The sequence below is a fragment of the Arachis hypogaea genome, chromosome 6, assembly GCF_003086295.3.
Source record: "Arachis hypogaea cultivar Tifrunner chromosome 6, arahy.Tifrunner.gnm2.J5K5, whole genome shotgun sequence".
Lineage (NCBI taxonomy): Eukaryota > Viridiplantae > Streptophyta > Magnoliopsida > Fabales > Fabaceae > Arachis > Arachis hypogaea.
Genome location: NC_092041.1, coordinates 10842942 through 10915030, shown reverse-complemented (window position 1 = coordinate 10915030; position 72089 = coordinate 10842942). Strand labels below are relative to the sequence as shown.

Here is a 72089-nt window from a genome sequence, read left to right as displayed (position 1 = left end):
CATACAATAAGTATCAAAAGCTTGGGAAGTAAATTCACCAGCATTATCAAGACGAATTGCTTTGATTGGATTTTCTGAAAATTGTGCTTTTAATCGAATAATTTGAGCCAATAATCTCGCAAACGCCAGGTTGCGAGAAGATAATAAGCACACATGTGACCATCTCGAAGATGCGTCTATTAGGACCATAAAATATCTAAAAGATCCACATGGTGGATGAATAGGTCCACATATATCACCTTGAATCCTTTCTAGGAATTCAGGGGACTCAAATCCAATCTTTACTGGTGATGGCCTTAAAATTAACTTTCCTTGAGAACATGCAGCACAACAAAATTCACTAGTTTTAAGAATCTTCTGGTTCTTTAGTGAATGTCCATGAGAGTTTTCAATAATTCTCCTCATCATGGTTGTTCCCGGATGACCCAATCAGTCGTGCCAAGTTATGAACTCATTTGAGCTAGTAAACTTCTGGTTTACAATGGCATGTGATTCAATTGCATTAATCTTGGTATAATACAACCCAGATGAAAGTGAGGGTAATTTTTCTAATATAACTTTCTTATTTGAATCATGAGTTGTGATACATAAGTACTCATGATTTTCCTCATTCATAGTCTCAATATGATATCCATTTCGGCGAATATCTTTAAAGCTCAACAAGTTTCTTTGAGACTTGGTAGACAATAGTGCATTATTTTTTGTTGCTGCAGGAAACAAAATTATATCTCTTCCGGAGCCTTCTATCATATTGCCTGAGCCAATTATAGTATTAACACATTCTTCTTTTGGCACAAGATGGGTAAAATATCACTTTTGAGAATAGTGTGTGAACTTGCACTATCCGCAAGGCATACATCTTCATTAGATATCCTTGCCATTCTCTTCAAAGACAAATAATAATAAAATGAGTAGTATGCACAGTTAAATTAAATACTTGATCGGAATTATTTTTCTAAGAAACATTGTACATAAAAATAATATCATATACTAAAAGTTTATTTTAAAACATGACATATTTAATGATTTCAAAATTCATAAACATTAATATTTCATTATTTATGTAGATCACATTTGAAACTTAAATACATAGAAAATAAAACTTAACAATAAGTTCTTTACATTATTTATTTACATAGATACTTCACAATCCCACATATTAAAATATTCCATCATTGATCAAATGACCAATATTTCCTTCAGGATCCTCAAAGAAATCAGATACATCATAATGAGTGGTGGATTTCTCAGCATCATTTGAAAAAAAATTTGTTTCCTTTTCCTTGTCGTCCTTTTTCAAAGATGCCTGGTAAAGATCGACTAGGTGCCTTGGGGTACGACAGGTACGTGACCAATGGCCCTTTCCACCACAACGAAAACATTTATCCTCTGTTGATTTATTCTGCCCGATATTTCTTTCTTTATCCCACTTCTGGTGAGATTCTCTCTTTTGAATATAATTCTTTTTCCTTCCATAATTTTTCTTGTTATTAAAACCTTGCCATTTACCTCTTCTGGGGTAATTTGCCGCATTTACTTTAGGAAATGGGGCGGCGCCAGCTGGACGCGCTTCATGATTTTTCAATAACAACTCATTGTTGCGTTCAGCAACAAGAAGGCAAGAAATTAACTCAGAATATTTTTTAAACCCTTTCTCTCGATACTGCTGCTGCAGGAGCACATTCGAGGCATGGAAGGTTGAAAAAGTTTTCTCCAACATATCATGATCAGTTATTTTTTCCCCACACAATTTCATTCGTGAGGTGATTCAAAACATTACAGAATTATATTCATTTATAGATTGAAAATCTTGTAAACGCAAATGCGTCCATTCATACCGGGCTTGAGGAAGTATCGCCGTTTTCTGATGATTGTACCTTTCTTCAAGGTCTTTCCAAAGATCTGCAGGATCTTTTAATGTGAGATATTCATTTTTCAACCCTTCGTCAAGATGACGACAAAAAAAATTCATGGCTTTGGCTTTATCCTTCTGGGATGCATTATTTTCAACCATAATGGTATCTCCAAGATCCATTGAATCAAGATGGATTTCAGCATCTAATATCCATGATAAATAATTGTTTCCAGATATATCAAGAGCATTGAATTCAAGATGAGAAAGTTTCGACATAATAAAAATTTGTTACCTGAGTCTTCCTAAAAATTTGATCAGAGTCTCGTGCTAATAACGTGTTGTAAAATAAATAAAAGATATATAAAATAAAGATGTATTAATATAAGACTCTAGCATTAAAATAATTAGCTCAATAATGATTTGTATATATATAATAATATTATATGTTGTAATGTGTATATATATATATATATATATATATATATATATATATATATATATATATATATAAAGATAGAAAATAGTATAAAAAGTAAAGAGAGAAAGAATTGCATAAATATATATATAAAGATAGAAAGAAGTATTAAAATAAAAAAGAGAGAAAATTGCATTTGTTTATAGTAAGAGAAAGAAAAAATATTTTATTGCTATTGTTATTCATGTGTGTCCTCAGAGGCTTAAACCTCTCTCTATTTATACACATATGAAACATTGTTTCCACACTTTCATTTATTAAAGAATAACAAATTTCCTTTATTGAGAAACTGAGCCGCCCATATATTAATGGGCATCCAATTCAGCTTCTTATCACAATATAAAGAACGGGTTAAGTTAGTTCAAGGTTCATAATCATTCTATTCAAGGATATAAACTATGATTAAATCATTGGTTATTAGCCTTCTAATTATGCTTTTATATTATGATATCAATCATACTATATCACAAAGATTCATTATATATAGCAAGTTAGCAACACTATTTGTAGCAGTGAATTATTTATCAGGTTTAATTATTCAGTAGATTTTTATAATTTTACTAAATTTTTAATTAAGTTTTTATATTTTTTAATTAAATTTTTATACTATTTAATTTTTTTTAATTAAATCTCTATTGACATTCGGTAATGCTAGAGAGACAAAAAAATAAGCAGAAATTTGTCTTATTTAGTATTTATTAATTGTTATAACATTTAATGAATGCTAAATAAAGCAAATTCTAAATGTTTGAACTTATGATGTTGTTTCAGTTGGTTGTCGTAACGAGAATGACTCCAATCTATAAATGTCTAAGAACTAGAATATATTAAATATTATTTAAGTAATTTAGTTCTAATATTGGTATTTGATTAAATTAGTTTTAGATTAATTTAAATTTAAATTATTGTCTCAATTTATATATTACGACTATTCTTCTTTAATATGTTATTTTTAAATATGAATTTTTTTTATTTTTTTATTTTTTAAGTTATTTTTATTTTTATTTGCTCTCAGTATAACTAAGAAAAAAATAGTTGAGTTAAAAAAATTGCAAATAATAAATATTATTTTGATATGACAATTATTTTAATCAACTATGTAAAATTATTGTAAACAAATAATAAAATAATTAATAATTAGATATGAATAAATCAATAATAATATTTATTAAAAGTTTTTTATGTCCAATAATATTCTTAGTTGTGTTTAAATTTTGATAATAAGTTTAATTTACTTATTTCTTATAATGAATACATTGGAGATTATATTGTTCTTTATAGAATATAAAATTTTTACTCTATATTATTTGAAAATTATTTATTTATTTAGTATTATATATTTTTTCTCTTCTTTAACTATTTAGATAATATATATACTGAGTAAGTATCTCCATTGAATTAATCATAAAGGTTAATAAAATATAATGGCATAATTTTCACCTAATTGTAGTAAGTATCTCCATTAGAAATATTGCCTAATTATTGCCGTGTACAATTAGTGTGTGTATATATATATACTGAGTAATAGTGATGTTTTACAATTATTTATCATTTAGAGAATTCATAATTCAGACATACCTCCTCTTTCATTTTATATTTTTATACCTAATGACTACTAGCTAAGATTCTATCAATAGTATTACCTATAGTAGATTATGTGATGAAAATTTTTGGAAAACAAAGGCAAGAATTATAAAATTATGGAAAGTCCCATCTAAGTTTGACAAAAGCAAGACAACTTACATAGAAATGGTTCTAATGAATGATAAGGTTAGTTGATTATTTTTCATTATTCTTTCAAGTGATACTAGATCCAGTTTATAATATTTTTAATAGCTTTATAAGTGTTAATAGCTTTTATATTTAATTTGTTTTACAATATGATAAAATTCATTGTTCAATCAAGAGTTATTTGGTAAAGATGTTTCAGAATGAACTGATCTAGGAGAGGGTCTATGTCTTCTCAAATTTGTGCGTGATTGAGGAATCAAGTAAAATTTTTCTTCCAACTACACACATGTGTAGAATAACTTTTAAGAAGGAGTCATATATAGTAAATACGGTCGATGATTGTAAAATTTATGACAATCATTTCAATTTTCTTGTTCATGCTGATATATTGAAATAAGTAAATGAACAATCTAATTTATTTGGTACGTAGTTAATTTGTAGGGTTAAGTACGATTTTGGTCCCTAACGTAGAGGCTGAAAATTTATTTCATCTCCGATCTTTTTTTCGCTACAAAATGGTCCCAAAGGTTTCAGTTTGTTTTAAAATCGTCTTTTTTACCAATTTTTTTATTTTTATTACCAAATTATCCCTCATTAAAAAATTATAAAATAAAATAAAAAGAAAAAAAAGGCCGAAAGGCCACGAGAGGGAGAAAGAGAATCGGGGGGGAGGGGAAGAAAGAGAATCTGGGGGGAGGGGAAGGAAGAAGGGGGAAGGGACCCCCGCACCGCTGCACTGCCGCATCGCCACACCGCTGTACCGCCGCACCGTTGCCTATGATCGGAACGGGAAACAGACACCAAGAGAGGAGAAAGCTAAGGGAGAAGAGTGAGATTGGAAGGGAGAGGAGATAGTGTTCAGCGCCGCCGCCGCCACTCGCGCGCCGTTCGCGTGTTGCTCGCCATTTCTGCTATTCCTCCCTCTCTGCCACTGCTCTGCTGCTACCGTCGGCTTCTGCTTCTGCTTCAGATTTTGCATCTGCATCTGGATCTACTTCTTCTTCTGCATCTGCATCTGCATTTGGATCTGCTTCTTCTTCTGCTTCTATGTTTGTGTCTGCTTTTGCTTCTGCTTTGCTTCAACTTCTGATTCTGCTTTTGATTTGTTATTTTTTATTTTATTGTTGTTGTGTATTAATTTTGTTGTTGAATTTGATGTTGTTAGTTTTTGCATTTGAATAATCTTGAATCTGATTATTGGTATTTGGTGGGAGTAAGGGAGGTGGTGGTTCTGCTTCTGGTTGATTTTGGGGAAGAAGGGGAAAGGGTATTTTCGTCCCAAAGACGATTTTTAAACAAACTGAAACCTTGGGGACCATTTTATAACGAAAAAAAGGTCGAGGACGAAATAAATTTTTGACCTTTACGTTAGGGACCAAAATCGTACTTAACCCTATTTGTATTAACCTACACAAAATTGTTTTTTTATTTTAATTTTTGTCAAGAAATTATATTATAACATCATTTTATCGATAACATAAATTTTAACATTTAATTTATGCAAATGTTTAAAATTTTATTGTGACTTTTTTAAAGGTATATCCTTTTATTAATATATTGTTAATTTTATCATTTATTAGTATAAAATAAATGGATAAAATCTCTTTAATTTATAAGTAATTTATTATATTATTCATTTATTTGCCCTTAATTTGATACTTTTAATTCAATTTTTTTTCAATTAGATGTTACTGGACTTTTGACCAGAAAAGGAGAGCTTATATCATGGTAAAAAACAGATAGAAGTGGTCATTACATTGTGGTTGATCTTCATGATTTGTAGTATGTGAAATTTTAATATTTCGCAATGAAATTTTGTTTTGTAACAATTATCTATTCATATACAAAATCTTTTATCTTTTTCGTGATATATTATTACTTATTTCTCTTAATACCTACTTTTGTTTAGAAATGAGGAAAAATAAGGTGCACACTGTGGGATCAATTGGGGTCTAACTGCTACCCGTTACAACCAAACCCACAAACAACCCTAAATCCAAATAAGTGAACAAACCTAGTGACTACTCAATGACATAAAGAGCAAACCCATTACGTCGTCATGTGCTCCCCATCGCCGCCCACCCGTTGCGCCGTCACATGCTCGCCATTAGAGTAGATAAGTAAAAATGATTAATAACTACATTAGAGTTGATACACTTAACACCAGATTAAGAAAAAATGAACAACGCATGATATGCTATTTTTTATTAATAAAAGGATTATAATTCAAATTAATTTTAACAAAACAATTTAAAATTATAATTTCAATTTTATCCCGTGCATGACACGGGTTATTACACTTATTAGTCTTCTAATTATGCTTTTTGATTATGATATCAATCATACCATATCACAAAGATTCATTATATATAGCAAGTTAGCAACACTATTTGTAGTAGTGAATTATTTATTAGGTTAATTATTCTGTAGATCTTTATAGTTTTACCAAATTTTTAATTAGGTTTCTATACTTTTTTCTTTTTAATTAAATTCTTATACCATTTAATTTTTTAATTAAGTCTCTATTGACGTTTGGTAATACTAGGGAGACAAAAAATCAGTAAAAATTTGCCTTATTTAGTATTTATTAATTGTTATAACATTTAATGAATGCTAAATAAAGCAAATTCTGGTTGTTTTTTGCTAATTTTTTTTGTTACCAAATATTTTTTATTGATGTTAAACGTTTAAAAAGCGTTAGTGAAGTGTGAATTTATTTATTTACCTATACTCTACCTTTATAGTTTCCACTCTTACTGCCCTTCACCACTCCCCTACATCATCTACCATTTCGTCACCCTCCTCCTCCGTCACCACCATCTCTTTACCAACAAACTCCCTTTCTACATAGCAGAAGGGATAAAGATCGTGCTTTCAAGGAGAATTTCACTACCGATGGTGCAGTGAAGCTGAAGGAGAGTGTGAAAGAGAAGCTTAAGGAGTTCATGAGGGAGTACACCAATGATACTCTAGTAGTACGACCTAATGCAACATATGCAACACAGTTCCATCCAATAATAACAAAGTCAAAAACCACCAGCAGCATAAGAAATTAATATGCATTAGAACCTGCAACAAGCATTTAATCAGACTTCAAATAGCCTTCAATTTTATTACCAGAAGTGGCCTCTAATTAAAATTTATTTTCTACTGCTAAATTCATAGAATTCTAAATCTTATATACACTTTTTATAGGGAATTTCAACAGAAACCCTTTTTCAATTCATCAAACTAAACTCATATCACATTAAAAAATTCAGAAATTGACACTAGCAATGAATGGGAAGAGTGCAACTCGTCGGCAACAAAACCACAACAAATATAAATCACAACAACAATTTCATATCTGCAATTGGAGCTTCTGATTCAGGAACCAACATACTTGAATTTTGAACATGAACTATGAACGCCGTTGATTGTATGTGGTGGGGAACATAACCACCCAATGAAGATGACGTCCACAGTGGCAAAACCACCCAACACACGATGGCGCGTGACGCATGGCCAGAAACGGCGCCTCAAGCGTCCCGAGCTTATGAGCTAGAAAACGCGCTTTGACGTTGTCGTTTCAGTGGCCAAAGGGTTGGAGTGCTTGCACCATTGTTGTGACCATTCAGTGATTTTATGGCAACATTAAACCGAATAATATTTTGTTGGATTCTGAGTTTAGGACTAAAAGTAGGGATTTTGTGCTTGCCAGGGTGAAGGAGTAGGTTAGGGTTGTGGTAGTGGAGGAGATAGTTCACAATGGTAGTGGTTGTGGTGGTGGCGGGTGGTGGTGATGAAGAGTGTGATTGTGGTTCGATGGTGGAAAGTGTGGCAAGTGGGAATCAGAAGAGGAAGAGTTTTGTAGCAGTGAAGGTTTTGGATTCATATGCATCTTCGGCGACGGCGGAGACTTCGCCAGAGGTGGGTTGGAGAAAGGTAGCGTGTTGTTGGATGGGGTGAGTACGGAGAGTGGGAATCAGAAGAAGAAGAATGGCAGTAATGGCAGTAGTTCCTGCAGGGGTTGGTGGTGGAAATAAGAACATGGTTAAGAATTATGTTATGGAATGAATTGGTACTGAAGAAGCATTAAAGATGGAAAATAATTGGATGATTTTGGAATTTAAAAAATATTTAGATGTCCCAATTAAGTCTAATATATTTAACAGAATAATCCGTTATTTTAGACATTTTTATAAAGACTGATATCTAATTGAAAAAAATTAAATGGTATAGGGACTTAATAAATAGAAAATAAAGTATAAGAACTTAATTAAAAATTAAGTAAAATTATAAGGACCTACATAATAATTAAACTTATTTATTATTTATTAATTTTTTTACTAAGTATTCTAATGAGCGGATAATTTATACGCTTTTTGCCATTGTTTTTAGTATGTTTTAGTTAGTTTTTAGTATATTTTTATTAGTTTTTAGTTAAAATTCACTTTTCTGGACTTTACTATGAGTTTGTGTGTTTTTTTGTGATTTCAGGTATTTTCTGGCTGAAATTGAGGGACCTGAGCAAAAATCTGATTCAGAGGTTGAAAAGGACCGCAGATGCTGTTGGATTCTGACCTCCCTGCACTCGAAGTGGATTTTCTGGAGCTACAGAAGCTTAATTGGCGCGCTCTCAACTGCATTGGAAAGTAGACATCCTGGACTTTCCAGCAATATATAATAGTCCATACTTTTCCCGAGATTTGATGGCCCAAATCGGCGTTCCAAATCAGCTCAAAACTGCCCGGTGTTAAACGCCGGAACTGGCACAAGAATGGGAGTTAAACGCCCAAACTGGCACAAAAGCTGGCGTTTAACTCCAAGAGAAGTCTCTACACGAAAATGCTTCAATGCTCAGCTCAAGCACACACCAAGTGGGCCCGAAAGTGGATTTTTATGTCATTTACTCATCCTTGTAAATCCTAGGCTACTAGTTCTCTACAAATAGGACCTTTTACTATTGTATTCTTATCTTGGTAGCTATCTTTAGTCTTATGCTATCTTAGATCATGGGGGCTGGCCTCACGGCCATGCCTAGACCTTGTTCTTATGTATTTTCAACGGTGGAGTTTCTACACACCATAGATTAAGGTGTGGAGCTCTGCTGTACCTCGAGTATTAATGCAATTACTATTGTTCTTCTATTCAATTCAGCTTATTCTTGTTCTAAGATATTCATTTGCACCCAAGAACATGATGAATGTGATGATTATGTGACACTCATTATCATTCTCACTTATGAACGAGTGCCTGACAACCATTTTTGTTCTACAAGCAAACAAGGCTTGAATGTTTATCTCTTGGATCCCTTGATCGGAATCTTTGTGGTATAAGCTAGAATTGATGGCGGCATTCAAGAGAATCCGGAAGGTCTAAACCTTGTCTGTGGTATTTTGAGTAGGATTCAATGATTGAATGACTGTGACGAGCTTCAAACTCCTGAAGGCTGGGCGTTAGTGACAAACGCAAAAGAATCACTGGATTCTATTCCAACCTGATTGAGAACCGACAGATGATTAGCCGTGCCGTGACAGGGTGCGTAGAACATTTTCACTGAGAGGATGGGAGGTAGCCACTGACAACGGTGAAACCCTACATACAGCTTGCCATGGAAAGGAGTAAGAAGGATTGGATGAAGACAGTAGGAAAGCAGAGAGACGGAAGGGACAAAGCATCTCCATTCGCTTATCTGAAATTCTCACCAGTGAATTACATAAGTATCTCTATCTTTATGCTTTATTCATATATCATCCATAACCATTTGAATCTGCCTGACTAAGATTTACAAGGTGACCATAGCTTGCTTCATGCCAACAATCTCCGTGGGATCAACCCTTACTCGCGTAAGGTTTATTACTTGGACGACCCAGTGCACTTGCTGGTTAGTTGTACGAAGTTGTGATAAAGAGTTGAGATTACAATTGTGCGTACCATGTTGATGGCGCCATTGATGATCACAATTTCGTGCACCATATTCCAATGTACAAGCACTAATTTGTTCTCCAAAACTAGTTCAACGCCATTGGATCTCTGCAAGTTGCAAGCACTATTAGAAAACTAGTTATTACAGACGGATATTTCTGACAGATTTATCCCACAAAAATACAGACAGATTTTGCGAGGAATTTTTTGTCGGAAACATAGAAAAATGAATTAACATAAATTACATATGGAAAAGAGAATCTGTCGATAATTCTGTCAAAAAAATTAATTTTTTTCGTGGAATATAATTACCGACAGAAAATCCATCTGTAATTAAATAAACAGAATATTGTGATTTTTTAAAAATATTACAGACAAAAAATCTTTCTATAATTTAAAATATTCCATCGAAAATATTAAAATAAGGAATTGGTTAACCTTACTCTCAATCCCTTATTTCACTTTTTTGACGTTTTCCTTGGATTACTCCCATGCCTTCTCACTCTCCTTTGAAGATGTGACGTCCTCCGCTGTCGCCGCCGCCGCTCGCGTCACACGAACTCCCTCCACCGTCGCTCTCATCGCATTTGCTCCATTCGTCGCCATCGTCGCACGAGCTCTCTCTACCATGCTCTTGTCTTACGAGCTCCCTCCGCCGCCGCTCTCGTCGCTGCTTCTTCTCTCCTCGCCGGAGGTTTGTCATCGTCTCTTCTCGTCACCGTTAGTTCAGGTAGGCCTGCGCCTCCTTCTCATCCCTAGCCCTAACCCTTCCATTGTGATTCTGTTCTGATTTCATTATCCCTAGCCCTAACCCTAACCCTGTCTCTTCCCTATTTTACTTGAAGTTGAAAATCAAAGAATACGATCGAGGAGAGCTCTTATGTTTGCAAATCAGTTATTGCTGCTACGAAGAACTGAGTTTCTAAATTCTAAGGTATGAATTTTGTATGTTCCTATAATTTGTGAAATCTGAAACATAACAATTTGTATGATTGTGGTATAGAATGTATTTTGTTTATGAACTATATATTTGAATTGCTGAGATTTTTTATCTAGAATTTGCATGCATGTTCTTGTTCCTTCCTGTTCATGTTATGACTTATGACTCTTGATTTTGGCTCCTCCTTCTTGTCCTTGTCTGAATCTGCTGAATTGCTTTTTATCATGTTTTTTAAATTTAGAGTTCTCTACTGAATAGTTATATTAGTTCTCTGCTGAATTGCGTTTTATCAAAATTTAGAGTACAAAATAATAGTGAGAGAAAGACAAAAATTAGTTCTCTATGGACTCTTGAATGATATATGTTGCATTATTTATTTTAGCTTCTGAGAATTTTTACCTATGCTCTGGCTGTAATTTTGATAAATTTTCTGATTTCATTGCAGTGAAACATGATTGTGTGTTTGGTGCTGACTTGGATTTAATTGAAATAACCTATGTATCATGGGTATAAGAAGCTTCCTCTCCCCACTTACTGTGCTTTCTTCCTCCCACTCTCATATCAACTCTGAGATTTCGAATATTTTGACAAAGATTTGTTGGCAAACTTACATATGACCTGTCATGCCAGGTTCTCCAGGAGCTTAACCATCCCATTGTATATTCTCTATCTCCTGGAACTAGTGTGACACCAACATTGGCCAAGGATGTCAATGAGCTAGTAAACATGTATCGTATAATAAGAGATGACTGGGATAACTGGGCTAATGTCAAATCTCATTTTGATGTATCAAGGTGATTAAGTTTATAGCATTTATTTCTGTTCAATATATATTTGTTTTGGTATTCAGAATGTTTTGCAATTATGCAGCTTCTCTTACTGGGTTCTGTTAGCCATCACCGTATTATGTAACTCGAATTCACTTAATTTTGAATCAGAGATTCAGCTGCAGCTAGTATGATAGGAGTAAAAGGTTTAAATGGGAATTCATGGCCTGATTTGTACATACTACTAATTCTACTAAGAACATAATGGTTTATGTTTCCTTGCTAATAAGCACACTATGAAATAATCATACAAGTTTGAAATTAAGTTTTCATAGTTTGATAACTCTTTTGCCCTAAATTGATTAGCAAAAATCGCAATAAAAATGTTGCATGATTCATACATTCATTTCATGAGTAAAGTGGAATGCTGAACATGATTCAGGCGCTGCTACCACTGTTTGATCCTCCCAGGCATGATAGCGCTGAAACCATCACAAGAGCCCTGAACCTTGGTGTTAATGTGAAAATGATTACTGGTAAGATTTGTGGTGTTATTTTTCTTTTTTGCTCATACCATTAACTCAAATCATGTTGCTTAGAAATTTCTTTTGGGTTTCTTTTTCTCCAGGTGATCAACTTGCTATTTCAAAGAAAACTGGAAGAAGGCTTGGCAGCATGGGAACAAACATGGAAGATATTTAATCCCTTCACTCTTCTTTTTCTTTTCTGATATTTTTGTGTTCTAACATTGCAAAATTGATTAACATAATATTTCATCTTAGCTTTATAAAACTAAACATAATATTTCACTCTCCTCCTAAGCTTCATCTACTTCTCTTCTCTTCTCTTCTCTTATCTTCTCTTCTCATCTCTTCATTTGAATAAAAACCAAAACTACTACTTGTCTCTTTGCCTCACTGCCAAAACCACCACTGCCTTAAGCTTAGTGTGAAACCAAATCACTTTCATTCATTCATATACATCGAAAGAGAGAGAGAGAGAGAGAGAGAGAGAGAGAGAGAGAGAGAGAAGAATACTATATATCCATCAAACTTTTCTCTTTCCTTTTCCCCTTTCTTTTCACCAGGATTTCAGATACCATTTTCCTCAGTATCAACTATCAAGTATCAACTCTATTAACAAAGTTATGTAATTAAAGATGTTTTTCCCTTCTTCTTCTTTAGCTTTATTTTTCTTCTTTTTCTTGAGAGTTATGTAATTAAAGATGTTTTTCCTTCTAATTTGTTCAGACCCATATGTTGAGGTAATAGCTTTATCTCCGAAATCTCTCTTAGCAACAAACAGATTCACGTGTGAGATATGCAACAAAGGGTTCCAGAGAGACCAAAACCTACAACTCCACAAAAGAGGCCACAACCTACCATGGAAGCTGAAGCAGAGAACAAGCAAAGAGATAAGGAAGAAAGTGTACATGTGTCCTAAACCCAGTTGCGTCCACCACGACCTGTGATGGGCCTTGGTGGGGATCAAGAAACACTTTTGTAGGAAGCACGGTGAGAAGAAGTGGAAGTGTGAGAAATGTTCAAAGAAGTATGCAGTTCAATCTGATTGGAAAGCGCATTCCAAGACATGTGGCACTAGAGAGTACAGATGTGACTGTGGAACTCTCTTCTTAAGGTAACTAACTGCTATTCTTGTATCATTCAAACTATATAAAAATGATTAAAATTACTAAATCATGCAGTTTCTGTAAGATAAGATATGTGGTGTTAAGTGGTAAAGATTTGAAGTATATTTTAAGAGCAGTGGAAACTCAGATGCAGTTGTTTTTGACTATTTTGTTTTCATAATTAATTTTTCAATAATATTATTAGTGAGTTTGAAATTTGTGTATATGTTTTGATTTTGGTGGGCTACTAGGTAAATATTAAAGTTAACTAAATTTTTATGGCAAAAATGCAGAAGAGGATGACATAAATGCTTAAGAAAATTAAGTAATAAAAAAAGAAATGATAAACGGTTGATCAATTATTAGACAACCCTTTATCTACATGGTTGATCTTAATTGATCCATAAACCTCAACATTCTTAACTAAACTTGTTCAATTAAAATAGACTGCATTCACCACAAAGAAAGACTATGGCAAAGAAGAGAGAGAGGCACAATGAGCTGCTACACAGAAAACTCTTCATGGTCTTCAGCCACCAGAAACAACCAATCTTTTCAATGACAAGAATAGCTACAGGAAACTTTCAGAGATTGTTGATCAAGCAAAAAGACGTGCTGAGGTTGTAAGGTAAGTTTTCACTTTAGTTTACTACACTTGTATTATATAACGTTGATTAATGTTTGAATAAAGGATAAATTACACTTAACTCTTTTGAGATTACACATGACCCTATAAAAATATACTAAATTAGAGATTTTTGTTTGAATTGATTAACAGGCTGAGGGAGCTTCACACTCTAAATTATAGTAACGGGATCTCTTTTTCTGTATGTTTCCTTCAATTTTCCAGTTTAGGAAAGACCCATCCTTCAAACCACAAGGTGGCCAGTTAAGGGAAAATGATATGGACTATGATACTGATGAGAATTCAATGGCAACACTTAGACGTCATCTTCGGGGAGCTACCGAGGAGTACTACAGATATAAAAGGTAAGCAATTATCAGTTTAGTTCTATTTCAGTATGAATGAATTCAAGCATTCCAATTCATTCTAATTCCAATTTGGGTTTTAATTCTATTTCAGTCAGAAGATGCCAAGATCAACTTTTAATGTGGAGCTTGATGCTGCCAATGCAAGTTGGTTATTCATTAATATTTTAGATTGTTCTATCTTGTGTAATTTGTAACATCAGTTAATGAAGGAGATCCATGTAACATTGAGATGGTCATCTTATTTTTTTGGTATCTTTTTATTAAGATGGCGAGATATTGGCCAATGATGTTGAAAAATAACATCCAATTTAATAGGTATCATGTAATGAATATTATGTTTATCTATGTGATTTTTGGCTTTTTTTTTCAATTTACATTGTGTTTAATGGAGTAAATTTAGAAAAAAATATCAGAAGTATTCATTTTGCAATGGAAAAATCTAAAAAAAAATTCTATTTTACCTTACTGACGAATTTACAGACGAATTTTCTGTCTGTATTCAGAGTTTGGAATGGTTTTCCAAAGCTTCAATTACCGACGGAAAATCTGTCTCTAATTACCGACGAAAAATTCATCAAAAAATTTGTCTCTAGTTACCGACGAAAAATCCGTTGAAAAGTTTGACGTTCCAGGAGAATAGAAGGAAAAACTTATCGAGGAAAAATCTGTCGGTAACTGATAAAAATCTGTCGGTAAATTACCGAAAGAAAAAATTTGTCGGTAAATTACCGACAGAAAAAATCTGTCGATAAATAATTTCCGACAAAACGTTTATAGAAGGACGAAATTTGTCGGTAATTTCGTCAGTAACCAAAAATTGGTCTATAATAAACACTAAATCTATCTGTATTAAGTAATTTTCTAATTGTGAAGCAGCTTCGTATGTATAGTAAAGATTAAATTAATTTTTTTATCATAACAAATAAAGGCACCACTTGGTGGAGGCCAAGAATTATTATACTTTACGTTGGTTATATTAAACAAAAATGTAACCATGAAGTTTCTTAAATTCTAGAGATTCCGAACGAAGTAGTAGTAGTGGCTTTCTTATTTTGCAAATAGGTATTCTAGAAAAATGTTACATATCTAACATGATAATAATGCATGTTAATTATTTCATTAACATATTCAAAATTTAAATTTATATAATTTATTTACGATTTCAATTTTATAAATTACACATTTAAAATTATAAGATTACACAATTAACAGTAATCTTATTATACATTGTAAAAAATATATATATACATTTTATATTAATTATATGTTTTAAGTATTCACTACAAAAAGTTTTAAAATAGCGATCGATTTTAGCGATCAACAAAATCGATTACTATTAGTGACCAATTTTGCGACCAATTAAACTTTTCTAGGATTTAAAAAAATCGGTTGTTAAATCGGTCGCTAAATTTCAATTAGCGACCGATTTAGTGAGAACAAATTATTTGATGAATAAATAGTATTTTGATTAAAGATAATTTTATTGGATTTAAAACTAATTTTTCAATTATTATATTACCCCTATTTTTTATTAAAAATTACCCACCTACCTCTACACTTTTTTCCTAAATCAAAACCCTAACCCTAACACACCCACCAGCACTAACAATCGCCATCACCCCTATTACCCACGCACGAAGAAGGAAAAAAGAAAAAGAAAAGAGAAGAGATGGAGAAATGGAGAGGGGGAAGAAGAAAGGGAGAAGGGAAGGAGAGGGAGACGGCGTGGTGGGCGTCACTGCCACCGTTGTCGCCGCTGTGCCGTTAAGTGGTGAGAGTATCACGGAGAGGGAAGCATCGCCGTTAAGCCAGAGCCACCGCTGGGGAATTTTCGCCGTCGCCGTCGTCGTCTAGCCAGGAGGAGAGGGGAAACGCCACCGTCGCGGGAGGATTCAGAGGGGAGAGAGAGAGCTTACGCGAGTTGGAGGGGTTGTCTTTGCGCACCGTCGTCGTTTTGTCATGCTCGTCGCTGTAATAAGTAATGTTTGTGAATTATTTGTATAAAGGCTCTTATTTTGTGTGTTGTAATATGTAATGTTTGTGAATTATTTGTATAAAGGAATTTTATTGTGTGTGTGTGTGTACGGGTTTTTTTATTTTATTGAATAAAATAAATGTAGTAATAACCAAAATAAATAATTTAAAAAATATTTACCATTTTAAATTCTCCAGTCTTATCTCGTTTATAGTATAAACGAGATTATCTCATTCACACTATAAACGAGATACGTGAAACGTCATCTTGTAACAACCCAGTTTTTGAATACGTGAGATCTTTTCTGAAGACACGGAGTTCTTCGGAAGATCAGTGAAGGGAACACCTCTACTGTGTCATCAAGCATCTCAATCCTCATTGTCATTATGTCATCTTTAAGTTCGAACCTCTTTTGGGGCAAGCTTGATAATGCAATCACAAAGAACCTAGTTTTTGAACTGTATCGGTTAGGAGTTTTGATTCTGGTTTCCGTAAATAGTCTCAGTTTCTAGTATGATCATGACGTACCAGAAATTGGGTCGTTACAATTTGGTATTAGAGTAGTTCGTTCCTAGTAGAGCCTGGGGAGTGGACTGACTATGCTTTACTGCATACTCTGCTTAAGGATGGCAACGGGTCCCATGGGGGCGGGGACATGCCCCCCGCCCCCCGCCCCCAATATCTGTCCCCGTCCCCGCCCCGTCCCCATGGCGGATAAGGGGAACCCCATATCCGCCGAGGACCTGGGTCTCTGCGGATTTTTATAAAAAATAATAAAAATTGAAAAGAATGAAAAAAATTAGAGAAAATCAAAGATAATCCTCAATTGCCATTACAAACATAATATCCATAATCTTTAAAGACCTAAATAGCAATAACAACAAATATAAACATCCAAACATATCCATAAACAACCAAATATTACATAAACAACCAACCATGTTCATAAACAACCAAATAAACTTCATGACATCATAAAAACATAATTCCACCATCTCAATCTTCCTTTCACCCCGTGGTGGTAGTGATGGTAGATTCTGACTTACTTGAATCCTACATCGACAAGAAAACAATTTAAAGTTAAAATCATATAATAACTCAATAAGTCAATAATATAAAAACATAGTGTGCTATATGTAATTTAATAATTTACTTACGTCAACATCTCTTTCAATGTTATGAATAGTGTAGTACTCAAATCCTATGTTAGTTGTAGTGCCAAGTTCATTCCATAGCCAATCTTGATTACACATTATAGCCTCTAATGTGTCTGGACGCAACCTACTACGATGTGGCGTAACAAATCGACCACCCGTATAACAAATAGCTTGCAAAGTAGGAAACTTCGCTCTATTTGACTTCCACGAATTTAAGATATCAAAATCATGTTCAGTTTGTGGTACCGGTCTCTCTTCAAGATAATAATCCAACTCACTCTTTGTATCAATAAATACGGATTCCTCACTTACATGTGCAGCAAAATCATCTTGCCAATCTTCATGATTGAACTTTCTCCCCTTTGAACTTGAAGGGATTGATGGTGGTGCCAGCATATTTAATTGAGCAGCTTAGTCTCTCTCTCTTCCCTTTGTTGCATATTCTAAAACTAAATCTTGCACTACCCTTTTCACTTGACCAATTACAACACATGCCTCCGTCTCACCATATATTTTCTGAAAAAAGAAATTCAATAAATACATCTTGTACCTAGGATCCAAAAGAGTCCCAATAGCCATAACTGTATTAATCATACCCCAATACTTTTCAAACTTAGTTATCATACTAGTAGCCATCATTTCAATTATCTCATTTCCACAATTTTTCCATTCCATCAAAGCCAATTTAATCACACAAACCTTAGAAAAATAAATATTTGATGTAGGATAACTTGTTCTAGAAAATAATTCAGTCACATCAAAGAATACCCTCAATCTTTGAAAAATCTCATCCGCCATATCCCAATCCTTCTTACTAGGCAAAGATTTATATTGACTCTCACGCAATGACAATATTTCAAACACATCTCTATACATAATTGCAACTTCAAGCATAAAAAATGTTGAATTTCACCTAGTTTTACAATCAAGACAAAGATTTTTTGTGTATGGTATTTTAAGTTGCGCACATGTTTCCTTAAATTTTTCTTCTCTTTTAGGTGTTGCAGTCCAATAATGAACACTATCTCTCACCCTTTCAATAGCATGTGAAATAAGTTGCAACCTATCCTTGACAATCAAATTTAATATATGCGCACAACATCACATGTGAAATAATTACCACCCAAGATAAAGTTTCTATGTGATATTTTAGTCAAAATATTCTCAATCATAACATCATTAGTACTACAATTATCAACAGTCAAAGTGGATATATTCCTATCAAGATTCCAATCCATCAAACAATCCACAAGAACCTCTGAAAGTACCTCAGCCGTGTGGGGGAGCCAGCACATATATAAACCTGTAATGATAATTTAGTACAATTATAAACAAGACAGCTTTGCAATTATATACAAGACAGCGTTGAAATTGTATAAACAAGACAGCTTTGCAAACATATAAACATTTAGAAGAACCTATAATGATAATATTATTACCTTACAAGACGGCTTTGTAATTTCCAAGAATCATCAATGTAATGAGCCGTGATAGCCATATAACCTTTGTTTTGGTTGCTTGCTGTCCACATATCAGTCGTAATTGCAACTCGACTTTTATTACGCTCAAGGACATTCATTGTCTTCGATCTCTCATCATTGTAGAGCTTCAAGATGTCACTCTTTAAAGTGTTGCGAGTAATCACCTTGAAGAGAGGTTGCAAAGCATTACAGAATCATCGAAACTCAATGCGGTCCACAATAGATAGCGGATACTCATGAAGACAAACCATAACTGATAACTCTTTCCTTGCATTTTCTTGGTCGAAGGTATATGCACCAACCACAACTGTTTCCCCACCAGTTGTTGGAATTATCTTCATCATACATTGTCTTATATCTCTAGTGGTGCGGAACTTGCAACTTTTGAAATGATCACGTAAGTGCGAACTGCCTTGGTTTGGGTCACCAAGTAGTTTCAATTTGCAATAATTACATTCAGCCTTTAATTTTCCTTTGATTTTCCACAATTTTGAAGTGATTCCACACTTCGGAGGTTAACTTCCTCTTTTGAACACCACTTGTAGAGTTTGTCGTTCCTTCATTAGTAGTTGTGGTATCCGTTGGGGGTTCTTGAGATTGAGATTAAGGAGCCTCTTGTGTAGTTTGAATATTAGTGCCTATAGGGTCTTCCGATGGAGTACTCTTCTCAAGAGTATTACTCAATGCATCCGAAGAAGACATTCTATAAATCATAAAATATAAATCATGAATCAAAATCACTTTAATCCAAAATCAAATAAAATAAAATCTGAGTTACAATTCTCAATTATGTTACCTATATTATAAATGCTTCAGAAGACATAAATGCTAAAATTTAAAATTGATACATGAACTTAACAATTGCTATACATGTAACTAAAGAGATGGATGAATATTCTTTAAGCATGCTTCAAAGAAAATCAATGGAATTAGAAAATCAATAAATATATATGTTATTATTAAGTAATAATCAGGGACCAATTTTGTGGCTCATTGAAAAATTGAAGCTGTCAGATAATGTACAACAAATTTTTATTTTTATCTTAATAAAATCTTGCCAATGATCGTTTCAATGGTAAACAACATTTTTGGAATTCATAAATTTTCTAAATATTTTGTAAACAGGGAATATTGCATGTCGATATCAAACCAGGATGAATGTCGCAAACTTTTTAGATTCAAGAATCACATTGATCCGGTAATGATCACCAGAAAATTTTAAAAAAAATCAAAATACCAAAATAGAAATCAGAATAAAAAATTTACAACTTAGAACCTAATTACCCAAATTTAAAAATCCAGAATCAAATAATCCTAAATAGAAATCAGAATCAGAAAATTCAGAACTAAGAACCTAATTATTCTAAATCAAAAATTCAGAACCAAATAAACCCTAAATAGAAATCATAATCAGAAAATTCAGAACTCTAAACCTAATTACCCTAAATCAGAAATCTAGAATCAAATCAATCACGGTGAGGAGTGAAGAGGAGAAGCAGCAATAAAGCATGTGTGAGTAGTGTTCTATGACTTACCCAGTTACCCGACGGCGAAGAGGTGACTACAAGCAAAGGCGTGACGAACAGAGAAGAGGTGACGACTGGCGAAGATGCGAAGACGGTGAAGATAACGGACTCCCTGCTGCGGTGTGCGTGATGTATCATGACCTGACCGACGTCCACTCCACAGTGCGTGAGAGGTGGCGGTGACGGACTGAGGGGTGGGAGGTAGTGCCGTAGCGGTGAAAGACTAAGAGGGCGAGAGGTGGCAGTCAGTGGCGGTCGGTGGTGGTGATGGTGCGATCGTGCGTGGTTCAGAGAGGGCGAGAGGCTGAGGTTTGAAGGTGGTGAAGAGTTCAGAGACTAGGTTGAAGATTGTGAATTGCAAGTGTGACGGCTAGGGTTTTCACTTTCCTTCATATGATATATATATATATAAAGGGTATTCTAGTCTTTTTACATAAACAGGGTTTAAACGGGTCTCCACGGGGCGAGGACATCTATCCCCGCCCCTGCCCCATTTAATATACAAGGCCCCGTTCTCCGTCCCTGGGGGTACAAAATTGTCCCCATATCTGCCCCGTGACGGGTAAATCCCCGCGGGTACCCGCCCCGCTGGGGATTTTTGCCATCCCTAACTTTGCTTGTGTGTCTCATGCTGTTAGGGTATCTTTAAGATACATTAGGCATGAATGTCTATGAGTGCTCATTTTGGGAATGTTCGTGCTTAACTTGAGATATTAAGATTGATCACCTTAACGTTGATTGTTTGGTACAGATAAGACCTCAATGACTGTAAATAGGCATAGTTTAATCGAGCTCCGAATGACGAATCGGTGTAAGACACAGCTATCTTCACAGCTGTTATGATCTCCATGGCTATGACTATGTGAGATTTGGGTTCTATAAGGAACGGACCGATCTCTTCATCAGGATGGCTTGAAGGAAATAGATCGCTTGAAGATGGATTCTTGCATGTGGCTGAAATTTTGAGAGCAAAATTTTTCTTTTAGGAGGGTAGAATGTAATAACCCAGTTTTCGAGTACATGAGATCTTTTCTAAAGACACGGAGTTCTCTGGAAGATCAGTGAAGGGAACACCTCCACTGTGTCATCAAGCATCTCAATCCTCATTGTCATTATGTCATCTTTAAGCTAGAACCTCTTTTGCAGCAAGCTTGATAATGCAATCACGAAGAACCTAGTTTTTGAACCATATTGGTTAGGAGTTTTGATTCTGGTTTCTGTAAATAGTCTCAGTTTCTAATATGATCATGACGTACCAGAAATTGGGTCATTACACATCTCGTTTACATTGTAAACGAGATAGCAGAAGACAAATTTTTAGGTTCTATAAAAGGATGTGTAATCCTTGGTGTTCTCCACACACATTTCATATTCTTTTTCTGTCTCGTTTTTCTGCCCAAAACAAGGAATCAATGGCCGGTAACCGTCCTTACATAGTTGTGCTTGTTTATCCCAACTGTCGTATGAAAAATGGCAACAACGGGGTGACCTTTGAGTGTGAGGATCCGGTATTATTTTGCACTCAGCGTGTGAATACGTTGTCGGATTTGAAGAGTTTGATATTGAGCAAGTTCGGTGGTACAGAGGTGAGGGAGATCGGAAGGATGGGGTATAGGTTGTTGGCACCCATGGGCTACGGAGTCTTCCGGTTTCGACTATTCCGACTTCAAGGGGACGAACATGTGCGATTGATGTTCGACATCCATAGGAGGATCATGATGGAGCAAGTAATGGAGCTTTCCACCGCGATGGGACATAGTGGTTGCGGTGGTTCCATACACTCGCCCTATGTACAGGACGACCGACCTCTCGCACCACCGCCCATTCATGTCGCCATTTAAGTGGATGAGGCAGAGGATGGCGAGAAAGGGTAAGAAATGGTCAAAAGAGGGGAGAAAGAGGTTGACAAGGTCAAATGGGGACCCGAAATGAAGTTGTAAACGACTTATACTTATAGGCGCGGACAGGTTTTATCTTGTTTACAGTGTAAACGAGATGACATTTCGATAACCACATGTCATGCTAATGTGTCTTATCTCATTTACACTGTAAATGAGATATGTGAAATATCATCTCGTTTACACGGTAAACGAGATGAGATTGATGAATTTAAAACGATAAAATTTTTAAATTATTTATATTGGTAATTACTATATTTATTTTATTTATTAAAATAAAAAATCTTGTGTGTACATTATTAAAAAAAATATTTTCGATTTTTCAAAAAAAAAATCCATACGGTTCGAATTAAAGACTCTTATCTTATTATTAAATATATGAGAGTTATATGAGATTCGTCATATCTACGTTATTAGAATAAGATTCCTTTAACAAGAGTGTTACAACAAAAACATCTAATTTTAACACGAACACATCCAAAATTAAATCAAAACACATTCAAATCACACTAAAATTTCACATCTACAATTAATTAGACATCATAAAATACATACAAAATTAAAAACTAACACATCCAAATTAATAATGACATTAAAAAGACCTTAATCATATGTAACACACTTTTTCTTCAATCTGTCTGCTTATAACAGGCCAAACTTTTTTTTTATCTAAAGTAATTAAGGAACACTGCTCAGCAATAAAGTATGATGATGAATCATTCAAGATTGAACGAGGGTTTGGATATTCACTGGATTAGTGAATCCTGGAGTTGTAGCACTATATGTTTGGAATGCAATTAAGGTGTTAACCGCTTGTGTTGGATGGAATTTATCGGAGAAGATATACCTATTCCTGTTGCGCGCTGCCGATGGAACAACTGCGGGTCGAGAAGGAGTTGCGCGTCGAGAAGTTCTTCGCGGTGAAAGAGCTCGTCGCCGAGGGAGCTGCCCGCACGGTAGAAGACGACTAGGCTGATGTGCAGCTTTGTTTAAAATGTGTTAATAATTAAAAGGTATAAGATTTATTTAGGAATTGTAAAATTAAAATTTGAATTTGAATTTGGATTTTATTTAATTTATTTTTTTATGTGTATTTAAATTGAGATGTGTTAAAACTGAAATGGAAATTTTGAAATTAAAATTTGATAGTAATCAATGACTAAGAGAAGAGGGATTGAATCATGACTTTTTTTTTCACTTTACTTGTAACTTTATTTTTTGTTGAGAAAATACAAGAGATATTTTGGTTTTGTTTCTTGAAGTGGTACGAGCCAGAATAGAGAAGAGAGTAGAAAAAGACACCTAGATATATGCTAGTGCGGCTATCCAGTGCAATATAGCCTACATTCAGTCTCTATCACAACAATTGATGGAATTTCACTATCTTTTCAATAGATTACAATCATCAATTCTTCCTAGAATCTACCTCAATTCTATCTGGGACAAGTTCAGATTGTAACACAACCTTAACTTAACTAAGACTCACCCTAACTTTCAACATCAAAGTGCTAATCCAACTTGTAAGGAAATACTCTTAGGATTATAACACAAAACAAAAATACTAACAAAGAATTTCTAATATAACTTAGACTTTTTCTCCAAATTTAACTCTCTGTCTTTTACCTCATTGGATTTTTTCTTACAAACCTCATTATGTTTTTCTTTTTCCAACAAAACTAAGACATACTAAACTAAGAAAAAGATTTACAAAATAAAAACCATGAAGGAGAAGAATATACATCTCAGTAAGTTATAGGAACACAAACGTTGTTCTCTCACTCCTTGCTCCAATCATTGGTTGTTCACTCCTATTATAGAGGAGTGAAATTTTCAAGACTTGAAACATTGCTTCAGCACATGTTGGTTTTTCTTCTCTCAATACACAGATGCAGCAATGGCATTCATAGAGGAGAGAGAGAGAGAGTAGAAGCAGTGACATGCAATCTTACTTTCAGTCTTTTCTTTCAACCTTTTTCTTCATACATCTTGAATTTGAGTCGTGCGTTCTTACTTTGGCCCCAAGTTTATTTCTTGACCATAGATTTCAAGTAGAGCACCATTGACTTCACTTTCTCCATAGTTTTCAAAACGGTGCTTGTACAGAGTTGATTTCTTCACGGTTTCTTGATGAAGCACAAATGAGAAAATCACCTTTTTGTGATTCTCTTTTCCGAAGAAATCTTTCTTCTTGTTGTAGCCCATTTTCCTTTCTCTTCTTGCTTGAATTTGGAAATAAAACTTTTTGTTCTACCCTTTGTCGTAACTTCAGAACTTTTTCATTCTTTCTTTTTATTACAGAGTGATGTGATATGAAAGAAAAAGAAAAGAGAGAAGAGAGAATTTTTGGTTCGGTGGATGTGAAAAGGTTCAAATGAAATTGAAATTGAGTTACCTAGTTAGTAACTATGATGAATGAATGGATTTAAGTGTGGACCACCGTTTAGATTTAGGTTATGGATATGAGCTTGTTTATGTTCTTGGACTTATTTTCTTTTTTTGATCTCTGAAACATTCATTTTATTTCTGATGAAAATTTTTGTGATGGCTTTTGTTTAAGGTGAACCAATACTTGGGTTTTATGAGTTTGTTTGTGTGAGTGGATTAGATGTTGTATGCCTTGTAAGAATCTTGGGTTAATTGTTTCCTTCCCTTCACTTGGCTTAAAAGACTTGTTTTGTTTGTGATAGAAGAATTTTTTTTTTTGTCTATGGATTAGACAACCCCCAATCCTAGGTTACGCAACACACCCACTCACACACACATTACTACTACTAACATAGGTTCTATATTTCTCATTGAGGATTCGAATCTTGGTGCAGCTCCAGCAAGGCAGGTGAAGATTATGTGTGCATATGGACTTGAAGGTTCGCTTCTCAGTTTCAATTCAATTTAATTTCAGCACACTAAACAAAACAAATCACACAAATAATTGGCTAATGACTCAATAATATTTAGTCATCATTTTAAACATAGTTTAGATTTCTAAATTCAACAAAAATTTTAATTTTAATTTTATTTAGTTTATTTTTTGGATGTATATTTAATTTAAAAAATATTAAATTTAATTGAATGTATTTATTTTAATTTTTTTAAATTAATATAATAAAAAATTAAATAAAAAAATATTTTTTAAAAGGTATGTAGTTGAACTGATTAAGTAATTAACGAGAGGATCCATTCCTTTATACCTCTATTCATATTCTTGGTTTAACCGAGAAAGCCGAAAAGGAAAGGATCTGTGTTAGTTCGAGAATGTTATATTGCACAATACATATTGATTGTTTGTAACTAATTTTATAGTATTATATTATATATTCTATTTAGATGCATTGACTCAACAAGAGTCAAACGAAGAGTATATATGTAAGAGTAAGGTAGTTCTTGTCGTTATAAATGTATTAAAGAGATACGTTTCTTTTTCCACCTTTTCAGTATTGTCTCTGCTTTGACCCAATACTCTTCGAGGATTGAAGAAGAATCAGAACAAAAATAAACAAATTCTTCGTTCACACAGAAGTTACAATGTTCTTCAAATATTTTAGAAAGTTTGAGGGAAGACATTGCATAGAGTTAAGAGAGGGCTCAAAAACTTCACACGTGTGTAAAATGCATACATTTGTATCAAATATTTTAGAAAAAATAGAAAACAACATGCATTCATACAACAAATTAAAGAACAAAGAATCAAAAGAGACTACAATCCCCTCAAGTATGCAGACAAATTTCATCTATAAATGACCTCTTTAAGTGTAAAGAAACAACTACCAAATACACAATCAATGCCACAGGATTTGGCCAATGTGAAAAATTTAAGTGCCAAAGAGGATGATACAAGTGTTTGTTAACGTAGATTTTAGAGTTGTACTATTAGCATTTACTAAGAATGAATGCACAAAGAAATCTACCAACTCATCTACTTGGAAGTTTGGAGCCTGGCCACACATAAAAATTTTGATAAAACTGAGAAAAAGAAATGACATGTTTGTTAAAAAGCTAAAAGCTGGAATGAAGAATAAAATCTAGTTATTATAAGACACCTCCTTCTGGTAGATTTCATTTCCTTTCCCTATCAGCTGCAAGTGGGATCCCTGCATATTCTGCTACAAAGACTGCTCTTTTTTTTTTTTAATTATTGCTTAAATATTTACATCGATAAGCACAGAATTTGGAGATGGTAAGAATAATATTTATATATAAGTTTGTATAGATTGAGTTTAGGAAATAGAGAGAGCCACACCAAATTAGAAACCGACAAGCAAGTCCCTGCTGGCAAAAGATTCCCTCCTCCTTCACTACTATTCATTCACTAATCACTAACTCATTATTCATTCACTCGTTCACTTCCTCATCCCTCCTTTCTTTTCTTTCGTTTCTTTACCCTTTCTTCTTCCTATTCTTCTTCTGCTCACAATTATATTATATGGTATGGGCTGTGCGAGTTCCAAGGTGGAGGATCTGCCGGCGGTCGCCTTGTGCCGGGATCGATGCACCTTCCTCGACGAAGCTATACACCAGAGGTATGCACTCGCGGCGGCGCACATGGCGTACATCAACTCCCTCAAGGGAATCGGTCACTCTCTCCACCTCTTTATTCAGCAAGACAGGGAATTAGCGGCAGGAGGTGGCGCCGCCTCTCCTCCGCCTTCCCCTCCGGCGAAGGCTCACCTAGCGAAGCATGCTTCTCCTCCGTCTTCTCCGCCTCACTCCGATTCCGGCTCCCACCTCCACTTCCACTCCGACGAAGAAGACGACGACGACGAAAACCCTCACGCTCTCCACGACCACGATTCGTCCGGTCACTCTTCCCCTCTCCACGTGGATCTCCCGCCATTCGAGGAGGGAGATCATGAGCTTCCTCCATGGATGGGGATGGGGATGGGGATGGGAAGGATGCAGATGAATTTCATGAAGAAGCAACCAACGCCTTCAATTGTGTACCAACAGAGGCCAATCAATCACGAAACCGTATACGTAGGTGAATCCTCTTCTTCGTATCCGTATCCGTATCCGTATTCTTCTTCTTCTTCTTCGTATCAACCCTATCCTCAGCCCTACGATCCATATGGTGCTCCTCCACCCTCTGCCTATGATGGATCTTATCCGCCACAACACCGCCCACCGCCTTCTGCCGCCAAGCCGCCGCCGCCACCACCTTCCCCTCCAAGAGCTTCCCCGTGGGATTTTCTCAACTTCTTCGACGGCGACGGCGATGAAAAGTACTATCCTCAGACACAGTACACTCCCAGCCGCGACTCCAGGGAGGTTCGAGAGGAGGAGGGAATCCCCGATTTGGAAGATGAAGATTACCAGCACGAGGTCGTCAAGGAAGTCCACGGCGATCACAAGCTCGTCGACACTCCTGCTTCTGCATCTGCTTCCGCCGCCGCCAACCACCATGATCACCACCAACCCGCCAAGGCTGACGCCACCGACAGCGAAAGCGACGGAGGATTGGAGTATGATGTCCACGTCGTTGATAAGAAAGTGGTTGACGAGGATGACAGGCCGAAGGACCGGGGCGGCGGCGGCGCCGGTGCTGCTGCTTTCCGAGGCCGGCCGGGTTCCCGCAGCGCCTTTGAGGTTGCCAAAGAGATTGAGGTTCTCTTCCAAAGGGCTTCTGACTCCGGTGCCGAAATCGCCAAGATGCTTGAAGTTGGCAAGCTTCCCTATAACCGAAAGCATGGAGCTGCTTATCAAGGTTTCATTTTTCATCCTCAAAATTGTTTATTTCTTCTGAATTTTCATACTAGTAACAAGTGTTTCCTGCTTTAATCTAAGTAGTATAATTGAAATTCATATGCAGCTTCCTCCAAGATGTTACAAGTAGTTACTCCCTCTTTGTCAATGGTGTCTTCGCAACCTTCTACATCTGCATCCACCGCCGCTGATAACTTGGATATTGATGTTGATCTAGTAACCAGATCCCGCAATCTTTCCTCTACCTTGCAGAAGCTTTACCTCTGGGAGAAGAAACTCTATGCTGAAGTTAAGGTTTGTTGGTTTCACTCTGGTTATCTCAAATATCTGCCATGTTTTGTTCTATGTGTAGGCAATATAATTCTATTCAAAGTTTCACACTCTGATTAATTTGTTGCGAGTCTCATCTGAGTCACTAGTACTGAGAATTTGGGAGCTGATATTTTTTTATGCTTTGAATGTTGTCTTGTCATCCAGTATTTTTGATATGTTTCCAGTTTCCATAGTGTGTTATTCAATGTTTGTGTTTGCATGTTTGCAGGCAGAGGAAAAGATGCGGGTCGTGCACGATAAGAAGTGCCGCAAGCTGAAGCGTTTGGATGAAAGGGGTGCTGATTTTAATAAAGTTGATGCCACTCGAGCTATGATTAGGAGTCTGTCCACAAAAATAAGAATGGCGATTCAAGTTGTTGATAAGATTTCCATGACAATAAATAAGATAAGGGATGAAGAGCTGTGGCCCCAATTGAAGGAATTAATTCAAGGGTATGTGAAATATGTCTCTCAATTCCTGCCTCACACACCCTATATCTGAAATGCTCTATGTCTATGACGATGATCCATTAATAGAGCTAAATGATTTCAAATGCATGAACCATTTTCTGGTACTTTTTGCTTGCAACTGTTTGGATATGCCTCTGGAAACTGAATTATGTGCTTGATCTAATAAAACATCATAGTATGGTTTAACAAATTGGTGCAGCTCTTATAAGAGCTTTGCCATCAAATTTGTTTGTTGCTCCCTAACCACCAAGCATAACGTAAATGGTAAAATACACATTCCATGATTTATTTTTCTCCATATTTGTTCTTTTCTACTCCTGATTGAACTGATGCGATTATCTTGTAACTTATATGACTTATCGGACATGATGTTGTGACCCGTGCCTTTGTTTATTCTTCAAAGGTTTATCTCTTAAATTGATCTGAAATGCAGTTCGTGACTTCCTTGGTACCCAGAATGAATGTGTACAAAAAATCCAACAGTTTTAAAACTTTTGATTTTTGTTTGCAACCTTTAGTGAATTTGTGATATTTATAACATGCTTGTTTTCAGGATGATGAGAATGTGGAAATCCATGCTTGAATGTCATCATAGTCAGTGCGAAGCAATTCGAGAAGCGAGAATACTGGGTTCGGTTGGATCTAGGAAGAAGAGTGGTGACAGTCATCTTCTAGCAACCAAGCAGCTTGAGCAAGAGCTTATCAATTGGACTTTCCAATTCTCTAGCTGGATAAGTGCCCAGAAAGGTTATGTGCGAGCATTGAATAATTGGCTGATGAAATGTCTACTATACGAACCAGAAGAAACACCTGATGGCATAGTTCCCTTTTCCCCCGGTAGAATTGGTGCCCCCCCAATTTTTGTTATATGCAACCGGTGGTCCCAAGCTATGGATCGAATATCCGAAAAGGAAGTTGTTGATTCCATGCATGTATTTACCATGAGTGTGCTTCAGATATGGGAACAAGACAAGTTAGAAATGCATCGGCAGATGGCAGAGAACAAGGATCTGGAGAGAAAAGTTAGAAATATAGACAAAGATGACCAGAAGATACAGAAGCAAATCCAGGCACTAGAGCGGAAAATCGCGCTGCCATCAGGGGAAGGCAAGGGTCTCTCGGTTTCCGAAAATATCCTATACCAGAGCGATAAAAGCAGCAGTCTACAGGCTAGCCTGCAGCGCATTTTTGAAGCCATGGAAAGATTTACGGACGAATCTGTTAAAGCTTATGAGGAGTTGGTAAGCACAGATTGAAAATAACTCGAGTATCATGGCGATTTTGATGGATTCTTGGAACTATATCTTCCATGTTTTCCAAGAATATGCATAATGCCAACAGGGAACATGCATAGCACAGCACAGGATTGAATTGATTATTAAGGCCAGGGCAGGCCCAGGAACCAAGTGAAAGTTTTCTCATTGCAATCATGAACATAGCTAGCTGGAAGTGACGTAAGTCACTGAATGGTATGCATGGGTTATTATTATTAGTAGTAGTAGTATTAGTTGCTGTATAAAATTATGTTATAAAATATTCGTTATTGGAGTTGGAAACCTGTGTACAGAAGAGATTATCCATTGAGGCTAAGCAGGGCTTAATGAAAAAGCATTTTGATGAATAAAATATGTCTTTGACTTTACTGTGTTAGAGTGAGGGAGAGAGGTGAAGATAAAGCCGTGCGAATAGTATAGAACAGAGAATTTGTATTGTTAATTGTTTAATGTGAAGAGAATGATTAAGGTAGCAAAATTTGCGGCTAATCCAAATCCAATCTTGTCACTTGTAAGTTGTAACTGCCGCTGTTGCATTTTACCTGTACTGCATTTCGTTTATTTTACAACAATCCTAGTTTAATAATTACTGAGAATATTCCGATGACAATATTATATTCCTTTTTACTGCTAGTAGTAGATAGCAGAAGATAAAATGACAATACGCCACCTTCTACTTTTAGAAACAATCGGTTTCGTGTGAACTTTGCGCAGAGACTATATCTATGACCATTTGACCATCCAACCTAACATTATGTCTATCTGTATGAAGCTTCCTAACCACCATGTTTTCAAATAAGAAGAAAATGAATCTAAGTGCTTTATATGAATTTTCTATTACTGGAATAAAATATTCTAAATTTATGATAATATTCTAAATGTATTTAATATTGTTTTAAAATATTTATCATATATAATATTAATCTACAATTTAATAGTCAGATAAAACTTATTTGATCCTAAGTTATATGTTTGATTCTCATCCCTCTCTCTGCCGCTTTTGATTGGAAAAAAATGCATCAATAAGTTGAAAATAAAAGAGATCATTAATTATTAATTAATATGATGGATTAATTGAATGTTGAAAACTATTTCACTATTACATGGCCTTGGCCTCATTGTTGGTTTTAGGAATAATGGGTACTTTGGTAGGTGGCCTCCTCTAAAGGGCACTAAATTCCAACTCGTGTATGGTGTCCCACTAAATGGACCACACGCGTATTATTGGAAACTTTCACATGCCTATTTTGAAAACTTTTTTGTGTACCATATTTACTATTTAGAAAAGCCAGTCATTAAGACTATAAATTTAATGGATCAAATGGTGAGTTGGTGACTAATGAGAAATAACCTTCTCTGTTCTGAAAATATTCTTATGTTCTATTAGCCGCCCTCTAATTGACCAATTGAATAAATTTCTACGTACAAATATTTTGTGCTTACAAGTTTTATAAGTTTGAAAAAAACGAAATCTTTAAATGTATTGTTTATGTTATGTGTATCTTTAACAAATTTTTAAATCAATCTAAACTAATTAACGCGTGAATATATAACTTCCATTTTTTAAAAGATTTCATTTCTTTTTCGAATTTCTTGCCAAATTTTGTTCGATCTCCTTCGTACGTTTTTTCTTTGCCTTCGAACTTCTTCTGTTTTTTTTTTCGATTTTCATGGTTTCTGAAATCAAGCTTTGAAATTGTTTAAAGATAATTGAACTTCAGAAATACACCCAAACGATTACAAAAATACATCTAAAGGATTATAGAAATACACCCAAATGATTTAAGAAATACACCCAAAAGATCTAAAAAATACACCAAATATGAGAGAGAGACAGTATATTTCTTCTTGAAATCTTTTAATGTTTTGCTGGTTAAGGATAAAGCACAGCAGAGACAATCTAGAAAAAAAAAATTAGAAGAACAGTAAAACAGTACCTTAAATAATGTTTTTTCGTTTTTTCTAGTGATTTTTTATGGAGATTTGTATCTTTTCTTTTTGATTTCTTCTACTCTTCGCAGAATCGTAGTTCGTTTCGAATGTCGCTTGAATCTTGACAGTTTACATTTTGATTGAGGAAGAAGAGGAAGAGTACGGCATAATGACTGTGTTGTAAGGCGGTCAATTTAAAAGAGTAGTACAGGTGTTCTTTTCTTAGACTTGGGCTAACTTGTATAACTTATAAGACAAAAATACTTATATGTGTAACAGACCTCAAATTTCCATAGACATCAACTTTGCCCCCTCCGTTAAATGCGAAACATGGCTTCCACTATATTCTCCATTGAATAAGGTGAAAACTCAATCTACAATGGTAATAGTCAAATCAGTTCTTAAAATATAGCTCGTTATTTAAATTTATTTTTAAAAAATTTTATAATTAAATTAATTATTTAAATATTATAAATTAATTATTTTTATTTTTCAATCATTCAATTAATAGTTCAATAATTAATTTAGTATTATATTATATTAAAATTTAAGTTTATATAATTAAAAAATAAACTAAATTGATAAATTTTTATAAATATATTTATTTAGAGTCTAATAGAATAAATTAGGTATCATATATACTGTCTTTTAACATTTTATATCATTAATTATTAACAAAAACTATTAATTGAATGACAAAAAGACAAATAATTAATTTGTAATATTTAAAAAATTAATTTAATTAATAAAATTTTTTAATAACAAATTTAGAAAATAACTTATTTTTTAGGAACTAATTTGATCATTAACCCAAGTATTTCATTTCATGCCCTACACAAATTTACATTATTATCGCATCACCTTGATGATCTAAAGTAACTACTAATGATTATATATATCTTATGAAACGGAAAACCAAACCAGAAGTGCACTGCTATTATGCATAATATTACTCAATCATTCATATGTTATTGCAATACCTGTAATATAATATTCAGAAATAAATAGACATGAAAAAGTCGAAATCTCAAACATAAATATATAAGACACAAAAATCCTAAGCTTAACCTGGTGATCCATGCAATAATGCACTGTTATAAATTTGAAACTATGAGAGAGTAACATTTATCATGATTTGATATAATTAACTGAATGCATGATGCACCAAGTTCAACCTGGTTGGTGCTTCATAGCAATGTCACTAAAAGATACACATTCTTATTTTAATGGTGGAATAGAAAGGGGCAAAATTACTAAATTATGAGAGAAATTCTTATGTACTGCACCAGATAAATAATCACTGGCCATGCTGACATACTTCCTCATAAGGACTGAGCGAATTGGGAGGCCTGCAAGTCAAGCTCCTGTCTCATAACACAGTTCATAAACCACTCACTGCTGAAAGTCCGGATTCCTTTCTTTGCAGCCATCATTGCTTCTTCTGTATCTTCTTCGCATGTCACAAAGATTGTTGTTGATGTCTCATTTACTTTTTCCAGCCCATTGATAACCTAATGAACAAAATGAGTGGAAATTGATCACAACTTCACAAGTGAGGATAAGAAAACAGATTGCAACATGCTTTATAAAATTAATATAAAGAATGATTTTAGATCAAACCAGATTAGTAAACTTGTCGAAAAAACTTCCCCATTTTCAAAAACTAGGTTGACTAAATTATTCACTATAAATAGTAAATACTATGTCTTTTCTAGGAGGAGGAGGAGGGAGGGTGTTTTATTGTCATAACTCAGAAGAGTACCTCCAAAGGTAAGAAATATGATAGGCATAATATTTGCATTCGAATGTTTCATTATTCAAAAAAAGGCTTTAGGGTTTTAGCACTTTCAGCGTGTATAATTGATGGGAAATGAAGCATTGTTTAAGCGTTCTGAAATATAAATACTTACATTACCACCAGCAGACCTGACAATAGCAGATAGAGTGTCAGCAGGAGTTCGAACATGAGCTGCAATGCATACATTGTAGCCCTTAAACAAAGAATGGGGGCTAGCTTTTGCTCGGAAGATTGCACTTTTTAAATCAGATTTGTGCTTCAGCATGTACTCCTCATCATTCAGTATGTGAGGCAACTCATCTGCGTTTCATTTTTTGGTGAGATGACTCAAATGAGTGTGTAAGCTGTCATGAATAATTACTAAGTATAATCATAGACAAGATAAAATTGCCCAGCTTACCGACGAATCTGCCTTCACGAAAGCTTTGCTTTAACCAACTTGATGAGAGCACCCAAGCCCTGTATAGTTTATCAATATTCTGTTACTAATTATAAAATATAAATAATCAACATAATCAATGCAGAGTAGGGCATCTTAACAGATGCAGAACTCATAGGAAATTAGGAATCAAACTTCAAAATGTTATTTTCTTCTCCCCTGGCAAGGTCCAAAAGCCCCAAATACAAAAGATCACAATTCTAGCACTGAGTTTTTCACAATTTGGCTATGACAGTGAATGACAGAATGAAGATCCTCTAACTCAGTGTTCCCTACATTGAGAATCTACAATGTGAAATGCCAGATAAAAGAAACGCAACATGTATAAATGAATTTTTTGTTCCAGTTGCAGTATGATATAATTGTTCTCTTCCCAATGATATCATGAACCGAAGGAGTTTAGCATTTCTCCAAAGTAAGGTATAATGTTAATTGTTGGATAATCTCTTGGTTAGCATAGTTGAACCTATAACATAACCCCAAAAAAAAAGGATTTGTTTTTGAAAGCAACTATTATTTTCAGAAAAAAAAAAAAAAAAAAGAGCTTTCTTCAAATATCCACAATCCTACTTTGGTAACGAGCACACTAGATCGTTTCGAGATGTATAAAACTGAGATTTGGTGGCCACAGATATTCGGATATTCAACTGCACGATATGAGAGGAATATTATTCACCCGAACATATATTGCCGAGAACTAGTATTTCAAGTTCCAACTACAATAAAATTTCAGTATGAAGCTAGGCATGTTTCTTAGGATTACAAATTTGAACCTACCCAGAACAGAGAGCAGTGCAGAAATTCATAGTTTTCCTCACTTTTCCTGTGACAACATGTGTTACCATGCTTCCATCATACGCAACAGTTCCACCAAGGTCTTCAATAACCTATATGTGAAACAAATCTTTAATGGCTGCTATGTTCCAAAAAGAAACATGACTCATTTGATAACCATTAATAGGGTAAAAAATTACAATGATCTTTAAATTGCCAGACGTCTCAATACTTAAAATCAATAATATTATATAGAGGAATGCTATAGGATCATCAGAATTTATTGTTTTTGACCATCAGTTAGCCATCAATGTTTAAAAGTATGAGATAAAATATGTTGTTGGATTACTAGACTAAAAGAACTAGAGTAAAAAAATTGAGCTGATGACTAAGTGATGGCCAAAAACAATAAATTTTAATGGGCCCCTAACATTTCTCAATTATATATTCAAAAGGATCAAATTAAGTCTCTGTATAAATGAACACATAAATCAACCACAAATGCCAGCAATCTCCTCACTAGTATGTAATTATAAATTGCTCTGGTGAAGTGGTGAAACAAACATACCTTTGAAAGCTGTGTTCTCTTAGTATCATCTGCAATATTCATTAACATAATTCTAAAGGATTGTTTAGTTGACGGCAGTTCCTTGTCGTTGGGTGCTTCTAATTGTACATGATCCTCCATATATTTCTCAGAAACTTCTGCACTCAGAGGATCAACGCGAGGGACTTCTTGAAAACAAGGATTGGGCCTATTAGCCTCTGATGTAAAACCGTCGCTAGAATCTGATCGACAGTCAGCCAACTGGCTTCCCTTCACCCTTTTAGATTTCAATGAGGATATAGAGGATTCCCAGCCCCTTTTTGCACCTTTTGGAAAAAGATGACAAAGCTTCATGTTATCATCAATTTCATCCTGTGAATTTTCTGCAGCAGTAGCATTTCTGTCCTCATATGCTCTGACAAAAGGAAAAATGTCACTGCGGCCATGTTCGAGATTGTGACTGTCAAGCCCTGTTCATATTGTGAAAGATATAAATGCAGCAAGAAATGAATTAGACATTATGATAAAAAGATTCTTTAGTTTCATTTTGATTTCCAAAACTAATGTGTGAGAGATAGATAGATCAATGTATTACCACACAGTTTGCCATATTCTCTTGACGATCCAGCTTTCATCAAACCTTCAGCTTGACTTTTATCTTTACTTTCTAGGATATGGGTTGAATGATTAGACAGGTTCAAATCAATGTGCAGCAATCCTGAACATTTCAGCTGCTCATTTTCAGCAATGGCAGGTGTCAAGGAATGATGACAGAGAGGTGAAGGAAGACAGTGCATAGAGTCAGCTGCATCAGCTGAGAATTCTGTCCTTAGATGGCAAGCCATGAGAGTTGAACCACCAGGAAAGCATAATGCTTTGCGAATACTAGCTTTTACAGGAAACCTGCGGGCTTTACCTTTGGCATCAACCTGTGCTATTGATATAAAACCCTGAATTTGCAGTCAGAAAGAGATAACTTAGAACATCAGAACCATAGAAGTATCTTTTGCAGGAGGAAAGAAAAATTGTAGTTCTAATGAAATATGAAGACAAATGTTCTTGACGTTATTGAGCAGTAATCTTATAACATGACATACCTCATCACACGTATTAATTCTTTTCACTAAAACGCATAAGTATGTAGCTAAAAGAAAAATGAAAACATAATTCTCACAATGATAGTTGTGTTTGTATGTATCAAATATTCTAGACAAGGAGTGAAACAAGATGCATTCATACAAGAAAGAAAAAATAGCCGAAAGAGGCTACACAATCTTCTCAAGACAAATTTCATCTATAAATTACCTGTTTAAGCCAAAATCCTTCTGATTCTTTGTCTCCCCAGCAGAAAATGGAACGAACACCAATATTTTGAAGTCTCTTCTGTAGCTCCAGAAACAACAGACGGCCAAAACCCTACAGGATATAAACTAGTAATTAACAGAGAATATGATTGTGGTCAAGACACACATAAATGTAAAGAGAAACAGCCAACTACAATATGCCCTAAGACTTCACCAAGAGGCACTCTGAGGCATCAATGTGAAAAAGATGATCATATTGGTTTTGATTATGTACATTCTAAAGTTGTACTACTCACATTTATGGAGAATGAATTCACAAAGGTATCCACCATCAATTTAACTTCATTAAAAGTCAGAAAAGACGGAAAAATCACACTTGGAAGTTTGCAATCAAAGAAATGCCCAGAATATTTTCGATGCACACACACACAAAAGTTCTTAAAACTGACAAGAAATCACATGTTGCTTAAAAAGCAAAAAGCTGGAATTAAGAATGAAATCTAGATATTAGAACAGACCTTCCGTTGGTAGATTTCCCTCACAGCTGTAAGTGGGATCTCTGCATATTCTGTATCTGCAGGGATGATTTGATATGTAATAGCAGCTATAACCTGTAAATGACATAAAATATATCAATAATATGCTACACTATTGCCATACAAATATTTTTTTTTAAGATTACATTCAACTAATTTCCATCAATAAGCACAGCTTTTTAGGAGATGGTAAGAATTTTATTTTTTGTTCTTTCTATGTCCTGATGATTGCTAGGTCTTTTTCATTAGAAAGCCCAATCTACTAAAAGAACCAAAACACTCCACAAATGGTTACTGAATACATTCTTTAGTCCTGTACTTCAATACAATTATATGCCAAACAGTCTTGGATAAAAACGACGTTTTTTCACTTTAGGAAACAGACTCAGGCTTTGCAGAACTTATAATAATGCAAAATATGACCAGAAGCATTGTCCTTCAACCTTTAGGATAGTGGAACACAATTTACTTATTTCAGTTTAAAGTAGTTTCATACATTGAAATGATAGTATTGTTACTCATGATGATTCTCTACTTACAGCCATGTATCAAACTTACCTTTCCGGAATCTTCAACAGAACTGGAATTAAGAAGTAGTGTTCGATATTTCCTGCATGAACAAGCAAGCAAGAATAAAAGAACCTATCATACATAACTCTCAACTAGGCACAGTACACATGAACACTAAGCTACACTTTTACATGGTAAAAATTTGTTCCCAAAACCAAAAGCTCCCATTATTTCAATACATGACAGAAACAAAAGCAATAACTATCATGGAAAGCACATTATAGAAGTAAGAACCCATTACCCATTGGTCACACATCTTTCAAGAAATTTTGATTGCTTTCCAGTATTAGCAGCATAATTCATTCCTGGTAGCTCTGCCTTGTACATCTCTAGAACTTCCTGCAAACCCATTTCTAGAGATATATAGAGTCATTATAGAAGAGTGAGGAGTACACACAGAGCAACAATGAAAAGGGTGTTACCTGAAGGTAGGATTTGCTTATCCCAGCATCATCTTTAGGACTAACAAGCATGAACTCATGTTCTATACAGTAAAAAACCAAATAAGACACACTAACAAGCTCTTCTCTTTTCCGCCAGGACAAAAACAAAAAAGAATGCTCAAATGACTTAAATTCGCGTCATGCTATTACAGTAATTGCAGTTATGCATTTTCCCATAATAATTTCCACAAATTCGTATTGTATCCACATGCAAAAAATTAACATCACAATCACATGGAAACATAAACCACTTACCTCTATCATCGGAATTTAAATCCCCAGTAGCATTTCCATTGTTCGCATACTCTTCTTGTGCCACTGTTTATAGGGGCAGAAAAATGGCAAAATTAAATAAATAATGAATAAATAGCAAAATCGCATCAAACCGAAAAATAAATGAATAAACACCTGATACTATTATCTTCCCGTTTCTCGGGAGAGAGATTACGGTGCTGTTTGATTCGGATTTGCATGTGAAGTTTTTGGCCTCAACAGTGATCTCGCAGTTACCTGTGAAAAAAATGAGAATGTAACGTGGTTATAGATGGAGCATCCAAAATGAGAATCAAAGAGGTTGTGGTTCTTCACCGATGGAGATTGGAGACAAAGGTTTTGGTTTTGGTTCTGGAGCCCCAGGTTTTTGTTTTCGCGCCATTTTTTATTTCAAGTCTTCGTTTTGGTTTCAAGTTTTTGACCAAACGCTCTATATATAGTCAAATCGTGGTGGCATTTTGGTCATCATATGTAATTTTTTTTTGTCATTGTCCGGGCCGCATAACCTAGGCCCGAAAGAGATACATCTGCAAACATTGGTGAGCAGTTTCACTTTCACTCCGTCTTCCCAGCTCCATGGCCTTCAATGATGGTTTCATACCTCACCTTGTACTTGCATTTACCCCTGCAGTTGCCGGAGAAGCTTGAGCCACGTTTTTTTGCTCTTTTTCATTAATTGGCCGAAGCCCAAACTGGGCCCAACATTTTTGCTCCTCTTCTTCTTCATATCGTTATAGATAAGGTTCTGAAAACCGGTTCGAACCGATTGAACCGTAAACCGTGAAGAAATACGGCTCGGACAAACAGAAAAACCGGAGATTTCAAAACCGGAGTTGAACCGGTGAACCGGCCGGTTTTTTGAATGCATATCGAAACGTTGCCGTTTCAATCTCTCTCGGTAACTCCGTAGTCCATCACTCCATCCTGATGCCCAGATCAAGCCTCCAGTAGCCAGTTAGCCCTAACTCCATCCTCCCAATCTCATCGAGCTCACCTCCGTCCCTCACCTCCGTTCAGCACTTCAGCCACCGCCTCTTGCCGCCGCCGTCGCGACAGGGCTCGCTCCCTTCCCCTCCATCGCGCAGCAGCCATTGCAAGCTTCCTCCCCTTCCATCGCGCAGCCACCGTGGGAACGTCGAAGCCTCCGTCGCGCAGCCACGCCGCCGCCGTCCCTAGCTCTGTTGGTCACTCGGTTCGAAGGTGCTCCACCACTGCTCCTTGTCTTGGTCACTCGGTGTCTCTGTCTCCCTCTTGCATGCTCTGTTGAAGGCGTCTTCGAGCATCCAGGTAATTTTTTGAACTGTGAACTGAAGGCGTCTTGGTCACTCCGCTCCTTGTCTCTGTCCCTCGTTACAATGATTGTTTGATTGAATAACTGTTGCATGTCTCTGTCTCCCTAATGAGTATGATTGAATAATTGTTTGAATCTATGAAGCTCTGTGAACTGAAGTCTGAAGTCTGATATACTGATAATCTGATATAGTGATACTGAACTGTGAAGTGTGAAGTCTGTGAAGCTCTGTAAACTGAACTGTGAACTTTGTTTAATAATTGTTGTTTACTGAATTGATTTTTCTTTTACTGAACTGAATTTTGTTGTTTGTTGAATAATTGTGAATAATTTTGAATAATTTTGGATGTTGTTTGTTGAGAACTTGAGATTATTGGGTTGGAGTGGATTGTTGTGATATTGTTGAGAGCTTGAGATTATACTTTTATGCTTCTAGCTTCTAGGTTTTTTCAAACAATAATTGTTGAATAATCTGTAAACTTGTTATGGTTTGAATAATTGTTAATTATTATATGAGTTTTGCTGCTGTTATTGGTTGAATAATTGTTGAATTTTGCTGTTGTTATTGGTTGAATTTTGCTGCTGTCATTGGTTGAACTTTGCTGCTGTTATTATTCAGATCAGACTCTTATGCATAGAGATAGAGTGTGGAGCTAACAAGTGAAGCTATAGAGTTTTTGAATGGTACCTTTCGATTGTTGGATACAATAAAGTATGTAACAACATTTTTTATCCACTCCAATATGCACCTCCATTTAGTTAGCTTCCATGCTCATTTTAATTTATACTTTCTATTCTTTGATGTTTCAAAACTTGACACTTTCTAGGATCGATCCCTATACCCTGCAGAAGTTGATAAGCTTTTTAATACTGCTCCAGAGAGGTGAACATTCCCTTTATTTGTCCCTTTTTCTTTTCTTGAATAAATAATCATATTAATCTGCACTTTTTTTTTTTTTTTTTTTTTGGGGGGGGGGGGGTATATTAATCTGCATAGTTAAGTTACTCTTGTGACATTGAGGAAGTAGACTTGAATTGTTTGATGGCCTCTAATAGCTCGAGCTATTGATTAAGTATTAACAGTAGAGCTTTTAGACAGTTTTTAGGTCCAACACTCAATAACAATTAGATTTTGTGTAGTTAATATGATATATTAGGCTTATCATATATTGTATTTAATTTGTTAGGACGAAAAGACAAAAAAGAAAGCAAAAGGTACAATACGAAAGTATTTTAATGAGATCATAATATTCTGATTTATGTAGTGCTTTTAATTTAGATAATATTTTAACGATTATATTAGACTATATTTATGTTTTAGTGTGTTTATTTATTTTTTATTTATTATTTTATTATAAAACGGTTTTTCGGTTTAGCTACGGTCGAACCGGTTGAATCTATAAACCAGTAAACTAATAGCTAAAGCGGTTTGATGATTGGTTCGGTTTTCAGAACCTTAGTTATAATCCTTTCCTCCTTCTTCGTTCCCTCTGCTGCAGAACTTGAACCAGTGTTCCTCTCTGCTTCGCTTCATGCATTGGAAGCCATGGCGATATTCTTCTCTACAATTGTATCTCTTAATTTTCCTGCGTGCAAGTTTTCCTTCCTCAACAACGTACCTGATCAACCACTCAAGAGTTTGCGTCATTTCATAGGTAAGAACCTAGAATCCCACTTCATGTTGCTTTAGTTTCTCGCTCTTCGCTTTTTGATGCCCATTTGGCTGAAGCGTAGTTATACTTTACTGGAGTGTAGATAATTCTGTTCATACTAGAAAAGTTCCTTGCTTTATTGCTTTTGCGGTAGACGGAAGCTCCACTGTTCAAACAGAGAAAAGAAACACGCCAAGGAAAAAGGGTAGGAACCCGTTTTTGAGTGAGGGGAGAGATGAGGATGAGAGTCGTGGACCAATTTGCCCTGGTTGTGGGGTCTTCATGCAAGATGAGGACCCTAACCTTCCTGGGTACTATCAACAAAGGAAGGTGAAAATGGAAGATGAACTATTAGATGAGGATGATGATGTGTTTGATGATATTAATAGAGTAAAAGAAGAAGAAAATGATGATGATGATGTGGGGTCTCTGGATGGCATTGAAAATGAACTTGGAGGAGGTATTGAGGTATTACCGGATGATTTCAATTGGGATTCTGACGAGTGGGAAGCTAAGTTGTTGGGTGAAGAGGATGATGAGGCTGATTTAAACGGCTTTGCGCCTGCGGGGGTTGGGTATGGTAACATCACTGAGGAGGTCCTGGAGAGGAAGAGGAAGAAGAAGGTATCGAAAGCTGAGAAGAAGAAGTTGGCTAGGGAGGCCCAAAAGGTGAAGGAAGAGGTTACCGTGTGCGCTAGGTGTCATTCCTTGAGGAATTATGGCCAGGTGAAAAACCAGACTGCTGAGAATTTGATACCCGATTTTGATTTCGATAGGTTGATTTCCACTAGGTTGATGAACCCTTCTGGCAATGGCAGTGCTACTGTTGTTGTTATGGTTGTGGATTGTGTTGATTTTGATGGTTCTTTCCCTAGGACGGCAGCAAAATCGTTGTTTAAGGCATTGGAAAGAATCCAGGATGACTCGAAGAAGGGTAAGAAACTGCCAAAGCTAGTTCTTGTGGCTACAAAGGTTGATCTCCTTCCATCAGAGGTTTCCCCTGCAAGGTTAGATAGATGGGTTAGACACCGAGCAAGTGCTGCAGGAGCACCTAAACTAAGTGCAGTTTATCTTGTAAGTTCTCGAAAGGATTTAGGTGTAAGGAATCTGTTGTCCTTCATAAAGGACTTGGCAGGTCCTCGTGGGAATGTGTGGGTGATTGGGTCTCAGAATGCGGGGAAGTCTACTCTAATCAATGCATTTTCAAAGAAACACGGAGCTAAAGCTACAAAGCTCACAGAAGCTCCGATTCCTGGGACAACACTTGGGATCTTGAGAATTGGAGGAATTTTGTCCGCTAAGACTAAGATGTTTGACACTCCAGGGCTCCTGCATCCCTATTTAATGTCGATGAGACTGAACAGAGAAGAGCAAAAGATGGTTGAGATACGGAAGGAACTTCGACCTCGATCATATAGAATCAAGGCAAGTTATTAATGGCTTATTGCTATTGCTGCTCTCTAAGTTATCTTTAACTTATTTTTATTGCATAGATTATATGTATACTTTATGCACGTTGTTTATCCGTTAAAGGCTATCAGAAATGGACAATAGTTTGATTTTTTTCCCCCTGCTCCATGGAAACTCCAGTTAATAAATCGAGATAGCAATTTCTTTGGTATCAATATGTAAATTTGGAAATGGAGATGTGGTTTAGAATCTTACATACTGGTTTTTAACTTACAGGTAGGGCAGGCAGTGCACATTGGTGGCTTGACAAGAATTGACCTTATTGAAGCCTCTGTTGAAACAATATATGTGACCGTTTGGGCATCACCAAATGTTTCTCTTCACATGGGAAAAGTAGAAAATGCTGAAGAGGTTTGGAGAAATCATGTTGGTGTCAGGTTGCAGGTAAACCCTTTCTTTTCTTTTCTTTTTTCTTTTCACAAATCTAAGCATGCCTATATAACTAATTTTAGTGTTAAGGTCTAAAACTGCAGTTTACCTGAGCTTCAAATATGTTTTTCATTTCATTAATTGCTCTTTCATGTCAACTTTCAGTTTACCTTTTTAAATTATAAGGGAAAGCCGGAGGCATTTTGACTTCGATTGTCAAAGAAATGTACTCTATAATGCGAAAACATTCCTTTGGTTGGAACGGGATGAAAAGCTACCATATTCTTTGTAGTGTGGAACCGGGCCTGGGTAATGGAACTTGATAGGTGGAAACAATAATCAATTAGTTGGAAGAGGATTAGTTAGAAAAGAGAGTGTTAGAGATGAATTAGGCACTGATCTGAAAACTTAAAGGGACTGATCTGAAAAATTTAAAAATTTTTAAGAACTTTTATGTGCTTATTAAATAATGATAGCTTATTTGTCTAAATTTTTTAGCAAAACCTGACAGGTGACTAATTTGACTAACAACATAGTGGAGATTGATTTGGTAATTAAAATTTATTGGGGCTAAAGTGTCCGACTAAGAATTAGACTTATTTGGGGTATTACTCAATATAATCTATTTTTCCTTCCTTGAGATACATGATGTCTAAGTTTCCTCTAACTTCATTTCTTTTTGCATTTTATTTCAGCCTCCCATTGGCAGTGAACACGCTGCCGAATTAGGCACGTGGCAAGAAATGGAAATTAAGGTGTCTGGAACTAGTTGGGAGGTCAACAACGTTGATGTAGCCATAGCTGGCTTAGGTTGGTACTCTCTCTGTCTCAAAGGTGAAGCAACCATGAAACTGTGGACCTTTGATGGTGTTGAAGTAACCTTGAGAGAGCCATTGGTCCTTGACCGGGCCCGGTCCCTCGAAAAACCTGGTTTTTGGTTACCAAGAGCCATCTCTGATGCTATTGGCAACCAAACCAAACTTGAAGCTCAAAAAAGAGAAAAACTTGACGACCAAGATACAGATTTTGTGGGGGCAGGTGCAGAGCTATCAGCTTGAGCAGAACATTTTAATTGTTTTGCAAGAGTGCTTTCAGTTGAAAATAGAAGTGTAACTGAACTTGACGTGTTGCAGAGGCAATAGCATGTTTTCAGCAATAGAGATAAATGCAACGCTTCTTGTTTAAGTGTCACATTCGTGGATTATGTAGTTTTGTTAGATGAGTCGTTGTACATGAATAGTGATGATATCTGCATTTTTGTGAGGTATTACTTCAAATTTTGTGCAATAGAGAACAGAGAATGAGCTTAGTAATGTCTATGTTTATTCTTGGCCAATTGATGTAAACTGAATTGAAAAAATATTATTATAAGTTATTCTTATATACAAAATTACAAATTTTGTTGAGTTAGGCATTCAACAACTTGCATCCCTGTACATCACTATCACCTATTAATATATTTTTGAATCAATATATATTTTCGCTGAATAGTTGTGTGAGTCTAGAGTTCTAAGAATATCGCAAAGAATCAAAGTGACAGATTAATACAAAGAGAGTAAGAGTACATAATCTTGAGAAGACAAACCCTGACAGAAGAAAAAAATCTTTTTTGTCATTTTTGTAATTTTAACACTTGTAACATCTCTTACAAGTTACAACATCAGTACACGACATATTTTCACTTTTTTTTTTGTTACCTTTCTTTCTTCCTTCCCTGTTTACAAGAGAGAGGAGAAAAAGTCGGAACCTTGGCTATACAAGAGTTACTGGAAAGTTAAAAGCTAGAGATAAACATCAAGGGGTACACTAGCTAAATGACCGCAAGCTAATTAAGGCCATGGCATTCAGCCTGTTTGCTTAGTTACGTTTACAAGCTTCATCTCTGGCTCTTGCAATTTATGCTTTACTCTTCTGTTCCACAAATGTCTTGTGTCCAGTTTCTTCTGCAATCATTAACAACTCCGTTAAGTGAATGAAAATTCATACATGAAATGAAGACAACACTTTAAATATACCCACATAATAAAATTAGATCCCAACAAATTTTGATAAGAGTCCTCAATCCTACTACCAATCTTTTTGGTACTTCTTTATATCAATATATATATCTAAATATAAAAATTGTAACCAAACATATTGATCCAAATAATACAGGGCTCTTTTTCAGCTATTTTAAATTGTTTGATTGAGATAATCCTAACGTATTCTTTACCTTCAGATAATCGAATGAACTCTTCAAGCTGAGCTTCCATCACGGAAAGATCTTCACCGGCATCAAGATCAAATATATCAGGCAGCAAATCAACAACATCATTGCCATCTTGATCAAATCCATCATCCTCAGCAGCATAGAAGCCCCCTTCAACCTGTTGCTGGCTTAGCCAGTACTCATGGTACCACGTCAGTGTTGTCACCAGCTGCCACCACTCCGGCGAGAAATCCTCCACCTGCCGGAAGGCGGCTGGAATATAAAGAGGGGCATTCGGGTTCAGTGTTGATCTTCCTCCAGAGACTAATGCCATCTTGATCTGATTTTTGTTCCTTTTTTATTTTTCACTCCAATTCTAGTTAGAATTATCTGCGGCACAAATCATCAGCCGTGTTAAAAGTGAATCAACAATGATATATCACAATCAGAAAATTCAAACACAAACTTCCAAGTACCAAGAATAAACATGAAGGTTTCATCTTCTACAGCCCATAGCTACAAATAATTGCTCGCCAGATATCATAATACCGTAAGCATATAAGTCATGATTCATCATTTACGTGAAAAATTCGTGTCTATTTTCAAATTTGTTATGTCATCGTATGGTAATTTTAATTTAGTCCACTATGAATAAGACTAAAAAATAAATTAAAAAAAAAACTTCAGATCTCAGATCAAAATTCAAAACCATCTCCTTTGACTCCTTTAAAGTAAAAATCGGTCAAATGGCTCCATCGAAAAACTTTCTATATCCAAATGAAAAAGCGCTGACTCGTGAAAATTGTGGATCCTTTGAATTCAAAGACGGATGGACCAAAATCCTTTAGTTTCCAAGCACGAATCGACGAAATGGTCCCACAAAATCGTCAATCTCAACCCGATCACTCAAAATTTTCCATTATTTTCCTTCAATTTCCTCACAACCAAACACCAAAAGCAAACATACAAGCCAAAAAGGAAAAACGAAATTCTCAATTCACGATAACAATTCCTTCGAACGGCATACAGATCGGGTAGAGAGAATTAGGAACAAGCAATTACCTCTCCAGCTACGAGAAATTGGTTACCGACGACGACGATTGACAGACAAGTTGACGCGTCAAGAAAATCGCAAATCCGCAGTATTTATAAAGAGAGAAATCCGAGCCTGTCTTGGTTCGGGTACGGAGTGGGTCCCACCGTTTAGGTTCGGCGAAAGCACCGTGTTAGTGTTGCGTCTTGGTTCGGACGCAACGGTGAGAGAGAGACAGAGAGAGGGGGTGGTCAACGGTCAACGGTGCCGCGTAATGGTGTTGGCTATTGTTGACCCCTTGATCTCTTATATAATGCTTGTTTTCGTTATCCTAACCATTTTCCTCGTTTTTGTTGTTTTTTTTTTTCTATGGTTCTTGTTATTTAATTGTGGATAATACAGTTTTTTTTTTTTGCCTCAGCCATAGAAAATTTTGGGTTTTGTTAAGGGAATAAATTATGGGAAATCTACTAAGTAGTAGTAGTATTCTAGAAAAAAAAATATTGTTGTCGATCTATAATAATAGTATAATACACATAACATTGGCTAAATTAGAGCGATAAATAACCGCTTAAGGGGTTAATTATTAGCACAAAACGAGGGTGACAACTCAAGGTGGATGAAATGGTATTTTCATATGATGTCATATGGTAATACACTAATACTTTTGATTTTTGAATAATTAAAGATATATAGAGATTGAATATAAAATTTTGTTTGAGGTGCATTGATGAATGGTGACTTAAATTTACGTTTTTTAATTTTTATATTGGATTAAAAATAATATTTTTGTTAATAGATATTGAAGTTGGATGTGTTATTTTTAGATGTGAAAGATAAGGTAAATAAATCGGAGGGTCAAATTTAAGAAACCACAAAATTGGATGGTTAGTTTTCGCTAAAATTTGGACTCTCGGATTTGCTTGCAACCGGGACACGCACGCAAAAATTGAACAATCAAATTTGAATTTATCGAGATCAAACGAGCAAATTCAAGTTTATAAATCTGAACCTCAAATTTGTTGCTTGACTAATCACACAGACAGAATCGAATTTAACAAAATCAAACGGTGAAAACATTCCGCAAACCCAAGTCTTAGATTTGTCACCCTTGATGACAAGTGTCACCCATGCAGCTGGACGCATGGAGTGTGAGGCTCCTTCATTTTTCTTTTCCCTTGGACTCATCTCTCTCACTCTCATTCTCTTCATCTTCAACAAGCAAAAACTAATGATACTCACAATTGGAGACAAAACTCCTGGCTTTAGCCATAAAAATGCTTAAAAGAACAAAAATTAAAGAAGTTGATTGTCTTGAACTTTATATTGTTAATTATCTTAATAAACTTAATTATATAAGTAAATTTATTATAATTTTTTGCAGTGCGGATATAAAAATAATAATATTGTATTTAATGTTATTTATAATAATTAAACTGTAGTATTAGAAATATATATTGTGTGTAAATAATTATTAGTTATGTATATAGTTAGTTTATGTTAATGACAATAATTATTCTTCACATGTAAGTCATTTTTTCATACAAGTCCATACAAATCATTTTATCCTAATTCACCTCACGTATCTCTTAATCTAACTAGGTTTTCAATCAATGTACGGATATATAATTGTCTTTTTCGAAAGAATTTCGTTTTCGAATTTTTTCAACGTTTTCGATATACGTTCTATTCCATCTATGTGTTCTCTACGTTTCTTTTCGTTCATTCTCTACGTTTTTGAAATCAAGCTCTAAAATCAGTTTTGAACAGTTATCTTGTTGTTGAAGATGATGAATAATTCAAGTTCAGATTGTCAATTGAACTAAAACAAAGTTGATTATTGTTTTGAATCCAATCAAGTGGTTGAGGTGTGACTTGATTCTAGTTAATATTTTTGTTAGTAGTTTATGATTCTGTAGGTGAATAATGTTGTTTTGTTTGTCAAAATTGTTGTTCATCGTTGATGGTTTGAATTGAATGTAATGTAAAAGTTCTGTATTAAAAAAATATTTGTCTATATTTGCAGCAAATTTTAGTGTAACACGAAGATATTTGAGTGTATTGTTTAAGAATTTTTTGTGTATGTGTGCTGATAAGTTCTGCATAATTCAAAACTCTTCTTCTCCTTCCTCCTCATTTTCTACTGCTTCTTGTTCTTCTTTTTCATCATCATCATCATCATCTTTTTTTTTCTTAGTCATCTTGTTTCCCTTATTTTATCTTCTAAAGTTTCTTTTTATTTTACTCTCTTAACAAGAACAAAAACAAAACAAATCAAACAAAAAAGAAGAAGAAACACATAATGGTACAAAATTACTTGGAAGATGATGAACTTACATTCATTCAACTAAAAGGAAGAAAGAAATAAGTAAGGAAAATGAAGAAGAAGAAGAAAAATGCAACATTAGAGGAAATATTTTTCTGTATTTGCAGTAAATTTGGGTGTAACACGAAGATATTTAGGTGTAACACGAAGATATTTGAGTGTATTGTTTAAGAATTTTTTATGTATGTGTGCTGATAAGTTCTGCATAATTCAAAACTATTCCTCCTTCTCCTCCTCATCTTCTGCTGCTGCTTCTTTTTTTTTTCATCATCATCATCACCATTTTCTTTTTTTCTTATTCATCTTTTCCTTTTTGTTTTACCTTCTCAGGTTTCTTTTTGTTTTACTCTCTTAATAAGAATAAAAATAAAAAAATCAAATAAAGAAGAAGAAGAAACACATAATATTGCAAAATTACTTGGAAGAGGATGAACTTATATTCATTTAACTAAAAGAAAGAAAGAAATAAGAAAAAAAAGAAGAAAGAGGAAATGTTTTTCTGTATTTGCAACAAATTTTGGTGTAACATGAAGATATTTAAGTGTATTGTTTAAGAATTTTTGGTGTATGTGTGCTGATAAGTTCTGCATAATTCAAAACTCTTCTTCATTCTCCTCCTCATCTTCTACTCTTCTTCATTCTTCTTTATCTTCTTATTTTATTTTCTCATAATTCTTTTCGAATTCAGCTTCGCAATTTCCTTTACTTTTCGCAACGATTTTCAGAGATTTTTGAGAGATTTTGATCCTTGTTTAAATTTTGAGTATTACAGTTTTGATTGAGGAAAAAGAATCATTTGCGTTATTCAAGAGTTAAGGACGGAAGCACGTGTTTACACGTAATTTAAACTGAAGGTTATTTTTGTTGGTTTGGACCAACTTATATAAACTTATATACTAAAAAAACTTATATATATATAACAGATCTCTAATAAAAATTAGTATGTTAATAAAAATTAAAGATATATTAGTTATGTCTTAATGAAAATAATTAAATAAAAAATTATATAACTAATATACGAAATACAATATCTAATAATAAGACCAATTTTATTTTAAACTACAAAGTCATAAACTACTTGCATAAATAAGTTAATAATAATACCTCAAACTTAACTATTTCTATAATAAAAAGCTACAATATAATTATTCAAGTTACATGCATGCATTCAAATATTTATAAAATTTTGGTGTACATAGTCTTTAGATTTAATACGTGCATAAAATATGACTCTTTAAACAGATACTAATTTATTAATATATTTGCCACTTTTATCACATCTGTTTTTATAGTATTATCAACTTGATCCTCATCTTTATTTAAATCAACAATTTCATAGTTGTTTTTAAACTTTTTTCGTTATCACCGTTATAATATATATCTTCATTTGATATTTCAATCAATCTCAAATTATTCAAACTCAATATATAACTTAATAAATGATACTTATAATCTAGTTTCATAATATATTAAAACATTTTTTTGTGCTCGCCTCGTCAATGATATATTTTTTTATTTTTTAGTTTATATTTTTCATTGTCCTTTTTATTAGTTCATATTCTAATTCAAAATTTTACTTTAATTTCATTCCAATTCCTTTAATTTCATTTCTTGTTTCACGTTAAACTTTTTCTGATTCATTTTTTCTCGAGTTTTCATTGAAATTTACTGTTATTATTTTGTCGTATTAATAAAAATGAGTCAATTCGTATTAGACACATCTATTATATACAGTCTATAAATTAATCATTTAATAAGAGTCATATCTACTATTTGATATAAATTTAGTCGATATTCTTAGTCAAAGTCAAAATTAAAATCTACGTGGTTAATTTAATAATTAATTTTAACGTAGATTTATACTTTTATTTATACTGAATATAATAGGAGTATGAAAAAGGTTGGTATACAATTTATTCTTTAAAAATACTATTTTATTATATCCATAAAGAAAAACTTTTAACTATTTTCAAGGCTTCACTTCAATTCAGAATCTTTTAATTAAGTTATCATCTAAGACGTTCTACCTTATTATTTTTACACAATTTAGTAAATAAAATAATAACTTATTGCACTGATACACTGAATAATTCTAATAAGCAATTCAAAACCCCACTATCATCCTGCATGCAATAGTTTTCTTGTCACGATCGTTTCTCATGATATGGTTAGATACTGGCTCTCACATTTTTCTCTAGAAAAAATAAAGAAAGAAGAAAAAATATCAATAAATTTGTGGCTCCCTTTCAAGCTGCAATGTGTCCAGATATTATGCTAACACAATGCTTAATTATGAGTAGAACGGTTTCATAGATTTGTTTTAAGGAGTTAATTTGTAGTTGGAAGTAGAGCTATTTTGATCATATGTTATTAATAATTAATTTTTCATCAACCTTTAGAATCATGCATGATTGAGTTTTATTGTTTGTCAATTCGAAGGCATATATAGAAGAATGAGGATGAAATGAAAAAGCTAGGAAGATACGCTTGATAATAATTGTTGATAGTTGTCACATTTTAGTATGATCATGTTCAAGGAATTCTATTTTTGATGCTACGCATACTTAATTCAATGTCTTGTGATGTGGGAGCAGCGTGGAGGCTTTTATGCCAAATCTCCTAATAATTAGTTTTTGTTGCACATGGTGTGTTATTCTCGTGGTTAAATCAACAAATAGTTAGATATATACGAAACTAAAGCACTTTTAATTTGCATCACTAAAGATTAAAGAGTTCATCATCATATATACCACAATTAATTATAGTCATGCATTAACTATAGAGCTCACAGAGTAATATGTAATGGTAATGCTAGATACACAATATTTAAAATTATCTTATATAATATAATATTTGTAGTTATATATTTATTATATCTAAAATTATACAATTAATATAACGATAATTAATAAATATTAAATAAAATAATTATATATTATTTAAATTAATTTTTATTATTTTTTAAATATTATTAAATAAATAATAATTTTATTAGATATTCAACTAAAAGATAATACAAATTTACTGAAAGAGTTAATTAATTATTATTAACGTAATTTGGATACACTTGATAAAATCCGTTCGAAGTCACAGATGATGAAGTAAGAAAAGGAAAAAACAAGAATGAGAGAATTAGGATTTTTATTAGATGAAAAAGATTACACTTTTTATAATGACTAAAATTCCTATTTTATAGCTTCAACTGAATTGTGTGATTATAGCAAAACAAAAACTAACAGTACTATCTAGCTGCTATCAAATTAAATTAATAGACTTTGTTTCTACTGGTTAAACTCTTAGTAACTAATAATATATTATATATATTTCACACACCAACATCCCTCTTAAGTTAGGATTGTATATTATACATGCCTAGTTTACTACACAAGGTTTCAAATGGTCATGGAGGTAGTGACTTAGTCAAAACATCTGTTATCTATTTTCTGGAAGGAATTGACATTAATTTTAGACTTTCATCTTGTACTTTTTCTCTGACCTTGTGACAATTGATCCTTATATGTTTTGTTCTTTCATGAAATACGGAATTTGATGTAATATGTCTTACTAACTGACTATTACAAAATAGTGTCATGGGCTTGACCAATGTAATTCTAAAGATGTTCAGAATATAGGTGAGCCAAATTCTTTCACAAGTGGCCAGACTTGATATTCCGCTTCGGAAGAGGAGCGAGCTACAGTTTGTTATTTTTTACTTTTCCATGAGACTAATGAATTTCCTAAGAAAAAACAATATCCAAAACGGATCTTCGAGTATCAGGATAAATTCCCCAATCAAAATCGATAAAGCCTCTTAAAGACAAATCACAACTACAGTCAAACAGTAACCATTTGGGTGGAGTTTGCTTTAAATATCCTAAGATGTGCAGGGTAGCTTTAAAGTGCTCAACAGCAGCACAATCCAAGAATTGACTTAGCTTGCTAACAACATAGCTTATGTCAGGTCTTGTGTTTGTAAAGTAGATAAGTCTCTCAATAAGTCTTCTATATGACTTAACATTTTCTAAAGGTGTACCAGTAGACTTAGAAAGTTGTCTAGAATAGTTCATTGGAGTGATGGTTGGTTTACAGTGCAATAATCCATACTCTTTTAACAAGTCTAAGGTATATTTGCGTTGATATAGGGCTATACCCTTCTTACTTCGTGCAACCTCCATGCTTAAAAAGAATTTGAGTTCTCCCAGGTCCTTGATTTTGAATAGATCATCAAGCTTCTTTTGATATGTTGAATTTCATTGATGTTGTTCCCTGCTATTACTAGATCATCTACATAGATCAAGATTGATGTAAAATCTGTTTTATCATGTTGTGGTAGCGACTTAGTCAAAACATCTACTCCCTGCTCTTGCAATAAGAAAGACAACTCATAGGATCTTACCACAGTGATAAAAAGATAGTAGTAAATGCTATAAACATTAATGTTGACAGCAAAAAACCTAACGATTTTACTTCGAATTTCAACCCACCCATGCGTGGAGGAAGAAGCGGTAACAACAGATCGAATAGAGGAAGAAGCGAAGCAGGTAGAGGATCATTGAGGAGTTGCTCTCACTGTGAAAAAATTGGTCACACAATTGAAACTTGCTACCATAAGCATGTCCCCCCCCCTCTACAAAAAAGATTTGGCACTGCCACTGTCAACAATCTTATTGTTACTGAGAATACCCCTAATACAAGCAACAATCTCGACAATAACTCAGCCCCAATGGAAGACAAACAAAGCCTTGATTCCCTATTTTTGATTCCCTATTTTCTGAAGACCAAAAGAAAGCTTTAATTGCTATTTTTTAACAAGGAAGTGATCACCCTCACTCACCGCTTCAATCTCAAGCCATTAACACTATCATAGCACCATCAGCAGGTGTCTCCTACATCTTTTCCACATCTCATATATCCTTACACCCAAATAGTTGGATAATAGACACTGGTGTTACTACACATGTCACATTCTCTTTAAAAAAATTTTAAATTTACAATATTGTTGATCCTGTTTTAATCAAATGCCCGATTGGCATTGAAATAATTACTAATATTTGTGGAACAGTTGTGCTATCACAGGATTTTATTTTAACTAATGTTCTTTATGTTCCATCCTTTAAATTTAATTTAATCTCTGTTTCAAAGGCCACTGATCTCTTATCTTGTGAAGTTTTGTTTAAAAATACACATTGCGAAGTACAGGACAACCTTTCTTTGAGGATGATTGGTCATTCTAAGCAAAGAGGTGGGCTATATATTTTGGATAAAGAGGCATCTTCCACCAACTCCCAACCAGAAAATTGCATATACAGTAAACTCAGACAGCACTTCACCAACCATCACTGTTAATACTACTAATAACTCCATTGATCAAGATACTTGGCACTGTAGACTAGGCCATATTTCTACTAATAGGCTATTAGAAATGCAACAACATTATCCTTTTATTGTTTGTCCTTTAAATAATACCCCTTGTGAACCATGTCATTATGCTAAACAAAAACGCATGTCCTTTAGCTTAAGCCAAACAAAATCAGAAAAATTGTTTGATTTAGTCCATTTGGACATTTGGGGACCTGTTTCCACCCCATGATTGGGCTAGACACAAGTATTTCTTGACTATTGTTGAAGACAAAAGCAGATTCACATGGGTCTTCTTTATGAAAAATAAAAGTGAAATTTCATCTTTTATTGAGTATTTTGTTCATTTTATTAAACTCCAACATGACATGAATGTCAAGTGCTTCCAAACTGATAATGGTGCTGAATTTAAAATGGCAACGTTCTATGCATCAAAGGGTATTCTCCACCAAACTTCTTGTGTTGAAACTCCTCAACAAAATGGGATGGTGGAGAGAAAACACCAAGAGATCTTAAACATAGCTAGAGCACTCTTATTCAAAGCAAACTTACCAAAAATCTTTTGAAAGCATGCCACTACTCATGTTGTTCACATTCTTAATAGAGTGCCTAGTTCTGTTCATAAGAACTTTTTTCCTTATCAGCTTTTTTCAACAAAATGCCAAATATCCAACATCTTAAAGTGTTTGGATGTCTTGCTTTTGCATTAACTTTGGTTGCTCACAGACAAAAACTTGACAAACGATCACGAAAATGCATTTATTTAGCTATACAATTCGACACTAAAGGTTTTCTTTTAATGGGTGTTCATAACAAGCAGTTTTTTGCAAGTCGAAATGCATTTTTTATGAGTATATTTTTCTCATAAAACACTGCATCTTCATCTCATTCTAGCCATACTTTACCTATGCATCCTCAAAATATCGCTTCTTCTAATGATAGCACATATTCTCATAGTCTAGATAATTTCATCATTCCTAACATTACATCTAGTACCCCTCCCATACACACACAACATGATACATTTTATTCATCACAAAATCATAATAATGCCATAACAAGTGATATACCACATCCCACACAATACACAACTGGTGAAAGTGCTATTCTGAGAAGATCTACAAGAAAAAGGCATAGACCAAGTTATTTGGAAGATTATCATTGTATGCCTACATCCACCTTTCTAAGTCATGACCAATCGTCCACTCCTCAAAGGTATCCTATGTTAAATTATCTATCCTATGATTCTTTATCTCAGTCACACAAAGCTCTTTCAATCACAATTACAACAAATTCTAAACCAACATCCTATGAAAAAGTAATCATTCATGATTGCTGGAGACAAGCTATTAAATCTAAGTTGCGTGCTTTGGAGAACATCAACACTTGGAAGCTCACCTCTCTACCACAAGAAAAAAAGGCAATTGGATACAAATAGATTTTTAAAACAAAATACAAGTCTGATGGAAGCATTGAAAGGCATAAAGCCAGATTAGTCGCAAAGGGGTTCACACAAACTCAGGGTTATGATTACTTTGATACTTTTAGTCCAGTAATTAAGATGATAACTCTTCGAGTGCTTTTAGCTAATGCTGCAAGTAAGAGGTGGTACCTTCACCAACTTAATATCAATACGGCATTCTTACATGACGACTTACTTGAAGAAGTCTACATGAAGGTGCCTTCGGGGCTGAATGCTCCACCAGGGATAGTTTGCAAGCTTCAAAGATTTTTATACGGCCTCAAACAAGCAAGTCACGAATGAAATTTAAAATTGTGCTCAGTATTGATCCAATCCGGTTACACTCAATCATAAGCAAATCATTCTCTATTCACCAAATCAACAACACTCTTCACGTCTTCAAAAAACATTGAAAGCTAAAAAATTTGTTTAACAAGATATTTGATTATGGTATATCCATTAAAATGTGTGTGGTTTGATTTTTCTTTTGAGTTTGGTTTTGTTTGTAGTCCTAAATAGAATTTTGGTGGAAATAGACATGGCTGTTGTTATGCTCATTTGTGCAACCAAATTAATGTTGAGTTCCATGCAGCTAATGAGAAATAATTGAGGAAATAGATTCGTTGGGTTTGAGATGCATCAATCATCATGGACTCCCGGATATGAAAGCGCATAATATATATATATATATATATATATATATATATATATATATATGATCTAAGACATCTAACTAAAAATAGTTGTCTTTTTTTTTTGATCTTTTAGTTTTATATTTTTCATTTTCTACCTAATTCTACTTTGTTATATTTCTTGGCTGATAGATCTTCTCTTAGGACTAGAATAATAGTTTTCATATTCAAATCGGTAATAAAATGGATTAACTTATTAGAAAATGAATTTTTCAATTTTTTTTAACAATTAAATAAATAAAATATTATTTTTAATTTTTTAATATTTTTTATAATTTTTTATTTTATTTATAAAATAAATAATAAAAAATTACATTTTATTTTTTTAATTATAAAAAAAATTAAGTTGATTCATTCTCAATTTATTAGGTCATCGATCATAAATTCATACTTAATTTTTTTTTTAATTTTATTTTGTGAGAGATTTTTTTTTTTTTTAACTTGAACGTTGGTTAGGGATAACCATCCTTTACACCTGATGGCTACTTGCGTTCTTTCTTCTTTCGAAACTACTGAACCTTATAATAGCCCATGTATTGAAGTCCAATTAGTCTAATAGTTTTAGAATAGCATTCATGACCAAAAAATTTGCATTAGATTGTTTCTGGACAAAAATAAAAATTAATTTAAAATAAAAATTCATATACCGTCATCAAAGTTAATAATTGTTAAATAATAATTTAATTAAATATATATAATTATCTAATAATTTTTAATTATTAACTTCAATTAAAAATAATTACATATAAATTTTCACTTTAATTTAAACATACTAAATTAGTGATAATTGTTCTGGGGTTTACCTGAAACCGGGTAATTAGGCTCGAATGGAGGATCCAAACGTTGAACGATGGTGGTATCCGACTTGTTCATGTTCGGGAACCGCCGTCTGAATTGTATATATGCGTTTGAATAGGTGGGGATGGTACCTGCAAGACACTCTGATGCCTAAGTTAGCAAGGGGTTAAGCAAGTTTAGTGTATTAGAACTTAGATTTACCTGAGTGTGTCAGTGTATTTATAGGAGATGAACCAATAACCACCGTTGAAGTAGTTCCACTTCTGATGGTGAATAATTGTCCCTTTATCTTAGGTTTGTTGAGATCTCCCTTCTAGAAGTGGGTGAGAGATTATGGGAGGCGGTTACTCACTTAGTTAAGTGTGAGCTGCCTGTATCGAGCTGTTCCGACCTCTTAGATGAGGTCCTATACGTGGATGAGACCATTCTTTATTGATTGGGCCTCTTAACTTTATTGGGCCTGGCTTATATATTGGCTCATGGTATGAACAGTGCCCCTACTCGAGTCCAATCTCTTTATTTGAGTCGGATTCGAGTATTAAATTAGGTCGGATATGTGTAAATCGGCGACTTCTTTTCAAGTCGTAAAACTAACGTGATTTGAATTGAAAAACCGATGTGATCTCAGGTTGTCAACCATCGCGTCTGTCGATGATATACCCCATTTTGAGGGTTTATCTTGTGTTGATTTCAGGGGTTTTATCAATAATTCCGCACACTTTCTAGATGAAAATACAAGACTTTGTGTTCCTTTCCTAATTTTGCCTCATAGATGAAAACATGCTTATTTTGCACTAAATTAGATACATTTCTAATCTTCTCTTGATGCCATTCGATGCCATGACCCGTGTGTTAAGTGGTTTCAGAATATAGGGCAGGGATGGACCGGAAGAGAGAAGGAGGATGGGTGCAAAGGAAGGGAGCATGAGAATTGAATTGTGGAAATCTCAGCATGGGCGCGTGCGCGCACTTGACGCGTCCGCGTGGATTGAGAAGTTAGAAGTCGAAGCCAAGAGCCAAGCCACGAGCCGGCTTGCGTAGCGGCTAGGCCATGATCTTAGTGGGCGCGCACACGTACATTACGCCTCCGCACACATTGCAAGATGTCCCGTGGGCGCGCACGCGTACCTTGCGCGTGCGCGCCGATGTTCGAATATGATTTTTTAAAAGCCACGTGACTTGGGCGTGGAGGCAATTGAGAATCCCATTTTGGGGAAGTACCCTGGCGGGAAAAGTATAAAAAGACCAAAGGAACAAGGGTTAAGGGACTTTTAGCTCATTTTCTAGATTCTAGATATTTTGGAAGGTAGTTAGTTACACTTGTGGAGAAGGAGAGAGTTTCAAAACTCTCACTAGGGTTCATCTTCATCTAATTTCTGAGTTTTCATTCACTCTTTGGTGAGATCCTTTGCAATTCTCAATTCATTTTGTTCATGTCATAGATCTTCTTCTTCAATCTCCATTAGTGTTTGTAATTGCTCAATTCTCATAGATCTTGGATTCAATTTTGTAGTTTTGGATTTAATCAATTCCTTTAGAATCTCATTTCCATTGTTGTTCTTTGTTAATTGTTGTTAGTTCCTTGTGTTGAAATACTTTTAATTCCACTTCCTTCTCAATTTTACTATGACTTTCACTCTTGCTCACCAAATGTTTGATGAAATGCCAACACTAGTTATGGAGTAAAAGTTTCTTACTTGGCATAGGGTTTGGGCCATTAGAAGAATTTGAATAGTTGTGTCAATTGTTGATTTGGAATTATGGATTGCTAATTGACTTGGAGTACACTAAAGCTAGATTTCCATAAGGTAAAGCTAGGACTTGTGACTCAAGTTGATTACTCTCATTTGACTTTCCTCTATGCCTAAGGGTTAACTAAATGAAGCAAGGCCTAATTGTTGTCATCATTGAAAGAACTATAAGGATAGAATTTCTAATGCCAACCCTAAGCCAAGTCTTCTAAGGATTGATTGTTTGTTTTCTATTTTGCTAAAACCTTCAAAGAATCATAACAAGGCTTTCTAATCAATAAGATGCACACTCTAGCAATTCCAAGGGAGGACGACTCGGGAGACTAATACTCTCGGTTATAGATTGTAGGATTGTTTGGTGCGAAGTTTAAGTGTCGATTAGACTATACTCGCGATCAAATTCATCATTGAATTCTAAATCGACATGCTAAATTTCGTTTATCAAAATGGCGCCGTTGCCGGGGAACTTGCTTAGTGTGCCATGTTATTGTTTGGAATGAATGTGTATATATGTACATAGTTGCATTACATTGTAATTTGTTCAAGTGACTAACCCCTCATCGTTACCATGAATCTCACTTCCCCTTCATTGCATGACGCATTCACAACCGAATCCGAGCTTAGTCCCTTTTGATCCGGAAATAGAACGAACTTTGTTTCATATTAGACAAGCTCGGAGGCGGCTAAAGTTTGGGAAAGGTGAAGAGGTCTTCACCACCTCAACCACCTTACTAAAAGTGAACATTGAACCGTCACTCAAAGAAGGCATTAGTCACACTTCCATCAATATCACTAACAACTCTTCTTTCATTTTAGGTAATAACACCATGGATGCTTCGAGGAGGGTTACCATCAAGGAAGCGGGTGCACCGGATTATGTCCTTCAACCCCTTCATGTAACTCACCCCAACTTGAATGCAAACTTTGAATTGAAGACCGCTTTGATCAACCTCCTACCTACGTTTCACGGGCTTCCCGCACAAGACCCTATTCGACATCTCAATGACTTTCATCGTATATGCTCAACCACTAGACGGGAAGGATCCGATGAAGTTGCTATATGGTTGTTTGCTTTCCCTTTCTCTCTTGAGGACAAGGCGAAAGAATGGTTCTACACTCTATCTAGTGAAGTCACCTCCGATTGGGACTTACTTAGAAGAGGATTCTTGGATAAATTCTTGCCCCCGGAGAAGATGGATAGGCTAAGGAAGGAAATGTCTTGCATTGTGCAAGGTGAAACGGAACCGCTATACGAGTATTAGGAACAGTTTCGTAAGCTACTAGACGCATGCCCTAATCACATGCTTGACACTCAAGTATTGCTTGGATACATATGTCAAGGGATGCGAGAACAAGATAGAACTCTCTTGGACACCTCTAGCAATGGTTCTTTGTCTAAATATAAAACAGCGGAGGAGGCATGGCAACTTATCATTGACTTAGCCGAATCCAATCAACATATGAGACGAAGAGTCAACTGCCGAGAACCGTGAATGAGGTATCAACTAGTAGTGAAACTACCGCTCTAACTCAATCCTTGAGCGAAATGACATCCATCTTGAGGCAACTCCAATTGAACCAACAACAACCACAACAACCTCAATCATACCAACAACAACCCCCACCCCCTCAACAACACAATCAACAATTGGTCCCTCATAAAGTGTGTGGCATTTGTTCTTGCTATTCCCACTACACGGATGAGTGCCCAAGCCTTCAAGAAGATAACACCTTGGCGGCTACCCATAATTTCTATGACCGCCCAAATCAAGGGTACTACCAAGGCGGTAATCCTAACCAAGGGCACCCTTATCAAGGAGGAAGCTACAATCAAGGGAGTAGGTAACATAATTAAAATTGGAGAGACAATCATCAACAAGGGAATAGGGACAACAACAACAATGGAGGAGGTCAAAGATGGAGCAACAACTCACAAAATTTCTCACAAAACTGGCCACCATACAACCAACAAAATCAACCATACAACCAACAAAACCCACAAAGAAACTACCAAACATACCAACCACCACATCAAAGACCACCACCCAACCAATCACAAACTCCTCAACTCACATATGCAACCACCCCCTCCAACCAAGATGAAACACTCCGGACCATCATCCAAGGCCAAAAGGAACTACAAAACACACTTGCTTCCGGCCTCACCGGCCTCACCTCTACACTACAAGCTCTTCTTGCACGAATGGATACACCATCAAACCCCACTCCTCAACCCCCAATCCAAAGCGTCATTCCCTCTCAACCCCAACCCAATCCTAAGGGAGGCATAAATGCCATCACCCTTAGATCCGGAACACAATTAAAGGAGAAGGGAGCCAAGGACTCAAACCCTATCACAATCGCCCAAGAGGAGGAGAGAGTAGATATAGAAGAGGTAGAGGAAGAGGAGACACCACAAGTCATAATTGAGGAAGAAGCTCAACCAACAAAGGAGACCCCCAAGGCCAAGAGAACCTTGGAAGAAGAAATTGCTCAACCACTCCCATTCCCAACACTTGCAAAGAAAGCTAGGAAGCGCATGGAACTCGACCCCAAATTGGTAGAAATCTTCAAGAAAGTTGAGGTAACCATCCCCTCTTTGATGCTATCCATCAAGTTCCTAGATATGCAAAATTCCTTAAAGATCTATGCATGAACAAGGATAGAATTCTTGAATTGGAGACCATCCCATTGGGGAGTTCTATTTCCGCTTTAATGGGAGCATTGCCCGAGAAGTGTGACGATCCGGGCCCTTGTATGGTCACTTGTACCGTCAATGGAGTTCAATTTATCGATTGTATGTGTGACCTCGGAGCATGTGTTAGCATCATGCCGCTCTCCGTCTACCGGGTATTGAAGTTGCTACCACTAAAAAGGTCGACAGCAAGATTTGTCCTAGCGGATAAAAGCATAATAACCGTGACGGGTGTTGCGGAAGATGTATTGGTGAATATCAAAGGGTTTGTGTTTCTAATTGACTTCTATGTCCTTGAAATGCCATCAAGCGAAACCGAGAGAGCATCATCTATCCTACTTGGGAGACCATTCTTGAGAACTTCTAGATTTAAGCTAGATGCCTACTCGGGAACCTACTCATTTGAAATAGATGGGAGAGTCGTAAGTTTCAGCCTAGAAGAAGCAATGAAGCATCCACCGGAGAATCACTCTCTATTCCGGTGCGACCCAATTGACAACATGGTTGCCGAAGTGCACCTTGCAAGGTTAGATGAGAAATACATTATTGAAGAAGCGAATGAAGATCCAAGCAAATTAAACACCACACACCATACAAATCATCCGGAAACTCAAACTTCAAAGAATGACAAAAAGATGGAATTGAAGCCACTACCACCCCATTTAAAGTACTCATATCTTGATGAAGCCCAAGAGCTCCCCGTGATAATTGCAAAAGAGTTAACTCCTCAACAAGAAGAAAAATTGCTAGATGTATTGAGGAAAAATAAAAGAGCAATCGGGTGGAATTTGGCGGATCTAGTGGGAATAAGCCCCCAAGTATGCGAGCATCGCATATTTCTTGAAGAAGGAGCAAAACCGGTCCGACAACCTCAAAGGAGACTTAATCCAACCATTATTGAGGTTGTGAAAAAAGAAGTCACTAAGCTACTTGAAGCAGACATCATCTATCCTATCTCGGATAGCGAGTGGGTGAGCCCGGTCCAAGTGGTGCCAAAGAAATCCGGAGTGACCACAATAAAAAATGAAAGCGGTGAGCTTATAGCAACAAGAGTGCAAAATTCTTGGAGAGTATGCATAGACTACCGAAGGTTGAATGCGGCCACAAGAAAAGATCACTTCCCACGACCGTTTATTGATCAAATGCTTGATCGACTAGCCGGTAAATCATATTATTGCTTTCTTGATGGTTATTCCGGATACTTCCAAATTCACATTGCTCTAGAGGACCAAGAAAAAACCACATTTACTTGCCCCTTTGGAACATACGCTTACAAGCGTATGCCATTTGGCCTATGCAATGCACCGGCAACGTTCCAAAGATGCATGATGAGCTTATTTGCGGACTTTCTAGAACAATGTATGGAAGTTTTCATGGACGACTTTAGTGTGTACGGTGATTCATTTGATCATTGCTTAGGTAACCTTGAAAAAGTCTTAGAGAGATGCACCAAAACAAACCTTGTTTTAAATTTTGAAAAATGTCATTTCATGGTCAAGCAAGGCATTGTTTTGGGACACATAGTCTCAAAAGAAGGCATCTCCGTAGATCCGGCAAAAATAAATGTCATATCTAGTTTACCTTACCCCTCCTCCGAGAGGGAAGTCCGTTCTTTTCTTGGACATGCAGGATTCTACCGGAGATTCATCAAAGACTTTAGCAAGGTAGCCTTACCTCTCTCTCGACTACTACAAAAGGACACTGAATTTGAGCTAAGCAAAGAATGTATGGAAGCATATGACAAACTTAAAGTAGCATTGACACAAGCCCTTATTGTGCGAGGACCGAATTGGACTCAACCATTTGAAATCATGTGCGATGCCTCAAATTATGCGATAGGAGCCGCGTTAGCACAACGCGAAGGTAAGATTCCCTACGTCATAGCTTATGCTTCCAAAACACTAGACGGTGCCCAATCCAACTACACTACAACCGAAAAGGAACTCCTAGCCATCATTTTTGCTTTGGACAAGTTCCGAGCCTATCTTCTTGGTTCCAAGGTTGTAGTGTACTCGGATCACGCGGCACTAAAGTATTTGTTGACCAAAAAGGAATCAAGACCGAGATTAATTCGTTGGGTGCTTTTATTACAAGAATTTGACTTGGAGATCAAAGATAGGAGTGGTTCCCAAAACTTAGTGGCGGACCATCTAAGTCGCCTCGAACACACAAAAGGCGACACCACTCCTATCAATGACTCCTTTCCTCTAGATGGTTTGCACGCAATCTCGGAAGTAGTTCCTTGGTATGCCCCAATAGCAAACTACTTGGTTTCACGCACCCTTCCTCCCAATCTCAGCAAACATCAAAAGGATAAGCTGAAAAGCGAATCCAAATACTATGTTTGGGATGATCCTTATTTGTGGAGGTGTGGAGCGGACCAAATAGTGCGACGGTGCATACCTCAAACCGAATTCCAAGCAATCTTGGACGCTTGCCATGCTTTCGAAGGAGGTGGCCACTATGGCCCCCAAAGAACGGCAAGAAAGGTCCTTGATTGCGGATTTTGGTGGCCAACACTTCTCAAAGATTCTTCTCTCTATTGCAAATCTTGCCCCCAATGCATTCGGTTTGGAAATACTTCTAAGAAGGACGAAATCCCCCAACAAAATATGCTTTTTTGTGAAATCTTTGATGTATGGGGAATCGACTTCATGGGACCATTTCCAAATTCCAATGGCTTTCTCTACATCTTGTTAGCCGTCGATTATGTGTCAAAATGGGTGGAGGCAATCCCCACCCGAACGAATGATGCTCATGTTGTTTATTCTTTTGTGAGGAACAATATCATTTGTCGCTTTGGCTCCCCAAGAGCAATTATAAGTGACCAAGGATCCCACTTTTGTAACAAAAAAATGGACGGCCTCATGAGGAAGTACGGCATCATACACAAAGTCGCCACGGCCTACCACCCTCAGACAAACGGCCAAGCTGAGGTTTCTAACCGGGAAATCAAACATGTGTTGGAAAGGGTTGTGAAGCCGAATCGGAAGGATTGGAGCGCTAAACTCTCCGATGCACTATGGGCATACCGAACGGCTTACAAAACACCCATTGGCATGAGCCCCTTTAGGCTTGTATATGGTAAAGCATGCCACTTACCGGTAGAAATCGAACACAAAGCTTATTGGGCAATAAAGGAATGTAATATGAGCTTGGTGGAGCCGGAGTAGAGAGAAAGCTTCAATTAGCGGAATTGGAATGCTTAAGATTAGAAGCTTATGACAATTCTAGACTTTACAAGGAAAAGATGAAAGCCATCCATGACAAGAACATTAGGAGAAGGGAATTCCGACCCGGTGACCTAGTCCTTCTTTACAACTCAAGATTGAGATTACTACCCGGAAAGCTTAGATCAAGGTGGGATGGACCCTACCAAGTGGAGAAAGTAGAACCTTTTGGGGTCTACCACTTGCGCCACTCATCAAGTCCGGACATTTTCAAGGTAAATGGGCACCGTCTCAAATTGTACCATGGTGAGCAAAGAAGGAACTCCAAGGAATTTGAAGTATTCCTCTTGAGGGATGCCTCTCTTGAACAAGAACTTTGAGCTAGTGGAAGTCCAACTTAAAGACGGTAAACAAAAGTGCTAGGTGGGAGACACCCCACCATGGTAAGATCTTCCTTTGTACATAACCATTGCATCATTTCTTGATTGACACTTGCTTAACACTTGATTTCATGATTGGTACCTAGGTAATAGAGTAGTTGTAGTTAGATTTCAATGCTAATTTTGTTTCATTTATTGAGTTCATTTGGTAGTGTCATGTTAAAACATCCTTCTATAGGGCTTAGGTGGCTGCTTAGAGGATTGGAATGTTATAAGTGGTGCAAAACATGCAAAAATTTTGGAAAAGGCACCTTTATGCGCGTGCGCGCAACTGGCACGCGCGCGCGTGTCCCTGAAGAATTTGTCGACCATCCACGCGGACGCGCACCGTGCGCGGACGCATGGATCGACAAAAGCGACCCTCCATACATTTTCCAGAGACTTGAGCCCACCCTGCGCCAGCCCCATGCTTGAGGCACAGGCCAACCATGCGTGCGCGCACGTTGCGCGTACGCACGCTTTCACAAATCTGCAAATCGACGCGCTAGCCCACCATGCGCGTGCGCGCCGATTACCATTGTGCACTCCTGGCACATATTCCAGAGAGTTAGGCCACTCTCAGGCCTGCACTAAGCCACCAGCCCACCACCTTTGCGCGAGCGCGCACCTGGCGCGCACGCGTCCATATGCTTGCAACACGATGTGCGCGTGCGCGCCCAGGGCGCGCACGCATCCCTCATCCTGCACCCCCCTCTAGGCCACTTCACAGAGAGTTAGGCCCACCCCAGGCCCATCTCATGCCTGGGACATAACCACATTGCCGCGCACGCGCACTGTGCACGCGCGCGCCAATAACCCTACACCCAACTTCTGGTACTTCGTCCAGAGAGTTGTGCCAACTCTAAGCCATCCTTGTGCTACCAGCACAAGCCCATGGACGCGCGCGCGCAACGTGCGTGCGCGCGCCCCCAATCCACCTCGCTCCTTTGCGCGAGCGCGCACCATGCGTGCACGCGTGGGTGCTCGACGCCAAATTTCATAAGAACACACTTGCCCCCTTCATTCTTTTTTCACTTTTCTTCTTCTCACCCCCTCTACTTCCCCTCTCCCTCTTACACTTTCCCCTTCCTTCCAACCACCTCCGACCACCTACCTCCGGTGGCCCCTACATTACCCCTCCACCCTCCATCATTCCACTTTCCAACCTCTTCTCCCATACCCATTTCCATCTCTCTCAAGGTACTTTACTAGACTCCCCTCTTGCTCTACTTCTCTATTTTTGATTCTTAATCTTCAATTTCAACTTGTTTTAGGTAGTCTCTTTCTTTTCCCCTAAGTCTTTTTAGCTACTTCTTTGGGGTGTTTTCGTTTTTCTCCATTTAACTCTTCATAGGCATTTGGGTCCTACATTCTCTTGCATTGATAGATGAGATGTGTTGCTTGATTTTCTTACACCCACTGTGCACTGTAATCATTAATATTGGATTGTGGATTGTTACATTGCTTTCACTTGCATCTAATTACATACTACAAAAAGGATGCACGCCAAGTGTTTGAGAAAAGGCATACTTGAGTTTTGAGCTCATTTTGACTAATTGCCTCCCCACTAACCACTTTTGGGTGCACCCCCACATCCTCCAATCCATTCACTCACCTTTTCATATATTGACTCCCACTTTGGTATTTGAGGGTGTATGCCTCTCATGCTTCTTACTTGCATGCTTAAACCACCCTTGCACCACATGCAAATGATTCGCCTTGCTCATCACATGTTATCTTAGTTACATGTTGCAGCTATCATGTAACAATGCTACCCATATTCTTATGGCACTACTCTTCATTTGCATAATCGCATTCAATTACGCTTCTTTGAGTTTAATGTTATCCCCTTTCTTTGCTATCACAGGATGATAATCAAAAGGAACAAAGGGAAAGCCCCGAAGAAGCCAGCTTCCAATAGAGCGCACCAAGAACTAACGGCCAAACCACTCCTGAAGAAGGCTAAGGGCCCCGTTGATGTTCTAGAGAAGGACAACCCTCCAAAGGATTCAAATAAGTTCCCCAACCGCTACTGCGAACTTATTTACTCAAGAATGATTGAACGGAATTATCACTTGGAGCCTCTTCTAGTCCTACCGGCTTACCTCACTCCGATAGTGATGCCACACATTGACCGGAGGCAATGGAGGTTCCTCTTGAGGCAACCAAAGGAGGCCAATCTCTCATGGGTGGTGGAATTCTATTCCAACCACCACTCACCCCTTCTCACCTCAATATTTGTGCGCCGGAAGCAAGTGTCAGTCACAGCGGACACCATCCGAGAAGTCCTTGGGATTGGACCATTGACAGATGACTATGATGCCTACCAAGAAGTCTTGACTGCATGTGATGACCGTGCATTCGATTGGAGCGCTATCCTCCGCGTAATTGCTTTACCCGACGCATGTTGGATTCAAGAGACCATAAAGCAACGACCAAAGGGTTTAGATGCCCGCTACCTCACTCAAGAAGCCACGACATGGGCCCAAATTCTAGCTCACTACGTGCTCCCGAGCACCCATGGGTCATCCATCACCGCCGAGCTTGCATTATTGGTATGGTGCATCTTAACCGAGAAACCGGTCGACATTTCGCATGCCATTCGCCAATCCATGGGGCGCATTCATGCCAAGGGAAATCTACCATTCCCTGCTATGGTGACTGAATTAGTTGCAATGGCCGGCGTCCACTGAGAGGCTAAGGATCGAAGAACCTCAATTCCGGTCGAGGGCGATGTTATTCCGACCAAGAGGTGCCTCAAGCCCCCGGAATTCACCAAGGACATTGGACTACCCACACTAACTCGCAACACTACCACATCATCCACACCACAAAAATCAGCCGCCCAACGCCTTGAAGACCTGCACAAGAAGTTGGACCGTTACGAGAGGCGTAACCAACGCCGATACGCTCACGTGAAGAAACTTCTAAGCGTAGTCACCCCACCTATGGAGGAACCTGATATCTCCACATCCACCGCAACTTCAAGCGGAGATAGCGATGACATTGGAGATGAGGGACACTCGGGACTCGACCACCCATTGCGCCTAACCTATAGCACGGAGGACCGTGCTAGTTTTAAGTGTGGGGAGGTCGGCCGACCGATCTCCGTAGGTAACACCCGAATAAATTCTTGTTCTTTGAACCCCTTTGTAATTAGGATAGGTTGCATGATTAGGTCTTATTTGACACCATTTGCATGATAAGTTTACTTGGTTGGAACAATGAAACTCTTTCTTAGGAAACCAATACTTTGGGGCAACCATGGCACTGCCAATTTCGAATATTTTGATGCCAAATTTGCATGGAGAATTATATCTTGGAACATGGATTGAGTTAAGAACACAAGCTAGTGAGCTTTGAGCTTTGTTTTGTGGCTACATCTTATAGTCACCTACTCTCCTTCTTGTGTGAAATTGTTTTCTCTCTATGAGTGTGATCCTTGCTTTGTTTGAGTCTATATGTCCATTATTCCTTGTATTCACGCATTTATATGATTGAGGCCATCATTTCATTAGCTTACTTACCCAAATGGCCTTACCTTTACCATCCATTGTTATCCAATTTGAGCCTATGCTTAACCTACTTTGTTCTTAATTAGCACATTACAAGCCTTAAAGCGAAAAACAATAAATGTCCCTAATTTGGATCTTTGATTGGCTTGGGCTAGTATGTGTGAGTATCATTCAAATGTGGGAATACAGGGACATTGGAGGAATAAAAGGGTAGTTTTGTATTTTTACTGAAAATATTGGGAATTAGGTACATGCTCATGTATTGATCAAATGAATAGACCTTATGCATTGATGCTCTTGTATATAGAAAGAAAAAAATGAGAAAAACAAAAAGAAAAGAAAAAGAAAAATAATATGGAAAAGAAAAAAAAGATATAGAAAAAAAGAAAGGAAGAAAAAAAAAGAGAAAAAAAAAGAAGACAAAGAAAGAAATAAAAAGGGGACAAAATGCCCCAAAGCAAAGTGTAGTCCAATGAAATCAATGCATAAGAAATGAGAAAGAAAATGCATGAGTATGTGAAAGGGTGAAAAATGGGTAGTTAGGTTAGAATTTAATTGTATAGGATGTCATAGGTTAGGTGGAAAGTTTAAGCTTATCAAGGATTCAAATTTCAACTCACTTAACCAAATATGCATCCCACCTTGACCCTAGCCCCATTACAACCTAAAAAAAGACCTCATGATATTTGTACACATGCATGGAATAAATGTTGATTGTTAGATGGAGAACAAATCTTGGAGAGCATGATTAGGAGAAAATTGAGAGAATAAACCCTAGACACTTGAGCGAATAGAGTGCAAACACTTCCAGTGAGGGTTCGAAGGCTCTAATTCGTGATTCCCGGCTCTCACGAGCATTCTTCATGCAAGGTTGCATATATTGCATTCGATGCTTGAAAATTGGTAAGTCCTATATATTGACCACCATCAGACCCCATATGCTTGCATATATCTTAGGAAGGTTGATTTGTTCCTAACCAAGTAGATAATAGCACTAGTCATAGTTGCATTCATATAAGTAGGTTGCACTTCATGAGCCTTATACCTTTATGATCCCTCGGTCTTTTGTGATTTTTTTTGCATTTCTCTAAGCATGAGGACATGCTAGAATCTAAGTGTGGGGAGGTTGATATACCCCATTTTGAGGGTTTATCAGTCGACTTTTCAACTTCGACACGTAGAGGGCGGTTACATGGGTAACGACGCACCTTTTTAATGAGTGGACTATTTTTACGATTATGCCTCTAGTATCTTATAAATACTTTGCCTCTCTTCCTCTTTCTTCTTTTTTGTCTCCTTTGTAAAATTTCTTTCGCGCTTTCTTCTTTATTCTCATACCTTGATACTTTGGTGTTTACTCTTCACACCCTCAATTTCTCAGCACTTTCGGCGCTCCTCTCATCCTTGCTGACAGTTTCCTCTTCCAAAAAAGGTTAGTTTCTTCTTACCTTCACCTTTTCTTAGTTTTTACGGTGTTTTCTTTGCTTTCGTTAAGTGGGCTAGATGATTGAGAGGGAGATTCCGAGTGGGTTTTTATTGTACCTTCATTATTCATAGTAGAAACTTTAAGATTTTTGTGCTTTCTTTTACAAATATCGTCTGTATTGTGACTGTTGACTGTTCTCTGCTTTGTTTGAAGAGAATTTTTTCTATTCAACTCTATTTTTTGATGATTTTCTTTTTCTTTGCGTAATGTAGGTATATCATCCCTTATGTCTCGCCCCTCTGTTAAAAAAATGTCTTCGAGAGTTCCTGAGGATCTGTTAAGATGGGTAGACGCTTTGTTCTTTGTGAAGTTTTCCTGGTAGATAATGTTTTTGTTGATGAGTTTCGAAAACACCATAGGCTTTGTAGCTCTGGAGGGGATGAGGTGAAGTACGAGTTGGTTGCCCCTGACCCGGAGGACCGGGTGTGCTTTAGCAAAACTGTAGATTTAGGTCCCCCTTTCTTCTTCATGTACGACTGCCTCTTCACTCGACTTGGGATGACTTTTCCTTTTTCCAATTTCGAAATTGAAGTGCTCTCATACTGTCAAGTCGCTCCTTCTCAGTTGTACCCCAACTCTTGGGGTTTATAAAAATTTACCAGCTCGTTAGCCGCGAGCTTGATTTTCCTATCTCTTTAAGGATATTCTTTTTCCTTTTCCATCTCACCAAGCCTTTTAGTGCCGCTGCTGATAAAAATAAATATCAATGGGTCTCCTTACGGGCCATTCAACGCCAGAAAGTCTTTTCTATTTTTGACGACTCCTTCCATGATTTCAAAAATTTCTTTTTCAAAGTGTGGGCCGTAAAGGGCCATCATCCCTTTTTCTTAAACGAGAACAATGAACTATGCTTCCCTCTATATTGGACGGAAGCAGCCTCTGTTGAAAAGTATAACTTAGCAGACTTAGGCGAGGTTGAATAGGCTATAGTCGAGTTCTTCCGAGAGGCTTGGGGGCGGGTTCCAAACCTCCAAACAAAGAGATTTCTTCTCAAAACTCTGAGCTATGTCCGGATCGAGCTAGGTAGCTTTTTGTTTTTTATTTTATAGGTACTTTTCGTATTCTTTCGATTTGTTCTTCCGACTTGTATGCTAATTATTTTCCATTTTTTTCATTTAGAGAAAATGAAAAGTGGATCAAAGGCTTACCTCAAAGTTTAAGAGGCCAAAAGGAACGCCCGAGCTCGAGCCGCTCAATCACAAGAGAGCAGGACATCGACTACTTCTTCTCCTCTGAAGTTGGATACGGGGGCGACCTGTTCTGGCTTGGCCAAGTCGGTAAATCTTCCTACCCCTCCTCCTCATCCTCCTCCTCCCTTTGTGTCTACGCTTCTAGTTCTTCCCTCCTCGGAACCTGTTTCAAAGAAGAGGAAAACCTCGGAGTCCAATGTCTCCAACATTGGTGACTCTGTTTTTAACGGGGTGAAGTTTTGTGAGAGGTATACCCTTTCCCATTGCACTATTGCTATGGATGATTCCTCCATAAAAAACTATCTCCAACTTTTAATCTGGGGAGGGATTCACACTGCTGGGGTGTGCACCTCTCTCCTCAAGGAACTGGAAAAGACTCCTCTCAACGCCACCCACCATTCTTTAGAGGTTCTCGAAGGTCAACTAGCCATATTTCGTGAGGATGAGAAGAGGTTAACGGAGGAGAGGGACCAACTGAAAGATGAGCTTTCCAAGTCTCGCGAGAGGGAGAAGCAATTG

At 36.2% G+C, this 72089-nt stretch overlaps 4 protein-coding genes across 8 annotated transcripts; 2 read left to right on the top strand and 2 right to left on the bottom strand.

The window, feature by feature from the left end:
* Window positions 1-26391: 26391 nt before the first annotated feature.
* LOC112695979 (uncharacterized) lies at window positions 26392-30457 on the top strand. The gene is made up of 4 exons (XM_025748528.3): window positions 26392-28033; window positions 28139-28326; window positions 28574-28797; window positions 29369-30457. The coding sequence occupies exons 1-4, from the start codon at window positions 26761-26763 to the stop codon at window positions 30069-30071; spliced, it is 2388 nt and encodes a 795-aa protein (XP_025604313.1). The 5' UTR covers window positions 26392-26760; the 3' UTR covers window positions 30072-30457.
* Window positions 30458-32944: 2487 nt separating this feature from the next.
* On the bottom strand, window positions 32945-39296 carry LOC112695980 (uncharacterized). Of its 2 annotated transcripts, XM_025748529.3 has the most exons (14): window positions 39021-39296; window positions 38841-38942; window positions 38688-38750; window positions 38412-38473; window positions 38231-38328; window positions 37978-38029; window positions 37402-37494; window positions 36885-36995; window positions 36175-36529; window positions 35601-36049; window positions 35036-35145; window positions 34220-34278; window positions 33932-34119; window positions 32945-33532 (listed from the first exon to the last, which is right to left on the bottom strand). In XM_025748529.3, exons 1-14 carry the CDS (start codon window positions 39085-39087, stop codon window positions 33344-33346), a joined length of 1998 nt encoding a protein of 665 aa, XP_025604314.1. In that variant the 5' UTR covers window positions 39088-39296; the 3' UTR covers window positions 32945-33343. The 2 variants fall into 2 exon arrangements, with proteins under 2 accessions (XP_025604314.1, XP_025604315.1); XM_025748530.2 differs by lacking the exons at window positions 38841-38942; window positions 39021-39296 and having other exon boundaries at window positions 38231-38342; window positions 38688-38745.
* LOC112695981 (GTP-binding protein BRASSINAZOLE INSENSITIVE PALE GREEN 2, chloroplastic) lies at window positions 39170-44893 on the top strand. Of its 3 annotated transcripts, none has more exons than XM_025748531.3 (7): window positions 39170-39992; window positions 40616-40708; window positions 40824-40879; window positions 41496-41651; window positions 41752-43073; window positions 43335-43502; window positions 44183-44893. In XM_025748531.3, exons 4-7 carry the CDS (start codon window positions 41543-41545, stop codon window positions 44543-44545), a joined length of 1962 nt encoding a protein of 653 aa, XP_025604316.1. In that variant the 5' UTR covers window positions 39170-39992; window positions 40616-40708; window positions 40824-40879; window positions 41496-41542; the 3' UTR covers window positions 44546-44893. The 3 variants fall into 3 exon arrangements, with proteins under 3 accessions (XP_025604316.1, XP_025604317.1, XP_025604318.1); XM_025748532.3 differs by having other exon boundaries at window positions 39603-39992; window positions 40621-40708; XM_025748533.3 differs by lacking the exon at window positions 40616-40708 and having other exon boundaries at window positions 39635-39992.
* A 181-nt stretch (window positions 44894-45074) lies between these two features.
* LOC112695982 (protein EARLY RESPONSIVE TO DEHYDRATION 15) lies at window positions 45075-47153 on the bottom strand. Of its 2 annotated transcripts, none has more exons than XM_025748535.2 (3): window positions 46738-47153; window positions 45700-46065; window positions 45075-45430 (listed from the first exon to the last, which is right to left on the bottom strand). In XM_025748535.2, exons 2-3 carry the CDS (start codon window positions 46007-46009, stop codon window positions 45384-45386), a joined length of 357 nt encoding a protein of 118 aa, XP_025604320.1. In that variant the 5' UTR covers window positions 46010-46065; window positions 46738-47153; the 3' UTR covers window positions 45075-45383. The 2 variants fall into 2 exon arrangements, with proteins under 2 accessions (XP_025604320.1, XP_072054091.1); XM_072197990.1 differs by having other exon boundaries at window positions 45075-45427; window positions 46738-46985.
* Window positions 47154-72089: the final 24936 nt, after the last annotated feature.

Bases quoted from the DNA above. Each gene is read 5' to 3' on its own strand.
- LOC112695981 (XM_025748531.3), top strand. From the start codon at position 41,543: ATGGCGATATTCTTCTCTACAATTGTATCTCTTAATTTTCCTGCGTGC. The intron at 41,652-41,751 runs GTAAGAACCTAG...ACTGGAGTGTAG, and splicing joins GAGTTTGCGTCATTTCATAG to ATAATTCTGTTCATACTAGA. The intron at 43,503-44,182 runs GTAAACCCTTTC...ATTTTATTTCAG, and splicing joins ATGTTGGTGTCAGGTTGCAG to CCTCCCATTGGCAGTGAACA.
- LOC112695980 (XM_025748529.3), bottom strand. From the start codon at position 39,087: ATGGCGCGAAAACAAAAACCTGGGGCTCCAGAACCAAAACCAAAACCT. The intron at 38,474-38,687 runs GTAAGTGGTTTA...TTTACTGTATAG, and splicing joins TTTAAATTCCGATGATAGAG to AACATGAGTTCATGCTTGTT. The intron at 36,530-36,884 runs GTAATTTATAGA...CTGCAAATTCAG, and splicing joins AAGGATTTTGGCTTAAACAG to GGTTTTATATCAATAGCACA.
- LOC112695982 (XM_025748535.2), bottom strand. From the start codon at position 46,009: ATGGCATTAGTCTCTGGAGGAAGATCAACACTGAACCCGAATGCCCCT. The intron at 45,431-45,699 runs GTAAAGAATACG...TAATGATTGCAG, and splicing joins GTTCATTCGATTATCTGAAG to AAGAAACTGGACACAAGACA.
- LOC112695979 (XM_025748528.3), top strand. From the start codon at position 26,761: ATGGGCTGTGCGAGTTCCAAGGTGGAGGATCTGCCGGCGGTCGCCTTG. The intron at 28,327-28,573 runs GTTTGTTGGTTT...GCATGTTTGCAG, and splicing joins AACTCTATGCTGAAGTTAAG to GCAGAGGAAAAGATGCGGGT. The intron at 28,798-29,368 runs GTATGTGAAATA...GCTTGTTTTCAG, and splicing joins TTGAAGGAATTAATTCAAGG to GATGATGAGAATGTGGAAAT.